A 72,089-nucleotide genomic window follows, 5' to 3' on the forward strand; every position below is an offset into this window, starting at 1 on the left:
TCCCCAGCCCCTGCTTAATGCTCCTGAGAGAGGAACTCATATCACCCTTAAATTGCTTTTGGGTCTCTCTGTCAACATACGCATCCTTCCCTATTAACATATCAAGGTCATTGCTGGCTTGCTATTGCACCTGGAAGTCTCTTTGCAATTTTCTATATATTCTGATTTCCACAAAAGATAATCCCCACCTTATAAAGTCACTCGGGCCAATCCTTGCCAATCTGTAGGTGTGAGCCAGCCAAAGAATCCAAGACAGCAAGAGTATACATGGCTGTGCCTTCCTACTGTGTAACCACTGTTTTTAATTCTCTATTCAGTTTGAAATCGAAACCAGAGTAGTCTCGAATAACTCCACCCTCGGCGTCTGTCATTTTCATCACAGGGAAAGCCTCCATATCATCTAGCTTTAATATTGGATCAGGCCAGGGGGGTAAATTTAGAAATCATGCCTCTCAGCGGGGGTCGCTGAGTGGGAGAAATCTTGGAGGAAACTCTGGGGTTAGTTTCACTTTTCATTTTAAATTTTGCGAATTTTAGCCTTTCTAATTGAGCTATCAAATGCTGATGGTTGTTTTCAGTTTAATCTGTTGTTTTAAAAGTTCAATTTGGTCTTTTAATTCCTTCCTAGTATCACGCTGAAGCCAGAGCTATATGGCCATTACAGTGTGGGGGAGGGCATGTGTGGCTAAGGCTGCACTGGGGGCTTTGTCTGCTCTGGCCACCTGGTGCATGGGGAGACTGCAGTGTTAAGCCTGGAGGGGGTTGGGGGCTAGCAGTTTACCGGGTCGCTTTGCTTCCGAGTTACAGTTTATTAAGTCCTAATGGACAATTGCTTAATTTTTTTCCCTTTACTCTTCGCGTCTTTAAAGCCTTTCTTAAACTTTTAACAAAAATCTCACATTGGCTCATTTCTTGTCTTAGTGGACACAATTGCTATTTTTTTTCCTTTACCCTTTGTGTCTTTAGAGCTTTTCTAAACTTTCAACAAAAGTCTCATGCTGGCTAATTTCTTGTCCCATAATCGCTGTTTACTTACCGAGGTTCAGTGGTGTAGCAGGCTCCCACATTGGCCCTTTATTTTCACATTTTTTTTTTCTTTTTCCTTTTTATCGGTACCGGGGATCAAACTCAAGACTGCCTGCTTTACAAGGCAGGCACTTATGCCGCTGAGCTAAATCCCCAGCCCCTATTTTGTTTTGCTTTTTCTAGTTTGGACCCATGAACAGCATCCCTCACTAAGTCCCCTGTTCTCAGGTCCCACGTTGGGGGTGCCACTTGTCCCGGCCTGCAGGTAAGTCCACGGAGACCCTAGAGGGGGAGTGGTGATGAAGAAGGGACAAGAGACACAAAGGATGGAGACAAGACAAAGTCTGATCAAGTCTCATTTATTCACGGAAGGAGTAACAAATATATAGGGTATTGAGAAAGAGGGATTTGGGTTCTGAGACGTCAGCAGCTAACTTAGCAACAGTGGCAAGACCGAGGGTTATAGGTCAATTCAAATTTCCTGGGGGCGGGCTCATAAGGCAGGCTGATTAACATAATTCCTGAATAGGCCAAACAAGCTAGGTAGGCAAGTTGATGCTTAACTACCAAACTTAACTCCTAGAGGAAGTTAAGGTGGTGCGGCCTGCAGATATAAGGTGGCAGCCAATTACAGGGCTTACCACATCACATGTGTCAATTTTCTGTATAAGACGGGGGAAAACATGCTTATGTGTGGCAGGGGAACACTAGACAAAGGATAAACCATGGAGGAGCCATGGTTTAGCCAGACAATGGAATTCGAGACTCTACGTTGTATATGCTTACTCCACACAGCCTCTCTTAAGACATTCAACTTTGTTAATTGTAACAGAGATAATATAACTAAGACAGATATATAGCTGGGTAAAGTCACAATTCCAGCTAGTAACAGGTAACACTCTGTGGGTTCCAGAAGCTGTATCAGCTGATCTGTAGTATTTGTGGGTACCCCATAAATGTTTTTAGAAATTGGGCTTGGAAAAAACCCTTCCATCTCCATTGATGGAGAGAAGAGACGTTGTTGTTGAACTCTGTTTTTGCATATGGTCCCTGCAGAAAATTGCTGCCACTGCTGGGTGCAAAACCACCACATCAGCTGTCATGGTTCACTGTCTGCACCAGAAGACAGAGGATGAGCTCTTGGAGACAACTCTGAAAATGGTAAATGTTTCCATTTTAGTGACTCCACCCTGTGTATTTGGTCCCAGGCTCCATCCATTCAGTTATGTCTTTGACTGGGTCTAATCTTCTGGGGCAGTTGCTCACCTTTCAGGAGTAGTATCTGCCTCCTGATCCAAACTGGTATTTTTATTCTTCCCTCTATATTGTAAAGTACTTCAGTTTTCAAATAAGGCCCAATGGTAGTCATTTTTGAGCATATAACAAAATACTTGAGAAAAGCAAAGGAAGAAATACTTATTTTGGCTGACAGTTTCAAGGTCTAAGTTCATTATCACTTGGTAATATTGTTTTTGGGTCTATGAAGAACCTCCTGGCAGAGGGGAATGGCTAAGGAGGACTCCTCACAGAGAGAGAGAAAGAAAGAGAGAGAGAGAGAGAGAGAGAGAGAGACAGAGAGAGAGAGAGAGACAGAGAGACAGAGAGACAGAGACAGAGAGAGGCAGGGGAATTCAGGACAAGATATAATCTCCAAGGGCATGCCCCCAAAAGATTTACTCTCTCAGACTATGCTACTGTACAGTTTTCCACAATAAATCATCAAATCATGACCACATGAATGAAGTCTGAGCTCTCCTGACTTAATCATTCTCACAATGTCACTTCTGAAGTGCTGTATTAGGGGACAAGCCTTCAACTCATAAGAATAACAGCTTCAACAGTAATATGATGAAAACTGCAGAACAAGCACTCAATTCCTTTTAACTTAATATTTTGCCATTCAAGTTTTCATTTGTATTTTAATGAATTAAATATTAGATATTTTTACAAATAGCTAAAATTCCTTATCTTAGGTGGAGATACTGTGATAAACAGAAATACTGAAACAACACCCACAATTTGGAGGCAGATTTATCTTACGTTGATGGGCACGGATCAGGATAATTCTTAAAATATCAGGCCCTGATCTTTGGTGGTCTAGGACTTAAACGTGATAAGCAAGCAGGAAGTATAGAGGCAGAATTGGCTAGTCAGTTGGGGATTGGTTCTTACAATATGCCTCACAGTGACCAGTTATGCACCAGTGACCAGCCATTTCTAGAAGACAGAAGCAACAAAAACTACAAGAGGAACTAACCTGGGCAGCTAAGAAACTGACTGGGGCATGAGAACATCTTGTGCTACAGAAACACAAAGTTTTTCAGAATGTTGACCCAATTTACCTTTGTTGATTTAGAGACTACATAAATTATAACATAGTAGTGGCCTAATATTCTATTTCAAAATTCAGCTTCAATTAGGTTTTAAAGATAATCATAAACCTATACAGTCACTCATCTATCATCTAGCCATATATTCATTTAAATATCATTTCATCCACTTGGTTAATATCTTTGATTAATCTAGTAATAACTCTCTGGTAAATAATCATTTATTTATCTTCAGTTTTCTATCATCCAGGAGTCATCCTGCCAACATATACCTACACTCTAACACCAGTTTTCTAAAAGTATCAACCTATTCATAATGTATCTGCTAGTTTTATCTTTTAACTATGCATCCACCAACTCACCAATAGTGTATGTATAGACCAATTTCTTCCCTGTTTCTTCCCTCCCTCCTTTCATCCATTCCCAGATAATCAAGATTCATCCCCTGAATGCCCATGCTCATAAGGGGAATATATAAGGAAAAACACAACCATATAGTTAGTAGATGAGACATAGTGGGGCCACAAAAGTGGTAAACAATTTTTATATCCAGTAAGAGTGCTTCTTGGAGAAGGTGATCCTTGAGGACTGATGGATGGCTGTGGTGATCTGCCATCACAGAGAAACTCAGCAGAACAAGTGATCAAAAAATAACATCCAGGGTCTATTAGATCAACCCCCTTTGTCAAGGAAGGTGTGAGACAGGAGTCATTTGAAGCCTTGGTCTGCAGGTCTGAGTCTTTGACACAGGAGGATTCTTTTGGACTCGTAGTGTTGACCACAATCCTTTTGTTCTGCCTGTGTGTCTATGAACCTAGTCCAGTATGATCTTGGTTCATCAGGCTCAGACGAAGAGACAAAAATTTTCAGAAAATTAAGATACAGCTATCTGCTATTATTTCCCAGATAGAGGTAAATATCGTAACTCTTCTCCATTTGGCATAGGAAGACACAGATTATACAACAATAGTTACTGCCACTGGGAATATTAAGGACAACTTTCTGAGATTCTTGAATGTTTGTGTAAATTCTTCTACAGGAATACCTCGACCCTAGTACTCTCTCTCTCTCTCTCTCTCTCTCTCTCTCTCACACACACACACACACCACTTATGCTTGGTGGGACTGCAAACCATAACAGAGTTATCTCTAGTGGTTGCTTCCCACTTACAGCTCCGACCTCTCAGCTTAAAGTGGAACGTTTTAATTCCTGCAGTCTTGGTAAGCAAATACCAAAGACAATCATGTGTTTCACTGAGTTTTGCTGAGCTTGTTTAAGTCAGGATTTTCTAATGCAGTTTGATAAAAACTATCTCAAGTTGAACAGAAAGGAAAAGTAATATTGTCACAAACTCTTCAGTAAAAGTTCAAGAGAAGATGGCTTAGATCCTTAGATCCAGCTAGCTGAACTTAGATGCCATGAAGATTTTATTGAGAATCTACCTTTCTTCATTGTTCTCTTATTTGTTGGCTTCTCTCTGAAGCAAATTAGTCCTTGAAGGAGCTGAGGGTAGGGGGTAGGGTGGGGATTTTAAAGACAACAGCAATCTAGACTAATCTCCTATCTGCTCAGATATATTTATCCCACCATTTTCAGCAATTGTTTTAGCATAAACTGTTGGACTGATACAGTTACGTATCCATCCTTGAACTAATTTCTATGTTCAGGGATATGAAGCTTCTCCCAGCTCCCAGTTCAGTGTGCTTGGTCAGTAACTGTTGTATTCTCTGGGTTTAGCCACACCCTTTTCATTTGCATTTCATCCTTCCAAATGGCCCTGGAAGGAAGTTACAGCAGAAGATTCTCTAAAGCAGAGTGAGTGGCTAAGCAGCTGAGGAGCCTTAGCCTTCGTTGAGGAGGAGAGATCTCCTGGGAGGTTACAGGCTTGAATAGCTATATATGAATGGAGACCAGGATCTCACTGCTAATGACAATACCCTCTCTGAAGATATATAGGAAACCCCAGTGGTACCTTACCTTTTCCTCCTACCTCCTTTCCTGTTCCCCAGTGGGTTTCCTGTGTCTGGTAACATTAACTGTGAAACACCTTATAATCCTGTCCTCTCTGCTTCCTCAGCTGGGATCATATTACTTTCCTTAAGGGCTTGTGAAAAACTGGCATTTGTTTAGCCATTTGGCAAAGATTTCATCAGCATACATTGTGTGACAGAATCTAATAGAGCAGCTGGGATGTAACAGTGAAACAGACAAGATTCCTTGCCCTCTTGGAGCTCTCCATTCCCATGAGAGATGAGTGCAACAGAAAAATAAACAATGTGGTATGCTTAACGAATGTTCACTGACAAGGTAAAAAGGGAAAGTGGGAAATCAATAGCTGTTTGAATATAAACTTTAGGGTCAGGGGTGGCTGCCTGAGCAGCAGTGACTTTTGAGCAATGCTCTAGAGCAGGGAAAGAAACCAGCTGTCAGGAAATCTGAAGGAAGAGTGTACCAGACAGAAAGGACAGCTACTGCAAAAGCTCTGATGCAGCAGGCCAGTGCTACAGTGGAGGAAGGCAGTGGAGGAGTGGAAAGACTAGAGGCTGAGGAGCTCATGGGAGATGGGTGAGATGGTTACTAGAAGGACTGGATTGCAATGCGACATGTAGCGCTCAGGTCATGTTCAGGGGGCTTTGAATAGAGCAGTGATGTCTGCGATTTCCCACAGGTCTCTAACTGCAGTATGGTCTAGACAGCAGGGCAGAGTAGGGTGGGGCCAGGCCAGCAAGAACAGGTAGAAGGACACTGTGCTGCAGAGGCCCAGACAAGGTGTTCCCACAACCAGTGCAGTGGGGTGAGACAAGTAGGTAGAGTCTTGATATTTTTAACTTGATGATGAGCGGGGTCAGAAGAGCGAGAGCAAGAGAGGAGGAGATGTTACCCCTGATTGCTCTGACCTGAGCAGCAAAGGACACAGCTTCACAGCCACCTCTAACTCTGACCACATGGCAGCAATCACTATAGCATTCATTCATGTTTGCTGACGCCCATTCTCTCCAGCTGTGGCTGCCTAACATGGGCCCTCACTATCACTCTCCTGGCTTTTACTCTCTCCTTCGTTCACTCTATCTTCCTTATTATCAGGCCTTTCAGTTCCACAAGACTTAGTGCACTAAAAAACATACAAAATACCACCTCCTTCTTAATGGTCTACCAATGTTTATAAATAAGAGGAATACTTTTGCTGCCCATGCTAGTCACACTTCTGTTACTCCAAAAATAAAAAACCCTGAGATAATCATCTTAATAAGAAGAAATTTTTCTTTTCTTTTTTTCTCATAATTTTGGAGGTTTCTTTTCATAATCTTTTGATCCTAAGCCTTTTACCTGTTCTGGAACATTTTAGAAGGAGCAGCTAAAGAGGCAAAATTGCTCACCTCATTGTCAGGGAGGGAAGGAAGACAGAGGAATGGACAGGAAACTGCTACCTTCAAGTATGCATTGACCCAAAGACCTCTTATAAGTACCCATTTCTGCAAGCTCCCACCATTTGGGCTTTGCTAAGTTATTTAAATTCCAAATTATAACACCTTCATTGAGTTAGTTCTTCAATAAATACCTAAATGCCTTACAGGGAAGATATAGGAGATAAATAAGCTTCATTCAGGTTTCACTTATAATGTACTGAGCCACACATTCAGTGTTAATGAGTCAGTGATACAGTATATCCAAAAGAAGAGACCTGACTATCTCTACCATGTAGAAAGTGGTAATATGTGATCTGTCATGTCATAAAGCTATAAAAAAAAAGTTGGAAAGCAGAGCAACTTGTGGATTCATGAAATGATGGCTACCCCCCCCAAAATTATAGTAGTATACAACATTATTGGGAGGCAGAAGCCAAAGAAACTTCCAGTGTTAACACTGGAAAACATTAAGCTCTTCCCAGGCAATGTTTTATCAAAAATAAATTTTCTATATAACATATTTTTGCAAGGAATATATGTTGTACCATGTGTCTTTGAACAGAGACTCACACACACAATAAAAATGATGAAAATGGTGTGACAAAAGGCTGACAGGACCCTAACTCTGGAATTCCCCATGGATCATGGTTCAGCATTTGCTAATTCAATTTTTATTAAAATTGTGCAGACATATTGACTATGATACGTTACAGATTGAAATACATTTATAGATATGTTAATGTAAATATGTATATATATATATATATATATATAGAGAGAGAGAGAGAGACAGAGAGAGAGAGAGTCGTGCTTCTCTATCACCTCTGTTATCAGCTTACCAACACTTGCTACCTTGTAAAGTTAAGCCTTTTGTTTTATGAATGTACTCCCAGTTTTAGGAACTTGAGCTTCTATGAACAAGGTTCAGAGCCATGGTACTGGATTTATTCTCTGATTAGTAGAGGGAGGCATGGGAGTTATTTGGGGAAGGGAAACCACAAATATGTTAATGCTTTCTTCCATAGAGTTTCCTCATTGTGCCCCCTGTGACTGATGGTGTGCTGCTACCCAAAGCATCAGAAGACGTGGCTGGAAAAAATTTCAACACTGTCCCCTACATTGTGGGAATCAACAAGCAAGAATTTGGCTGACTTAAGCCAACAGTGAGAGTGTACAGGCCTCTCAGACAGATCTACCACTCTCCCTTATCATTCCTTCAGCCTCTGATCCCAAGAGTTCCTCTTTTCCTAAGCCCCCTACCTAGTCCAGGACAGTTGCTTCTAGAAATAGCCTTGTGGTTAGCTATAATGTGCCTATAGGGTACAGCATGGGGAAATCTCCCCACCCTCTGCAACACTCATTGCCTTCCTATTAAAGAATCCTTATGCTCAGACTCAGAGGCCTTTAAAGATTAAAAAAAAATAAAAAGAAAGAAAAATTTGTGCCAGTAGAAAAATTCAGGTTGTTTATAATGAATAAGAAATGTCAGGCTTGTGAGGTAATAGGTTCCACCTTAGACTTGAGCTCACAGGTCCCATGGCTTTCCACCATATACTCTCAAGTTCCCGCAGTGGGGACATTCACATAAAATATCTTGTTGAAATAAAATTGGCTTTTAAATGGGAAGAAGAGCTTTTTTTCTGTGAAAGATAATGGCAGGACACTAATTAAAATGTTAGGATAGGTTTTATTCATTAATGATAGTGCAAGAAAAAGATGAAGCATGACTTGAACTCAAATACATGACCTGAATGCCTGTAGATGTTCCAGGCTGGCTGAGTTCAGGAAGGTACTGACGAATGACCTGACTAGATCACTGGATTTGTTCACCAGACACATTTGTAGGAGAAGTAGACTTCCCTCTGTTTATGAGAGAACATAGAGAGAGGCCCCATTAAAGTTAGACCTTGATTCTTCTGTAGGGATTATCTCAGAAAGATAATCAGTTATTGCCACACATGTATGTATTTCAAAGCGTTTTCCAAAAATTATAACAAAAATTCTCTCAGTTTGGGTTGGAGATTTACATCCCAGTGGCAGAGAAAGGGCTGATATTTGTAAGCTTTCTAAAGTGACTGGTCTAGGAAAAGACTCAGAGATCTATTTGTATGCACCAGGCTTACACTGGAGAAAACAGTAATTTTACCTGTAAGCACTGAGTATTCTCAGGCAGACATTTTGAGTATGCAGTCATCTCAGGGCATGGGTTTAAGCTGCTAGAAGGACAGAATTGGATCAAGTCTATGAGTGCAGAAGTTTGCATAGGGTGTCACATGCAAGACCTGCAGTTCTCACTTCAAAAAGGGCTCAAAGCTTTTCAAGACCAAAGCTACAATGTTGATCTTGTCTTCCTGAGTCCTCTTGAGTCTGCAGGGCCTTGTCAGTTAGTGCCTTCTTTCCCTGATCCCTCGGCTTCAACACTACCCTAACTTGTGTTTTCTTACTTCTTAGGTGACCAGTTTTTTTTCCTGACCTGATAAATACTGTTCAGTGAAGCCATCCTCTTTATACTCCTTTGTTTTATTCATATAACTCCATTCATTACATTGATTTTTTTTCTTTTCAGATTCATAAAAGACCCCATCCTATCAAGGCCCAATGAAAAACTTGCTCTTTGTGCTGATTTTGTTGGTTGTTTAGTTTGGTTCTTCTTGTTAATGTCTAATAATTTGCAAATATTTAATTTTTTTGTTGTTTTTAACAGATGCTAGGATATCCAACCTCTGAAATAAAAATGGACCAGAATATGATACAATCATTTTTTGCAAAGTCTTATGCCATACTTGTAAGTTAGACACTTATATCACAGAAATTGGTCCATTTCAATAACAGGAAAAAATTGGGACCTGAGACTCTGCCCCCTTTTTTCTCACCTTTCCTCTTTCACCACCCACCAATGGTTTACACAGGAATCAAGGGTTTCATGAAAAACAAAGTCTTCTTGCCTGGCTGAGGAAGAAGTCAGGTTATTTACCAGGTGGGATGGTTATTTATTATGCTTTTCAGAACATTTCTGAGGATATGCTTCCTGTAGTCATTGAGAAGTATTTAGGAGATACAGACGACCCTGTCAAAAGAGAGTTGTCCTTGGACCTGATAGGGGATGTGCTGAAATATCGAACATAATAGCAACTAAAATAAAGAAGCAACTCCGGGAAGCTATAAAGGAATTCAAACTAGAAATAGTCTCCCCAGTAAAAGAAGAAATGATAAAAGAGGTGAAGGAGATGCTGAACATATCTAAAGAAGACACAGTTTAAAAACTGGAGGAACTAAAAAAGAATCCCTGGATGAGCAATATAAGAAACAAACAGAATACATAAAGCAGATGCAAAGAGAAATACAGGAAATCAAAAATTCCACTGAAAGTTGTCAAAACTGACTCAACGAAAGTTGAAGATAGAATTTCAGACCTCAAAGACAAGATTGCAGCTAGTGAACAGAAAACGAAAGATCTTTAAAAAAAAACCAAGGAATCAGGAAATAACAATTCAACAGCTGCAAGATGATGCAAACAAAAACAACATAAGATTAATAGGGATACATAAACAAAGGGAACAGCACAAATGATATCAAAAGGCGATTCACAGAAGTCATAGCTGAAAATTTCCCAAACATGAAAATGGAAGCTGACATTAGGATTAGTGAGGCATATAGAACTCCAAATAGGCATAACCAAAATAAAACTACACCCAGACACACAATAATCACATCCCAGAAATCCAGCATAAGAATAGAATACTAAAAGCTGTCAGAGAGAAAAGACAGATCACCTATAAAGGAAGCCTATCAGAATCACAGCAGACTTCTCAACACAAACAATGAAGTCAAGAAGAGCATGGAGTGAAGTATTTCAGATCATAAGGAAAATGATTTTTAACCTAGACTGATGTACCCTTCAAAACTGTCCTTCAAAATGGGTGGAGAAATAAGATACTTCCATGATAAAGAACAGCTGAAGAACTTCATGATCACCACGCCAACCCTGTAAAGAGTACTGAAAGACATTTAGATACACTTAGGGAAAAACCACTAAGCAAGCAGACAATTGAACATAACAGAAAGATAAAGATGCAACAGCAGAAAGATAATGTCAACAATAGCCAACATATAACAGTTATAACCATTAATGTAAATGGTCTCAATGCACCAATTAAAAGAAACAGACTGGCAGAATGGATCAAGAAACAAAATCCTACCATATGCTGTCTACAAGAATGTCATCTAACCCATAAGGATACTCACAGACTGAAAGTCAAAGAATGGAAAACAATATATCATGCAACAGGAACCCCCCCCCCAAAAGCCAGGGTAGCCATTCTGTTTGCAGACAATGTGAGCTTCAAACCAATAATAATCAGAAGAGATAAAGAAGGTCATTACATACTGGTTAGGGGAAAACTTCAAGAGGCAGAGATAACAAATATATATGCAACAAATTCCAGAGCACCCAGGTATATAAAACAAGTATTAACAGAAATAAAAAACCAAATTAAGAATAACATAATTATAACAAGAGACCTTAACACACCATTCACACAAAGGGACAGATCAACCAAACAGAAAATCAGCAAAGCACAGAACTAAATCACACCTGTGAACAAATGGACTTGATAGACATATACAGAGTGTTCTACCCAACAACATCAGAATACACATTCTTCTCAGCAGTACATGGGTCATTCTATAAAATAAACCATATTTTAGCTCACAGAGCATATTTAAATAAATGCAGAAGAGTTGAAATTATCCCAGCGTGCTATCAGGTCATAGTGCCATGAAATTAGAAATTAATGATAAATGATGCTGAAAAAATCCCAGAAACACATGGAAACTGAATAACACACTCTTGAGTAATCAGTGGATCACAGGGGAAAGCAAAGAGGAAGTTAAACAATACCTACAAACAAATGAAAGTACAAATACAACATATCAGAATCTGTGTGATGCATTGAAAGCTGTCCTCAGAGGAAAATTTATTGCACTGAGTTCCCACATCAGGAAAACAGAATGTATAAAAATAAATAATCTGATGTTACACCTCAAACATCTAGGAAAAGAAGAGCAAGTCAAGCCCAAAGCCAAAAGAAGAGAAGAAATTTTAAAAATTGGAGCAGAAATTAATGCAATTGAGACTAAGAAAACAATCCAAATGATCGATGAATCAAAAAGTTGGTTCTTTGAAAGAATAAATAAAATTGATAAGCCCCTAGACAACCTTATTTTAAAAAGGAGAGAAAAAGCTCGAATTAATGCAATAAGAAATTAAAAAGGCAAAATCACTACAGACTCTGTAGAAATACAGAAGATCATCAACACCTATTTCGAAAACCTGTATTCTCAAAGGTTTGATAACACAGAAGAAATAGACAGATTCCTAGAAACATATGAAGTACCAAAGCTAGGTCAAGAAGATGTAAAACTGCTGAATAATCCAATTTCTATTAATGAAATTGAAAATGTAATTAAGTCCTTACCTACAAAGAAGAGCCCAGGCCCAGACGGATTCACTGCAGAATTCTACAAGAAGTACAAAGAAGACTTAATGCCGACACTCCTCAAACTGTTCAATGAAATTGAAAGGGAAGCAATCCTTCCTAAGTCATTTTTGGAAGCAAATATTACTCTATTAACAAAACCTGAGAAAGACCCAACTAAAAAAAGAGAACTACAGACCAATCTCCCTAATGAACACAACTGCAAAAATCCTCAATAAAATATTGGCAAATAGAATGCAGCAAATCATCAAGATGATGATACACCATGACCAAGTGGGATTCATCCCAGGTATGCAGGGATGGTTCAACATACGTAAATCAATAAATGCAATTCTCCATATTAATAAAACCAAAAGTGAGAATCACATGATCATTTCTATAGATGCAGAAAAAGCTTTTGATAAGGTCCAACATTCATTTGTCATAAGAATCTTACAGAAAATTGGGATAGTCTTTACCTCAATGTAATAAAGGCCATCTATGACAAACCAACAGCCAATATCATACTAAATGGCCAAAACCTGAAGGCATTTATTTTAAAAACAGGCACAACACAAGGATATCACTTATCACCGCTCCTATTTAATATAGTACTGAAAATACTAGCCAGAGCAATTAGACAAGAGAGAGAAATAAAAGGGGTAAAGATAGAAAAAGAAATTAAATTATTATTATTTGCAGATGACATGATACTCTACATAGAAGACCCTCAAAACTCCATTGAAAGACTCTTAGATATAATAAATTCAGCAAGGTAGCTGGATACCAAATCAATACTCAAAAATCAATAGCATTCCTGTACACTAACAACAAGATCACAGAGAGAGAAATAAGAGAAGCCACACCCTTCACACTAGCAACCAAAAAAATGAAATAGTTAGGAATTACTGTCATGAAAAAAGTGAAAGACCTATACAAGGAAAATTATAATACACTGAAAAAAGAAATTTAGAGGATCTCAAAAGTGGAAAGACATCCCTTGCTCACGGATAGGAAGAATAAATATTGTGAAAAGGGCCATTCTCCCAAAACTACTATACAGATTCAATGCAACCCCAATAAAAATACCATCAATGTACCTCATAGATCTGGACAAATCACTCCTAAAATTCTTCTGGAACCAGAAGAGACCTAGAATAGCAGATAGTTCTAAGCAGTGAAGGCAAGGCAGGAAGCATCACACTCCCTGACCTGAAGTTATACTATAAAGCAACTGCAGTTAAATCAACATAGTACTGGGGTCAAAACAGAGCCGAAGATCAATGGATTAGATTAGAAGATTCAACTGCAACTACAAACACACTCAACCACCTTATCTTAGATAAAGGGGCCAACCATGTTCACTGGAAGAATGACAGTCTCTTTAATAAATGGTGTTGGAAAAACTGGCTCTCTCTATGCCGAAAACTAAAACTAGACCAATGCCTATCATCATGTACTAAATTAAAACCTAAATGCATTAAAGATCTGAATATTAAAACAGAAACACTAAATCTATTGGAAGACAAATTGGGTAGAAACCTTGAAGACATAGGGATAGGTAGAGAATTCATGAACAGGACTCAAACCGCACAAGAAATACTTCCCAGAATCAATAACTGGGATCACCTCTTATTAAAAAGTTTTTGCATATCAAAAGAAATCTCCAGCATAGTGAAAAGAAAACCCGCAAACTGGGAAAAAAATCTTAGTGAACTCTCCCTCAGACAAAGGACTTCTATCTAAAACATATAAAGAATTTTAAAAAATGAGACCCCCAAAATTCAAAGGTCCAATCCAAAAATGGGCATCTGAGATGAAAACACACTTCTCAGATGAAGAAATACAAATATCAAATAGATACATGAAAAAATGTTCATCATCATTACTCATTGGAGAAATATAAATTAAAACCACACTGAGATTCCATCTCAATCCTGAAAGAATGGCCAGGATGAAGAAAACCACCAACAACAAATGCTGGAGAGGCTGTGGGGAAAAGGAACTCTCCTGCACTGTTGGTGGGAGTGTAGACTGGTACAACCTTTGTGGAAGTCAGTCTGGAGATTTCTCAAAAAGCTGGGATTGGAAGTCCCATTTATTCCAGCTATTCCACTTCTAGGCATATTCCCTGAAGGACTGAAAGTATCGTACCACAGAGATACATGTACACCCATGTTTACAGCAGGACAATTTGTAATAGCCAGATCTTGGAAATAACCTAAGTGTCCATCAACTGAGGAATGGATAAAAAAGTTGTGGTATTTTTATATAGTGGAGTACTACTATTCAGCTATAAAGAATGATAACATTGAGATATTTATAAATAAATGGGAGCAGCTTGAGACCATACTCACAAGTGAAATAAATCAAACCCACATATATAAATACCGAATAATTCCCTAGTATAAGAAATAATAACAATACATAAAATTATGTGGCAATCATGATTCTCCATTATATTGCTTTGAAGCCTTATAATGTTTATATTCATTAATTGTAATGGTTTTATTCTGGGCTATTTGATTTTATTGTCTGTGATGGTATTAACAGCTATTTTGGAGAAAACAAGTCATCATAATAGTAGTGCTGATTTAATATCATCTTGCTTTGAAGTCCAATCATACTTTTGTTCTTTAGTCTCAACATGTTATATCCTATTGGATTTTATTATATGTAATAATATAAACAAAAACTTGTCATTGTCCTGGTTTTACATTGTCTTGATATGTTTGATGCTACAGTATACGAAGCTGTACTCTAATATTTCAAGGAAAGAGACACTATGGTAACTACTTTTATGCCGGGATATCTTCTGGTGAAACACTATGTTGCTTAAATTGTTATATTCTGACCTGTGCTGTTTTGTTGTTATGTCCTCTTTTATCTCAATCTCCTTTATTATTTCTTAAATCTTTTTAATTAAGGGAAAAATAAATAAAAAATAGCAGGATATATTATAGTAACCCACTTTGTTTTCCTACTAACTTGATTTGAAACTCTTATTGGTCTCACCATCTTGTTTTGACTGATTTTACTCTATTCTGTTTTGCTTGATAGCACCAAGTTTGAGAGTATAGGCAACAACTTTGAAGACAATAAGATTCACTATGATGCCCATTCTGGTTTGACTATTATCTTCTTTTGAAGTCCTGTAATGTCTCCAGTGTTTTGGTTTTATTGGTTTTGTTCTTTACTGTTTTGTTCAATTTTATTATAACTGATGATATAGGCAATTCTTTTTAAGATAGCAAGAGGCATTATGGTAACCATTGTTAATCACCTTGTATTCTGTTTTTACATTATGTACTATGTCTATCCTTTTAATTTGACTGACTCTGCTTTGTTATGTCACATTTGGTTTTATTTTCTTCAAAAAGAAAAATAATAAGAACTGTGGGAGTAAGAAAACCCAAAATGTGTAATTGTCATTGTAAAAAAGAGAGGAAAAAAAAGTGCTCTCAATAACTGCATGTATATTTAAGCGTATAAGATAGATAACCATATTACTGAGTTTTTGTTGGATCATTGAACAGAACTGTTTGCAGTCTCGCTGTTTGAATATCTACTTTATATGCTTTAATTTTGTAACTTGAACAAGTATTTCTAAGATGACAATATGTAATCTAATAATTTCCTACTGTTTTTTTGAAATTCTGTATTACTTGTATCCTTTTTCTGTTTTTTTCTTTTTCTCCTTAAATAAAATTCAAAAAATAATTCTAGACTAATCATTCTCAAAGTGAAAATGCAGACCAAGTGACCAGAATCTCCCTTAACAATGTAGATTTTCACACAATAGTTAATGGACTGAGGGCCAAGATTCCATATTTCAAACAGCCTGCCAAGTCATGTTGCTGCTGCTGCAGGCCCATGAACCACTTTTGGTAGCAAAGGGTATTTTCTTCTTTTGCACCAAGTGGTGCCTCAGAAGAGAAGACCAACCTCAGCAAGATGGTGATGAAATACTGGGCCAATTTTGCTCGAGATGGGTAAGATTAATGTAAAGATGGAGCAGGATTGGTGGGCAGATTGGGAAGGAGTGGTTTCTAATCTCTGTGACCCTGAGACCCTGTGCTCTGACAGTGAGCATACAGGGTATGCAAGGAAATATAGAGGTCTCCATATGATGAGGCCTTTGATACTCTTGGCAGAGATAAATCAAGGGATCCCTGCAAATCTCAGAGAACTGTTGCAGTGACACACAGCAGTCCAGGAACCCCAATTCAGAAGGACTGCCTCATTGGCCAGAGTACCAACCACGGAGAGGAAAGTTACCTACAGAATAGTGCCACTACCAAAGCTTCTCAGAGGCTGAAAGTCAGGGAAGTAACTTTCTGGATGGAACTCAGGGCCAAAGATGCATTGAAAATACACCAAAGAGAACACACTGAGCTCTGAACATTGTGCTGGCCTTTAAAATCGGTGGAGCTAAACAGTTGTATTCTGTAGAAGATGCTTGTTAGCTATAGGGATATCTTATGTAGAGGCTGGACTATGGTTGGAGTAAGCAAAGGCTATAGAGGAATAACAAAAAATAAATGTACTTTGGGAGGTGAAATCAGTGTTTATGTTTTGGACTGGAATTGAATCCTTTCTGCTCCTACAGAGGATAGTATCACAGGCACCATGTGGAAGATACATCCGCAGAGGTGATTTGGTGAATGATTACCCTGAAATATGAATGAACACTAGCTTACCTTCCAACCACAGGTCATCATATATGTGAGTTGAATGACTCTGAAAGATTTACACAAGAGCTAAAGGCCAAATGTGAGTCAGTGTTCATCTATAAATCATTTTCTTTCTTGTTCCTTTATCCACTCAGCAACTCTGCCTTTTAGTTGGAGAATTAAATTTCTTTACATTGAGTTAATTATTGATAGGTTAGGTCTCATTATAGCATAACATAAGTTGTTTCCTAGTTTTGTTGTACTTATTTTTTTTTTTTTTGTCCTTCTTGTATAGTCTTTCTTGGTGGATAAATGAATTACTTTAGTACTGTAGTGAATTTTGATTCCTTATTATTTTTGGCTTGTCTGTTATAGATTTTTGCTCTGTGCTTACCATATGGCTTACAAAGTTAATCTTTGATTATAACAAGCCATCCCAAGGTGATAATAACTTATTACGCTATTAAAAATAAGAAAATGATCAACACCATTTCAAGAGGAGGACACACTGCATCAGACCCCTCCAAGGCTGGTATTGATGTGGCTGAGAGGCAGCCCTGTCCCACTGCTGCACAGGTTTCTGCCTGATGCTTGAGTCAATGCAGGCTCTGTCTGTGAGCTTTAGCTTTCATGGTGGCTTTCCCTTGAAAAAGGATGCTGGGTCTCATTCTGCATTCTGAGACAAAGTCTTGTACTAGATTCCATGCCTTTCTCTGTATCACGTATAATCTTGCTTCTTGGTCTACCATCACCCAACTTGGAGAAGCAGCAGAGGCAGTCTGGTTCCATGTTTTTCCAGACTCCTTCCCTAGGTTTTGCCCTAGTGGTAGGGGTCATAGGACTTTACCCAGTACTGGATTTTACTGAGCAGAACTGGTACTAGGCTTGAAGACTAAGGTCTGAACATAGTATATCTGGGACAAATGTAGGCTTCATTGCCTTCTAATACTGAAGCAGTGATAACACATCTGGCCTGGTACATCATCCAGTGAAAGGAACACAAACTCGGAAAAAATAAGCAGCTTTGTTATAATTGTTGGAAAGTTGGGCAAAATAAACCAGATTACAAAAATTTGAAAAAAGACCTGGTTCTTCAATGTTCAGGTGATGTCACATTCCAACAAGCATCAAGAGCTTTCAAAACAATATGACCTCACTCAGTCCTCAGAAAAGGGATCAGACTAACCTGGAAATAATCTGAATGGGAGGACTCTCAGATAAACAGTGGTTTTAAGGAAATTCAATGAATTTGAATCTATTACCTCTTCAAGCAGGAGATATCTCTTGCCCTGGGGTACTTAGAGTTCAAGTGAGGGAGATGGTACTGACAGTCCTTCCTTGCTGCCTTCTTTATTGTGTCTACTCCTTTTCTTAAGTAAAGCAGGTGCTGTGCTCTGCCATCGCATCTCCTTAGTCCATGTGCTGAAGTTTGATGCATAAATAGCTATCCAATCTGGTGTATCCACAGGGAGAGATCATCAAAGGATGTTAGTTATTATCTTGACTGCCAATTTAAAAATATTATTTATGGCATCAAAATTGTCTGAAGAAGATGCATAATGACAAAACCAGGCTTTTAAAAATTCTTCTTCTTAAACTTTAAAAGCTCATTTTCCTAAAGAGCCCCACATCACTTCAGGCTCAGTTAGTAACATAAATATATATCATATTTCACACTCCCCTTCTACCTTCTCATCATTGCAATTACCTAAAATATACAATCACCATCTCATAAAATAAAGAATTTAGTATGTTTTCAGAGAGTCTTTTTTTCCCTCAAAAATTTTTAGACTTGACTCATTAAATCAGATGAAACATAGCTCTAGAGATGAACATCAGTCTTCACTTGTTCAAGTCCCAGGGTGCTGCAGTGGCTCCTGGATAGCTGGAGATGAGATTTTTGGAATTTGTTAACAAATAGTTAAATTCAAAACCAATGCCAAATAAGTCGTAACCTTTTTCTAAAATTGTATAAATTACATAATACAGACATGATGATTACATTTACCACGGACGGTTGCTGACATAACACATCCTAATTCTTTTTATTCTTTTCCTTTTCTTTCCCTTTCCCTTCCCTCCATATTTTGCCCCTCTTCCCTTTAGCAAAAGATCAATTTCCCTGTTTCTTATTGTCTTTGAATTTGCTCTGTATTTATACTTTGAAATTGTCATGTAAGACAAACAATGTAACATTTAAGCTTGTGTGCCTGATTTACTTATGCTGTAACTTTACTCTTTAACTTCTGAAACAAGAAAAATGTGTTATTAAGGATTGAAAAGACTAAATTCAAGAACAACATAGGTCAAAGCCAACAGCTTTGCCTTTTGCAGCTTTCCTGCCCAAGATGAGGTGTTAATAAACAGTTGAAGAATGAAGAGATAAACGGATGGGTCAAAGATTACAACCAAGAATCAGAGAGAAATGGAGTTCATTAGCTGTAAAAACATTCTGTTCAAAAGCCCTTGCCCAGAAAGTTAATAACTGCTGTGGTCCTAAAATTTTGCAGCTGCAGGCAGGGTCATGTGGTGAGAATATATCAAACTAATTTACACATGAGAAAGGGATTAGATGAATATGACTTTGCTTGCAAACACCAGAACTTTGAACTCCAGAAACTAATAGCCCAGGGAAGTAAAAAGACATAAGTTTCCCAGATGAATTCCTCTGGGATTCTGAGGTACTCTAAAATTGTCTAGCTTGTTCTAAGGACCCCTACTGGCCTGAAGGTGCCATGTGCTAGTACCTTTCAGAAACACAGTGCACTGAGGTTAGACTGTTACATGAGAGACTCTTATGTAAGAAGTTGTTGGATGAGTTTCTGGTTTAAGTAATCAGAGAGCTAAATACAGACTATTCAAATAGCACAAGTTAAACTCTGGTTGGGCGTGGCTTGGAGGTCTCAGCGGACATCCAGGGACGGTTTTAAAAGAGGGAAAATTTTCGTGTCATTTTAGATCATGCAACTGGTTTGGCAGGATTTGGAGGTGGGTCTCAGGCTCTAGGGGAGGAACCAGTACACTCCCTGGGAGAAGCTTGGAGACCGACTGGCTCCAGTGCTGCTGCCCTTCCAAGATGTGGGTCTATGCTCTGGCCTTCACTTTTTTCAGCACCTTCCCAGTTCAGGGTAAGTCCTTCTGAAACACAAATATGAGGAGGTACATCTGGAAATTCTAGTCTTTGGAGGTAAGCAGAAAAGAATACAAAGGGCAAGGTTATGACAAAGTGCAGTAGCTCACTGTTTGGACTTGGACTTGGAACAGCTGAGTCTAGCTGTTTTGAGTGATTTAAAGTTATAGAGGAGAAGTAATTGGCTGCAGCTCTCCTGTGCAAGACAGCAATGAGATAACCTTATCGCTTACCTGTGAGGAATTAGGAAAGCTCAGTTTATTCTCCTGTTCATTATTAGCCCAATCATGGAGGGTTCTTAGAAGAATAAAAGCATCCGTTCGGGAATAAAAGTTATATGCTTTCAAACTATGTGTTCTAGGGAAATGGGTCTTCCTAGCTATGAAAGCCTGCTTCTGGTTGATTCAGGTTGGTGAATGGTGGGCCAAAATATGAAGCACTAATAGAGGAGTTGTTTGATGTGTAGGCACTGAACGGCTTGAATGGGCAATAGTTTTTCTAATCAGCAGAACCTCATAGATCAAAGTACCAGATACACAAAAAAAAAAAATGATTAAAATTGGCATTGATTCAGTGTAGCATTTTTTGAGATGTGTAAGACACTAGAATAAACATCTGGTACATAATAATTGCTCAGTATGTGCACATTGCATGTAACCTAAGTGGTGACTGCTGTTACTGTTACATTCCTCTCATACCACCCACATTTTCATCGCCCTGCAGTCTGGCTTCTATCCATGTCATCTGGCTGGAAAGTTAGTCCTGAGCTACTGCAGTCTACACCCAGACATCTGTGCTCACATTTTACCACCCTGATCTTTTTAAAACACTCTGCACTCCTGCCAGCCTCTTTTCCATTTCTCCCTGGGCTGCCCTGCTGTCATGTCCCTCTCCTGCTTCCTTTCTGGTGCTTGCACTCAGTCTCAGCTGTAGCTGTCTCTGTGCTTTATTCTCAGCGGGTTCTCTTTCACACATGGATTTGCAGTGCAGTCACACACACCCATGTGGTGCACACTCACCTTCAGGTGGATGGCTCTACCTCTAGTCTTATGTTGGTCTTGCCCTGTAAACTTTTCTTACCAGGATGCTGACTCTCCTACTGAACCTGGCTAACATGGACCCAGCATCAGATACCTGTTCTTCAGTCTCCTCTTTTCCCTTTTACAGGCCAACATCCAAGTCCTCTTCTCTAATTCTTCACCTACATCTCCATAAACTTTATTTTTCTCTTGCTTACAAGAGGTATCTGTATTCATTGTAGAAGGCTGAGAAAACACAAAGGAGCAAAGGCCGTTACAAATGCTGCCACCCATGACTATCTCAATGTACTTGTTTCTACGAAGTGCTTCTTGATGTGAGTGGTAATGATTAACAATAGGGAGAAAAAGGAAACAAGCCTACAATTTCCTCTTAATAACATGAAACATGGACCTGGATTTCTTTATCCTGACTTCCAAATAGGGCATTTCTAGTGCTGTTGGCTATTTCTCTTCCTACGCAGATACTCCTTACTTATAATATGATTATGTTCTGATAAATTCAGTATCCTAAAGTCAAGAAACCGAAGTCAAAAGAGCATTAAATGAAAACAACTTAAGTGTGGATCATTTGTATATGTCTCCCAGAAAGTTGATCGTGGTGTAATTGGTAGTAATTAGCAACAACAAAAGTAATATAAATGTCAACGGTATGGGACTGGATACTTCAGGACCGGAGGTGATCAAGGGTCCAAATCAACTTGCTTCAGGAAGTCAGATGGGGCATAAAGTAAGACGGTAGAACAAACACACAGAGGATCAGAGACAGCAACACACAGAGCCTGGCTGCAATAAGGTTAGTGACTTACAACACCACTAGATGGAGTCCGTGACTTGGAGTCCTAAACCACCTAGTTTATCATTTCTAAGGCTCCAGAGTGCTCCCAGTGTCAGCTGCAACTGCAGCTATCTCTGTGCAGTAGAAGGAAGATCAGATTAGCTGACTTGACTCCCACTGCAGGTAGAGCCAGGACAGGACGGATGAGGAAGCTTCGGGGAGATGAAAAATGATTGTCTCTTTCCAAGAATGAAGCCACAGGAATTTGATGCCAGTTTATCTCCCTCTGGATGGACCTGTGAGAACCATGCAAAGAATAGTCTAGAACCTTTTGTTGTTGTCTTTCATTTCATAACTGTTTCTGCTGCTTATTTGTCCACTGAATAAATAAATTTTTAAAAAAGCTCCTCTCCGACAGCACCTGCTCATTCCAGGTGCATCTTCCACTCTGCATGGATTCTATCTCGCGCTGTTCATAAGTCACTCACACTATTCCAGCCAGGCATTATTTTGTCACCGTTTTTGAGCCTCTGTATGTCCTACTTCTTACTTTCTTCCCCACTCCCTTTTTACTTCCCTTACTCACTCCTCCCCTTGCAGCACGTACCAGCTTCTTCATGATCCCATCATCAAAGTACTCACTTCATCTTCCAACTGTGCTAGCACCTTCTGGGTCCCTCTTCCAGGACATAGTCTCTTTCTCCAAGAATTAAGTCACGTTTGTCTGCGGCTCCTTCTCTCTACAAAGTCAACCTCTCCAGACATCATCTTTTATTCACTCTCTTATTCAGCATAAAGCTCAATTCCTGCATCTTAAGGGACACAAGCTTCTAAGAAGGAAACTAAATATCTTTTCACTCACAGAAGTTCTTTTTTGCATTGAGTTTTGCCAGAATACTTTTATATCTGCAGCCTTATTGTACATGAGAAGGAACTGAGACATAGATGGTTTGGGTGGCTAAATCAAGGCCACATGCCTAGAAAGTAACAAAACACTCTGGAAAGCAGATCTCATTTTTCCCCTTTGATGAGTCCCCGTTTCCTCTCTATGTCCATCAGGGCACCCATCCTCACCGCCTGTGGTGAACACCGTGTATGGCAAAGTCCTGGGGAAGTATGTCAGCCTGGAAGGATTTACACAGCCTGTGGCCGTCTTCCTGGGAGTCCCTTTCGCCAAGCCCCCTCTTGGATCTCTGAGGTTTACTCCTCCACAGCCTCCAGAGCCATGGAAATTTGTGAAGAACACCACGTCTTACCCTCCCATGTAAGGTTTGGCCTCTTTTAAGGAGTATGTTTGTCTAAGAGGGATATAGGAGAAGTCAAGGCAGTCCTTTGATTGGCTTATATCCCCAAGAATACTGTAGAACTTTGGAGAAATTCTAGAGCTGTCATAGTTTCCCACAGCTCTTCACTTTATTTACTAAGCACTTACCATGTACCAGGCATATTTTAGGTTCAGAAAATCTGGCAGTGAGCAACAATACAAATAAAGAGGAAGGGAGACAGAGATAGTAAACAATATGCAAGGTAAGAAATGAACTAGGCAATATGCTAAAATATCATCATGGTTCAGAAAACAATTAATGAAGCAAAGGAAAAAAGTAGTGTCCTATCTCTTCTCTATTCTGATCTTGGCATGGCTGGGTATAATGTGGATAAAGGTGTGTAAATGCATTGAAGAATTCACTAACGTGGTGGGTTTCACTCCAGGTATGTCTACATACCTAGATATGTGTGCAGCAAAGATTAGTGAGCCTTTCTCAGCTGGCAGAAAATCCCAGTTTTTCATTTGCCCTCACAGCCTCCCCTTGAGCACCTCAGACATGTATACCCATTAATTTAGATCTTACTCATTTCCTCAGTCTTTGCCTGAGAAATGCCTTCTGAAAAATTTCCAGATCTTGCTTCTGGTTGTCTCCTTTCCTTTCTTTATACATAAGGCTCACTCTTTTACTTCCTGTTTGCAAACATAATGCATATATACCTCTGAAAAATTAGGAAATACAGTGAAACAAATGTAAGAATATTTAAATCATGAGATGAGATTTTCTAGTCTTTCATCTGTTGCATGCTTTCTTCCTTGAAAATGAATCAAAGATGGGTTTGGATCACTGCCTAGCCTGTAGATAACATCAAAACCATTCTATGCTATCGGTTTTCACACCTTGACTTTTATTATCTACACTGAATTCAGTACTGAAATGTAATTTATTTCCTCAATCTCTTATTTGTGATTCATGTATTTTTGATTCTCTTGACATTGTAAATAAAAGTATGGTTAACACATAAGGAAAGAATTATAACTAATCATAAATTATTTAGGATAAATTTCAATAAATAATATTTCTGAAGCAAAAAGTATGTACATTTTGTGAAATTTTCCTCCAGATGGATTCTAACTCCATCCAGTCTTTCCACTGATATAACCTCTAGTCCACATTCCTTTGCCAGTGCATGAGTTTATAAAAAACTTACTTTTAGCTATGGGGTAAGTTAAATAATGATGTAATAAGAATTAAGTAACTTAAGACAATAATTTTAAATATGATTTTTATTCTTATTTTGTATTTATCTAAAAATGATTGAAGTTGAACATTTTTATTTTGATATTTGGATTTTTAGTTTTATGAATACTATGTTCCTTGTGTTTGATGATGTAGGTAAACATATTCACTCCCAATCTGGAGCTCATCTTCACTGTGTCAGATTCTTCCACTTGACATCTGTGTCATCCTGGAAACTTAGAGCCAAGTTATCTCTTCTGCAACCTAGAAACAGTGATTCTGCCGTGTAGGTCCATTGAGATATGGGAGTGTTGCTTATAATGTACTTGGATCTTCCTGGATATGCAGTCTTGGGCAGATTATCTATGCCTCTGTTTTCTCATCTATAAAGTGAGAATCATAATAGCACATGCCTAGAGCTGATCTGAAGCTTACAGGACTTAGTTAACAAGGAAAACTTAAATTAGCGACTGGCATACAGGGAGAACTCGGTATGTGTTTCCAAATCTAATCTGTGATGGATCTTCAAAGCTGTATTGGCCAGCAGACAGTGATTTCCTGAAATAAACTCATGAAAGAATCTTAATATGTTGAGGCTGCAAGACCTTAGAGAACCAAGTCCTTCACTTAAACCTGGGAGATTGGGTCTCAGAGCAGAAAAGGGATTCATTGAAAGTCATTCAGCATATCAGAGACAAGACAGGCCTGGAAGGCAGTTGTGCTGTCCTCGTTTCATGACGGTCACTTGCCTGACCTGCTGGAACTGTCTGCATTTAAGGGATTTTTATAGTCAAAGGAAGTCATTTATGTATTAGAACATGTTTATCTGGGGGAACTTTATCACTTTGCAGCCCAGCAGAGACCAGGAGAGCAGGAAATGCCATTGTCTAGGCCAGATCAGCATTAGGATAGCTCTTGTCCTTGGCCCACGGCATCCCAAGGACATTGGAGCAGGGAGAAGTGTCAAGACTTTCTCATCTGCATGATATGAAGAGAGGCTAAAGAGTTGCAGGGCCCCCACCAGGCTCTCAAATAGCCTCTTATACATTGCAGTGGCCCCAGTATAGTGATACCAGCTTCACTTATAGGCTTGAGCCTTCCAATGGTTCCAGGGACCATTCATAGCTTCCACTTGGTTCACCCTCAAGTGTTCTTTCTCCTCTCCCAGGTGCTCCCAAGATACAATGGCAGGGCAGGTGCTCTCACAGCTGTTAACCAACAGAAAGGAGGACATTCCTCTCACGTTTTCTGAAGACTGTCTGTACCTGAATATTTACACTCCTATCAACTTGACAAAGAAAAGCAGGCTACCGGTAAGCTTGGAACCATTGCTCAGTGCTTCTGAGTCCTAAAATCCAGGATTACCCAGCACAGGAACAGCATAGGAAGCATAGACAGCAGCTTGCTGAGAGGCAATCAGAAGTCAGGACTGATTCAGGGACCTGGAACTTCCTTTCACCACAAAACACAAATTTTCCATACCTTGTTTTCCCTTACTGACTTCAGGGGTGCTTGCTGTCCAATTAGAAAGCATACTTTAAACTTTTTCAAGTTCTTTTATATTGGTAGAAGGGCAAGAACAATGAATTACTCATAGCTGTCAAATTAAGAATTTCACCCCCAGAATATCTAAAACTAATTGGAGCTGAAGCAATCTCTAAGGGGAAGAAGGATACTTACAGAAATAGACAGTAAGGCTCAAATGGGGGAAGGGAGGTCCCACAGAAGTGTTGGCAATACAAAAGCTTAGGTTCCTGATCTTTAAATCAGTGCTTCTTGACTCGGACTGGGAAACAGCATAATATGCATCTTTGTACATATAATACTTTTAGCAGTGTTCCCAGAGGTTGCTGGGACACAGTTTAGAGTAATCCCAGAACAGATATCCTTGTCTTGGCTAGCCACGTGCAGTTATATTTTAACTCATTTTTATCCTTAATTGCCTTTGGCACAGGTTGGTGCTCCGGTGAGTTTGCACTTCCCAAATAAATGAAAGGCTACAGGTGAGGGCAGGAGAGAGTATTCTGAAAAAGAGAAAGTGCCAGAAGGAAAGAGGGAGGGCGTCAGCACCCAGCCAGTCTCCCAGGAGTACTTTGGCATGGATCCCAGAAATGGAAGAGGAGGAAAAGGAGGATGAAGAGGAGGAGGAAAACTTGGGACTGGAAGTTGGTTCTATGCCTGTTTCATAAAGCATAAGAAGGAGAGAACACAAATTCCCTTTGATCACTCATTCATTCATTCTTATGTTATGTACTGAGTCTCTCTCTCTCTCTGTATATATATCTATATATCTATAATATTTATTTAGACTTTGGAATTAGAGAAAGAGGAACTTGAAAGCATGACCACACATCCCTTGCCTTCAAGGCATTTTACCTTCCTAGCCTATCCTTCCCTACAAGGCCTTGAGTTCAGCTTTTAGTTACAGACAATCTTGACTCAGTCTCTCCTGTGGAGACTGGCAAGGCTTAGGGGTGGAAGAGAATTTTTGTAGCCAGGATTTTTGTAGCCTATATATAGGAGATCCTGTAGCTATGAGCACAAGTTTTAGAACTACAAGGTCTGTGTTTCAGAGCTGGGTCTGCCTTTGACTAAGAGAGTGCTGAGCAATTTCTATATTTCTCTCAGCCTGTTTACTCAAATCGGGTTAATCACATATGAGTATTCAGTGTCCACTGTCGAGCTTTATCTCAACCCTGCTGAGTACACAGAGCCAGCACTGATAACACACTAGTCAGAGTTGTAGGAAGATCTTCCCCCTGCACTATCAGCCTAGCTGTAGCATTGTGCCCACTGGCAGCAGGGAGGGGACTGCTGATTATGTGGACTCTGAAGCTGGACAGCCTGATTCAGGCCTACAGCCTGATTCAAGGTGGTAACTGATAGCTATAAAATCATGTACAGGTAAACTGTCTCAGTTTTTCTGTGAAATTATAACCTTAGTACTTACCTTATTGATAGGTTATTCTAATGTACTTACAACATCTCTTGGTGTATGTTTCATTTTATGTCTTTTTATTAGCAATATTATTAAAATATTATTTTATACATTCCAGATTTTCTCCTGCAATGTGAGCTTTTTCTATCCAAAAATCATAAAGTATGAACTGTTGTATCCACTATCATCTTCAGTTCTTATCACAGTTTGTAGCACAAAGTATATTCACACACAGTGTTATTCAAATAAACAAAGGCAGGGCTGGGGAAAGAGCTCAGTGGCATAAGCGCCTTCCTGCCAAGTGCAAAGTTCTGAGTAGATTCCCAGTACCGAAACAAACAAAAATAAATAAATAAATAAAGTCTTCTTAGAAGAGATACATGTGAGCTGCACTCAAGAGAGGGAGAGGGCTTGGTCTGGTGGGGAGCTAGAGAGGATGCACTTTAGGGAGAGACATCACTGAGGACATGTGTGCTTTTAGAGACAACTATTCATGCATAGAGAAGTTGCATTCACCCCTAAAGTGTTACTTGAGATGAATGGGAAACTCAAAGCTGAGAATGGTGAAATGTTGGAGAGAACAGAACGCTTCTGACCTTTGCTATTTTCACTGTGATATTTTTAGTTTAAAGAGCCTTGGGAGTATGTCACACACATGAGTCTGAGAAGAAAGGCAGGAGTAGCTAGTAAGCATTGAATGTTATTTTGATGTGGGTCCTAGCCAGATGAGTTGGGAGGAAAGAGACGGTCTTTTTCAATCTTGGTGGGCACTAGTGAACTAGGAAATTCCCTCCTTGAGCTGCAGTCAAGTACAAGTAACCAAACAGTACAACCGCTGAAATTCTTTCCACTTCTGCTTATTCTAATGAGTGGGGCTGTATCCTCCTTCTCCAGGTGATGGTCTGGATCCATGGCGGTGGTCTTATAGCGGGTGGCGCATCAACCTATGATGGAGTGCCTCTCTCGATCCATGAAAATGTAGTGGTGGTGACCATTCAGTACCGGCTGGGCATCTGGGGATTCTTTAGGTAAGGTTCTGTTCTATCATTCTTGCATACTGGCTCATTTATTGGTCTGTTTTCTGTTTCTGTAACAAAGTGATTGAGGTTGGGATATTCTAAAGGAAACAGATTTATTTAGCTAAGAGTTTGAGAGGCTCCAAGTCCAAGATTTGGAGCTTTTATCAGCTTAGCCTAGTGATGACTCCTTGGCTACACTACAATATGGTGGAGAAACAAAGAGAATCCACATAGTGCAGAAGAGATCACATGGACAGAAAGAAAGCAAAAGAGTAGTAGAGAATCTTGCTCTTTTTATAACAACATTTTCTGCAAAACTAACCACAGACCCATGAGCACTACGTAAATCCCTTGTGAAGACATCACCCTCTTGACAAGCCCTCACTAGGTTCTACTATTGATTAAAACTGTCATGTTGGTAGCCAAGGTTCTAACACATGAACCCTGGGGGGAAAAACTATGTCCAAACACAACAGGCATCACAGCAAAGATACACCACCCACAACAAGACCAACCTTCTCAGGGCTGGGGATTTAGCTCAGCGGCATAAGCACCTGCCTTGCAAGCAGACACTCGTGAGTTCAATCCCTGGTACCGATAAAAAGGAAAAAGACCAAAAAAAAAAAAAAAATCCAACCTTCTCATGTCAGTGCTCATGTCACCTTTCCTACAGTCCTTCATCATGAATCTGAGTACCTTCATTATTGACTCTAGCTTAATTTCTCATTAGCCATATATGCCGTTCCCACTGCCTGAAATGCTACCTTGTCTGTCACACTCCTATTTAACCTACAAAGTCCAGCCTTCATGTTACTGAATCTAAATAATCATTTCCTTTCATATGTACTGCCCCAGTGCACTGGGTCTTTTCTGATGAAACTAAGCATGAATTGGGGGTAATTGCAAGTTGCACATCTTCCAAGGGAAAGGAAGGAAGGGATGTCTCACTAGGTGCAATGAGGATTTGTGCAGGCAGGATTCCAGCTGACCACGCTGTCAGGCTGTTCTTATAGAGGCCAGAAGTGACCTCTATCAGTGCTCAACCCAGCCCTATGGGACTGCTCACAACCTCCACAACCACTCAAGCCTGTTAGAAATGCTCCCATCTCCTGGCCCTGGTTGCCCCCCAGCTGTTCTTTCTTAGTCCTTAACTGTCTCACCATCCTTAGGCCTCTGTCTACCCTTTCCTGTCATTCATATCTTATGTTTTCCTGGAAGCACTTTCGCAGGTTCCTGTAGAATCCCTTACCTCTCCTTTGAATCCCAGGTGCCAAGATTTACATCCTTTAGTTTCCCCTGGATATCTACAAGTTGCCTCCAACTTCACAGAGCCAAGCTGAGCCCTGTACTCAACACTGTTCCCTCACCAGAGTCTCTCTTCCTGGTCCTGTAAGGTTCTCAAAGCAACTGTTCCTTACTTTTACTCCAATCAAGGCCCCATAGCTATGCTTTCAGTTACTGTTATAGCCCCTTGCTTTTATAAACTTGCTACTTTTATATGACAGTTGTTCCATGCCATAGTCAGAGTGATCAGGTGAGACACAAATGAAATCATGTCATACCTTTGCAGATGGTTCCGATGTTACTTACGTGGCATAAAGTCCTTGTCTCAGCTCACAGTATTCTATTTGCTTCATACTAGGTATGTTCACACTTTTCTCTTTCTGACCCTGAGGTGGATGTATCTGCTGCTTTTATTAAGGAGAATTCCCTTCATTGGTTCTTTATAAGACCCATGTGTTCATTTTTATTCTGATCTCTACCAAAGGTCAGTGACACAAAAGTCTTCACCAGGTTATGAGAACTGAAATATCACCCCAAGGCCCATCCTTCCCTTTTTCTTTACTTTGAACCCCCCTGGCTCAAAGCACTTTTACTATCCAAGAGTATAGTTTCTTTTCATCTGTTTGTTTCCAGTTACTGTATGAGCTGAGCAATGGTAGACTGCCCGTTTCTTTCCCAGATGTGCTTTTGCTCTCAGACCATGTGAGATATTCAGGATAGTAGATATTCAGGGCATGAGTTCTGGAAAAATGAATGTGGAGCCCTCTCTGTAGAAGATGGTTATGGGGCTGAGGTAAACATGGTTTTCTTTGCAGTGCACAGCTCAGCCTGGTCTAGAAGGTCACTGAGAGGCCCAGGCCAATCTGTGATCCTGGGAGTGCTGCCATGACATCTCTGCCTTTTCCCCACCCTCCTCTGTTGCAGCACAGGGGATGAACACAGCCGAGGGAACTGGGGTCACTTGGACCAGATGGCTGCACTGCGCTGGGTGAAGGACAACATTGCTAACTTTGGAGGGAACCCTGGCTCAGTGACCATCTTTGGACAATCAGCGGGTGGTCAAAGTGTCTCTGTTCTTGTAAGTGCTCCAGACTCTAGATCCCACCTCAGGATTTACTCTGGTTCTGATGGAACCTCTTAGGGACCACCTAATACAGCCATGACTACTTTTGCTTATAACCCAGATTGGGTTTGACCCTGTTCACTGTACAGCATCAGATTGTGGGGAGCCTAAAACCAAACTTTCTTGGGTTCCAGGATTAAACCTCATGTCCTGTAATGATGAGTCTCCATCTCAGGCTGCAACAGCAAATTCCTCCTGTTCATACTTTACTGCATTTTTTTTCTTTTCTTGAGGATTTGCCTGTGTCTTTTGGGAGGTAGGGGTGGGTATAAACTATGAATAGGAAGAAGCAAGGACATGTGTTATATAAAGTATCAATATATAAAGTGTCCACATTGAAGGAACTTGAGGAGGAGCAGGCAGGGATTTTCTCTGAGATATTCTGATGGCTTTTCCATGCCCAAGAAGGGAATGAGCAGCAGTCTCTGAGACTGAAAGACAAAGTAGGCTGGAGGAGGTGGGTAAGTAAAAGGAGAGATGTAAGGTGGAACAGGAAAGGATGGGACAGGGGATGTGGGTCAGTGATACCCGCAGGGCATCAGATGACTTGAGGGTGTGGAGAACAGGCCCTAGGAAACACTGCTGAGAAATCATAGAAGGTTCTAAGAGCTTTAAGAAAGTTTGCATTTGGCAGAGGATCAGCCCTATTACTGTATTTTTCAAACGTGCTTTTAAAATTTTTTAATGTAGAATAAAAGGAAAGATTCAGATAAACACAAAAAAGGGAAAAAGTAATCCATATTTCCACTACTCAGAGTCAGGTCACTAGCTTGGCATGTATTTCTCTATTGAATTTTGTCACAGTCTCTCTCTTTCTCTCTCTCTCTCTTTTTCCCTTCTCTTCTCTCTCACATAAATCTGTTAGTATTTTTACAAGAAAAAAAATTTCTTTAATATTACAGTATAGCATAAATGTTTTTTTAAACACCAAAACATTAGGTGCTTTTAAAACATACTATCTTTTATAATTGCATAGTATTTCAAAGGATGGAAAATAATTTATTTACCCAACTTGTTGAATTTTTCCAATGTTTATTATTATAAATAACATGAATATTCTTAAATATCTTAAGAGTGCCTCCAAAATCTTTTTTTTCTTTTTTCTATTTCTTTGTTATTTATTCTAGCAGTACTGGGATCCGAACCCAGATCTAAGACATTCCAGGTGAGAGATCTACCATACAACTACATAACTAACTTTTTATGACCATTTTTCTTACAATAAACTCTGTTTTTTATTTTAAAGAGATTAAGACAAAACAGGACATAACAAAGCAGATCAGAACAGGACAATATAAGCAACACAGTATTTTACCAGAGGACAACCCATAATTAGCAGTAGCTACCACAATGTCTCTTTCTTTGAAATAGTTGAGTAGAACTTCATATACAATAGTATCAAACATAACAAAATAGTATAAAAACATTCAAGAGGATGAGAGTATTACAGAGCATTCAGAACCAAATAACAGAAAACAAGCAATGGCTACTACATTATCTCATTTTCCATAGAAAATTTGTTTATACTTTGACACATAATACAATAAGGTACAACATGATAGAACCAATGGAAACAGAAGAGCAAGAGCATGGTAGGACATCAGAGTGAGATGATTATATCAGTACTCGATATTATAATGACTTTTTTCCCTCAAATTAGCTGTTCATACCGTCACAGATAATAAAATCAAACATCCAGGACAAACCCATTCCAGCTAATGAATGTGAGCATTATAAGGCTTCAAAACAATGTAATGGGGAAACATGATTACCATAAACTCTTATGTACTCTTACTATTTCTTACACTAGGGAGACTATATGGTATGTATACATGTGAGTTTGATTTATTTTGCTTATGAGTATGGTCTCAAGTTGTGCACTTTTATTAGTAAATATCTCAATGTGATCATTCTTTATCACTGAGTAGTATTCCATTGTACAACGTTTTTATCCATTCCTCAGTTGATGGACACTTAGATTGTTTCCAAGATATTGCTATTACAAATTGTGCTGCTATAATCATGGGTACACTTATATCACAGTGGTATGATGTTTTCAGTTCTTCTGGGAATATGCCCAGAAGTGGAATAGCTGGGTCGAATGGGACTTCCAATCCCAGCTTTTTGAGGAATCTCCACACTGCCTCCACAGTGGTTGTACCAGTCTACACTCCCACCAATAGTGCAAGAGAGTTCCTTTTTCCCCACAGCCTCTCCAGCATTTGTTACTGGTAGTTTTCTTTATCCTGGCCATTCTTTCAGAAGTGAGATGGAATCTCAGTGTGGTTTTAATTTGCATTTCTCTAATGTCTAATGATGATGAACGTTTTTTCATGTATTTGTTTGCCATTTGTATTTCTTCATCCGAGAATTGTGTATTCACCTGCCTATTTTTGGACTGGGTCCTTGAGTTTTGGGGATCTGATTTTTTAAAAATTCCTTATATGTTTTAGACAGAAGTCCTTTGTCTGAGGGACAGTTCACTAAGATCTTTTCCCAGTATGTGGGTTTTCTTTTCACTATGCTGGAGATTTCTTTTGACATGCAGAAACTTTTTAATAAGATGTGATCCCAGCTATTGATTATGGGAAGTAGTTCCCTTGCAGTTTGATTCCAGTTCATGAATTCTCTACCTACCCCTATGTCTTCACGATGTCTGCCTACTTTGTCTTCCAACAGATTTAGTGTTTCTGTTTTAGTATTCAGATCTGAGTAATAGAGATTTCAAGACAGAAATTTGCTGGGAATTGCCAAGCTGTCTTGTAATCTTTTTGATTGTTGTGAAAGCATATGGCATACACTTTCTGTTGTATTTCTGGTTCTATCTCAGAGCACAATGAGCTGTGCTTCCTTCCTGCTGAACTTACATTTCAAAAGCCAGAAGGGGCTCAGCAAAACAGGAGAGACAGGTGAGGAACTGTTGTGTATACAGAGCATCCATAGCAGACGCTTAACCAGAGAGAACCGTAAAAAGCAAGTCAATCACTGGCCCCTCTCTCTGTGCGCATAAACTCTTTTCTTCTCCACTCCCTCACCAGGTGTTATCTCCCCTGGCCAAAAACCTCTTCCACAGGGCCATTTCTGAGAGTGGTGTGGCCCTCACCGCTACTCTGTTCAGCAATAACATCAAGCCTCTGGCTGAGGTAGGTCTCACCTTGAACAGGTCTCCTACATGTTCCTTATTTCTCACGGAACCATCAGGAATCTTTCCTTTAGTGGGATTCTGCTGAGTAGCTCAAAGAATTACTGAAGTCAGGATGGCTGAAGAGTAAGTTTTCCTTCAAGGCTCACATTTAAAGTACATCCTATTGCTCTTGAAGAATCTTGGTGTGGATCGCTTTATCAACACTTCCTGTAGTTTTGAATAAGTTTTAGTATGTGGGTGGTGTGGTGCCCTGCTAAGTATGTCACGTATATTAACTCTCCTTATAACATAGATATTCATTGCTTCTATGTACAAGTAGGGAAACCAAAGCCAAATGACAAGGAAAGGAGGTGGAATTGTAAACAAGCAGAGGAATTCTGGTATCCACATCCTTCACTCCCAAGCCATACAGATTTTCTTGAGACACTGAACTTTGGGAACATTTTAATAGATCACTTAATTTAATAGAACCTTTTAATATGATCATTTTAATAGAGATAAGACCAAGGAGACATAAATCTGAAATTGGATAACATCACAATTTTAGCTAGTAAAAAAGATAATATTCTATAGGACTCAGAACCTACACCTGCTGGTTTAGAGTATTTCTCGCTACACCACAACATTCAGAAATTTCTCTTGGGAGTGACCCCCTCCTCTATATTGATGGAGAGAATAGACTTTGCTCTTGCCTGTGATCTCTGCAGAAAATTGCTGTTACTGCTGGGTGCAAAACCACCACATCAGCCATCATGGTTCACTGTCTGCGCCAGAAGACAGAGGATGAGCTCTTGGAGACAACTGTGAAAATGGTAGGTACATTCATTTTAGGGGTTTCCTATCTGCACACGTGGTCCCAGGCTTCAACCATCCAGGTCCTGTCACCCTGGAAAAACTACCCAGGAAAGTTTCTTACCTCTCCTGGGGAGCTTCAATCTCTTGATCCAAATTGGAAATTTTATTTTCATTTTTATTGTGAAATTCCTCAAGTGTTAAAGGGCCAATAATACAATGATGAAAAATTGTATAATGCTCTCCTCATTTTTTCAAAACTTAGCATTTTGTTATTCTTGCTTTCAGATATTTTTTAAGAATTAAAAGATTCAGTATTCTCAGAAGCTTCTGCCATCTTGAATATTTGAGTTGAGACTACTAAGTATAAAATTTTTCAGCAATGTGTTACAATTTACCTTGGCTGATTTAGAAAATACCTCAATTTCAACATAGCAATCAACTAGATTTTCTGACACTACCTCAGTTAGGATTCAAGATAGCCGTCTACTTCCCCATTTTTTCATTTGCAATGAAACCATCACATTCACTGATATTCTCTCATTAATCTACTATCAATCCATAGATTATGTTTCATCTATTTTGAATACATCATGATTCATGAGTAATCTAGTCTACATCTATCTGTAAATTTTCACACAGTCCTACAAAAACAAAAATTCACCACCGGTTAGCTATTCTTTTTCTTTTAATCCTTGTGTCAATTCAGCTTACCAATATGTATTGACCTATTCCTTCAATTCATCCAATCCCTAGTCATCCTTCCATCCACTCACTCATGCATTCATCCATAAATCCATAAGTCAATGCAATATTGGTGTCAACAGAAGTGATGCAGGTGTAAATTGAACTCTATTTCTTCACATAAGGGATAATCCAAAGAGAAATAATCATTTTGTAGGACAAATGTGACACAGAGCTCAAAAGGAGCATATTCATTGTCACACTAAGGAAGGGTAACACTCAAGGACTGATGGGTAGCCATGGAAGTCTGTCATCACAGAGAAGCTTAGTAGGATAAATATCCAGAGAAAGATCATACAGGGCCCATGAGAATTAGTCTAGGGGGTGAAGAGGAGGTAGTCACATGAGACCCTACCCTGTCTTGGACTTTGGACACTGGACAATACTTTTAGACCTTCAGAACAAACTTCTCTCACTGTTTGTTTCCTGCGTGCTCATGGATTGTACATTTTGGGTTTCAGTCTTGTTTCATCAGTCTCAGATAAGGTGACCAAAGTATTCAAGCACAACTGTTTTCCAATATCTGGAAAGATACAAATATTTTAGTCCTTCTGTGTGTGTAACGAGAGAATGCAGCTCATATGGAAATTGTAGGTGATTTGGAAAAACAGAGAAATTAAGACACCAGAGCATATTTTGAGATTTTTCTGCATTTCTGTGGAACTGCTTCCACAATTATCCAATGCCCCCACATAACACATACACACAGAGAACAACTCCCTCACAAGGTAGGTTATACCTCATGATAAAGGGCATCTCTAGAGATTATTTCCTTATTACAGATCAGACCTGTTATGTAAAGTGTCACATTACAACTACTGCACTCTTGATGAATGCACAGCCAAGAAACATGTAGAGTGTTTTGACTTTCACTGAGCTTTGAAGTGCCAGGATTTTGTAATTCAGGATGAGAAAGCTCAAGTTGCCTTAAAGAGAAAAAGAGATGTGTTGTAACAGGGGCTTTGGGTAACTGAAAATCTCAGGAGCAAATGAGTTAGGCTGCTTTGGATCTGGATGCTCTGAAGATTTTATTGAGCATCTACCAGCCTAAATCCTGCGTTTTCCCTTTTCTTTGTTAACTTTTCTGTGGACCAGATCTGTCCCCTGATCGAATTAAAGAGCAACACTCTATATTTACATCCTATTTGCTTAGAAACCTTATGTATCCCAAATATTTTAGCAGTGGGTTTTGGCATGAAGACTTTTTGGCTGACACTAGCATGGATCCATCCTTGAACTAATCTCTCTGTTCAGAAACGTGGAGGCCTCAGATGCTTGAATTCATAAAGTGGGTGTGGGGTAGAGGGAATGGAGGTGAGGTCATAGGATGGCTGGAATGCTGCTCCTGCAGGTCCATTAAACATTCATCCCCTCTCCTCCCAAGGATATGGTATTCTTACCACTGCAGGTGCCTCACTGCAACATTTCTCCAAGATGAAACTGGAGGTGTTGGTACCAGGCAGGTAGTATTTAGGGAAACAATGAAGCAGAGGGTGGGCACGACCAGTAGACTCCATCTCCAAAGCTCCAGGGATCTAGACTACAGGTTGAAGATCTTACCTTGCTGGTGCCTGACCCTCCCTGTCCTACTCTTCCACTTTGTGCTTGTACACAGAGGCCTACCTATATTATACCCTTCCTTTGGAATCAGTCGAGAAGGTACCAGAGGGCGAATCTGGTACTCAGCAGATGTAGCTCAAAGGAACAGATTTAATCTCAGGAAGGCTACTCATCACATCCTCTGCCATTCTCTTCACAGAATTTTTTTAGTGTGGATCTTTCTGGAGACCCCAGAGAGGTAAGGACTTTTGCTTTTATTGATTGTATGGTTTGAATCTCAACAGCTTTAATCATCACTTCACTAAAAGTGAATGAATTCTTTGTGAAACAATAGTCACTCCTTGTGTATACATTGCTTGGCTTCAGTCAGGGAATGTAACTTACCAGTTATACAGCCAGAAGAACCAGAGGTAAGGCTGGAATACATACCTAAGTCCCAGTCCTGTGCTCCCAGTTATTAATTCTGTGTTCAAGAGCTTAGCTACTTTCTCTCAAATCCCCTTTCTATTACTGTCTCTCAAAATGGCCCAGTGGGAGACTAGAAACTTCCACCCTAAGGAGGTAGAAGTAACTAGAGAGGAGGCTTAGGAACCTCCAATGAGGAGGGAAGTCCCTTGAGAGGCTACAGAGTAGAGAGAGAACTGAGGATCTCAGCCCCGTGAATACCAACACCACTCAGCATGCAGGAAACTCTATCTTCTCTATCAGCTGGGATATAACAGTGAAATAGAAAAGAATCCTTATAAGGCACAATATAGCCAATGTCACCAAATCCTGGAAACTGTTTGGACTTGGGAGTTTAAAAAAAAAAAAGAATGAGAAATGGAGACAGAGATAGGCATTGGTGTGAATATAAGCAGCAGGGTCAGGGGCTGACTTGGTGAATAGGTAATACCTGAGTTCACCTGTAAACAATGGAAAGGACCAGCTGTCAGGAAACATGCAGCAAGAGTGTTGTATGGAGGAAACTACAGTTGCAGAGGCCTTGCTGCAGGAGACCAGCATGTTTGGAGAGGAGGCAGAGAGAACAGGCTGGAGATTGAGGAGGTTGTGGAGGAGGGTGGGAGGTAGTCACTGTATGGACTTGGATTATCATCCAACATGAGGTGGATGAGTCCAGAGGCCCTTGAAAAAAGCAGTGACATAATCTTAGATTTCACAAAAGTCTCTGACTGCCCTGTGAACTGAACAAGAAGGATGAGATAAGGCAGATGCAGAGAGAGGGAAGCCACTGTGCTGCAGTAGCCCACTTAATGGGTGCTGGTGGGTCTTATGAGGGCTGGAGTAGAGGAATGGAGGAAGTGGGTAGAGTTCAGGTGCTTTTCAAAGAGAGTTGACAGTACTTGTTGCTAGGTAGGGTGAGGATTCTTTAAAAAGAGGGTTAAAACTCTTGATTTTTCTGACCCAAGCAAGCAATGCACATTACTCCATGAGGGAGCTACCAGTGTCCCTGTGTGGACAGCTGCAATCTCTGTCATTCTCATGGTGGCTGACATCAATACTCCCTCATGGATGCTGCCCAACTTGGGCCCCCAGTCTAGGTCTTCGGGACTTTTACTATTTTTTTTAATCTCCTTTTTCCCACCTTACTTTCATGTTCTCTGTTGTCACCAGACTCGCCCTTCTAAACACAAGTTGGAGTATTTTATTTCCCCTTTTAAAAGCCTGATATTGCTTACAAGACAAATCCCTTTGCCACCACTGAATTAATTCTTCAAAAATACCTGTGTACCAACAATATACCAGGTATGTGGAAAATGTGCCTCACCACCTGACCCCTCTCATGTCCTTGTCCAGAGGCATTCTTCTAATCCTGGGGTTTTTGAAGTTCCTGAAATCAGCCCTGCACAGGACATCTTTGTTTCTTCATTCAAGTTGTTTTGAAATTTCCGCCCTTTTTTAGAACCAGTTGCTTTGGTCCCCAGAACCCACCACAGATGACACCTTCCTTGTATCTTCATGTGAGCAGCTGCTCTTGCTGGCTCCAGGGCAGCCCTCTCTGAACTGCACAGTCAGTCTACAGTAGGAGCAGTTTCACCTAAAGGATGTTCTGTACTGCCAGCCCAGTACAGCAGGATTTGACCCTTGTCTTGATCTGTTATTTCTCTCAAATTGGGAATCGTGTTTCATTTTGTGCTTCTTGAGCAATGAGTTCAATAACTCGTCAAAGCTAACTACTGATCAAAAAGAGCTAAGTTTAAATATTCATAGAGACGTACAAACTTCAGTAATCAAGAATTCTGTATTGTGAATTCATTTATTGGTTAGAATGTGTTTGTAGCCATGGCATCAGTGTTTATGACAGGATAATGGTTGCTTTCTGTGCATTCATAGAGCACAAAAGCTTGCGTCACATAATACCCAGGTACACACCTGAGGTCAAACAAGGAAATATTGAGCCTTTTTGCATCTCCCTTTCATTCCAAAATAACTACCTTTTGTTATTTATTTACTTATTTTTTTAAGTTTTGCCTTTTTGTAAGTGATTTCTCTGTTTAAATCACAAGCATAATGAGACACTATATAATTTGATCATACCAAGACCTCAAAGAGATAGAGGGGGAAAGGTATTACCTGAGCAGAGGAATCACAGACATTACACTTCTCTCTTTCCCAGGGCCATTCTTTCTTGCCCTCTGTACTTGATGGAGTAGTGCTGCCAAAGACTCCTAAAGAGATTCTGGAGGAAAAGCATTTCCATACTGTCCCCTACATCGTGGGAATCAACAAACAAGAGTTTGGCTGGTTCCTTCCAGTGGTAAGAATGCAGAAGCCTCTCTCATCTCCTTTCATACCATGAACTCGAATGTTATGAGTTCTTCCTTTTCCCAGATCTTCTGTATGCAAGAGTTAGGTCAAATCTATGTATGCAGAGGTTTGGACAAACATGTCACATGCAGAGATTTCTATAGTCCTCACTTCAGAAGGATTCTAGAAGTTATCATAGGAATAAACCCATACTGTTGATTTCTTTTCCTTCAGCCATCTGTGTCTGTGGAATAACCAATGTCCTCTCTGCCTCACTCCTTTGTCTCAGCAGTGTCCTGGTCAAAATATTTCCACACTGCCTGCTTGACTGTTGTGTCCCCTCGTGATGAATATTATGTGTTGATGGTGATAAATATTTTTTTGTTGATGATGTGCTCTTTGAATTCCTTGAGCTTCTGTCTATACATTTATTTGCTTAGTTTACTTTTATTTTCAGACTCATAAAGGACCCCAGTTTATCAGGGACCAATAAAGGATCTCCATTCTCTGTTTGTTTGTTTGGTTGGCCTGGTTGTTTCTTATTTACTTCTGATGATTTGATAATGCTTAACCACTTTTTAAACAGATGATGGGCTATCCGATCTCTGAAGACAAGCTGGACCAGCAGACAGCTGCATCACTCTTGTGGAAGTCCTACTCTATTCTTGTGAGTGTCTTGGGAATCAGTGGGAATTGATTGATCAACAGCCAGTGAAGGGTATGCGACTTGCCCAAATTCAAGGCCTAAAAATAGAGTAGGATGTGAGATTCAATGTGCATTTTCTGACCTTCCCTCTTTATTACCCCTGAAGGGATTTCCACATGGCTAGAAAGAGTCACCATCAATGAAGCTTTCCTTCCCATATTACTCACCAGGTAAACATGATCACTTTTTGTTGCATTTCAGAAAATCCCTGAGAGACTGATTCCAGTGGTCACTGAAGAGTATTTAGGAGGGACAAATGATCTTTTAAACAAGAAAGACCGATTCCTGGACCTGATTGCAGATGTGATGTTTGGTGTCCCTTCTGTGACTGTGGCTCGTGGTCACAGGGGTGAGTCCTAGAAATTGGGTGGGAGAAGAAACTGGCTCACTAGCTTTGGTGTCTAACCACCTCTACACCCACCATTTCCAGTACAGATGGATTAGTAACTGCTAAGGCTCACGCCTGAAAGGCTGAGTCTTTGGTGCTTGGAGAAAGGCTCTATTCTATTTTGGTGTCTGCCAACAGTGGATGCTGACAAAAGAATTCAAATGCAAGGCGTCAGTTTCAGAGGTGGTTGGGAAACAAGCGCAAAATGCGTCTCAGTGTTTTTTGTCCTGAGCAGCATGAGGCTAGGTATTTATCCACTAATGCTCACTAGTCATCAGTTAAAGGCTGTTCGTGTGCATTACTGCCTTGACCAGATGCCAATATAGGCAGAGTAGTTTCTAATAATCAAATAGAAGCCTAAGCAGAGAGCTAGAGATGCAGGAGGTAGAAATCAAGCTGGTCGGGGGCTGGGGATTTAGCTCAGCAGCATAAGCACCTGCCTTGCAAGCAGGTGGTCGTGAGTTCGATGCCTGATACCGATAAAAATGAAAAAGACAAAAAAAAAAAAAAAAAAGAAAGAAAGAAATCAGGCTGGTCTGCTCAGAATCAGGGATTATGACTGAGGCACCTACGACATCTGATACCAGGCTCCTTCCTTCAGGTTACACAAGTACATGGGACACAGAAAGCAAGCATGGGAAGGTGGGTCCTGACATGTGTTCAACATCAACACTAATGCTCAAGTAGAATGTTAACTGCTTGATCTATAGTATATCTTGAAATATAGTAGTCAAGTGAAGATCAAGAGGATGCCTGAGAATGAGAATACTAAAGGAGGGGGCACTAGGAGATACAGAGGAAGACGGCCTGGAAACTTTCAATCTCTGTGCAAAGTTGTGTCTGTTTTGCTATGTGCTGCTATCATCAAGATGAAAGTCATCTGGGATCTATTCCAGGGACCATTTGTCACTGAACTAAAGATATACAGATGGAGTGTGAGAATAAGCATAGTTGATCTTCCCTAAACAAGACTGTCTCTTTAGTCACCACTTGGGAAGTCTCACAGGACTACTCTTTTTCCATCAGTCCTCATTCACCTAGTCTCAAGGCAGGAAATGGTTGTGGTCCAGATCTCTCTTTCCTGTTTTGAGAATCAGAACTTTATTCCTCACAGAGAACTAATATCCAGAATATGTAAAGAACTCAAAAAAATTAATTGACCTAAAATAAAAGACCCCATCAAGAAATGGCATCTGAAATGAATAGGCACTTCTCCAAAAAAGTACAAGTAGCCAATTAAACATTAAAAAAGTTTAGTATCTCTTGCCATTAGAGAAATGAAAATTAATGCAATGCTAAGATTTTACCTTATATCAGAAAAAATGGCAGTCATAAAAAAAATCAAATAACAAATGCTTGCATAGCTACAGTGAAAAAGGAACCTGCCTTCCCAGATTGTTGATAGGAATGTAAACTACAGTCACTATGGAAATCATCAACATGATGATTTCTAAAAAAACTAAAATTAGAAATTCCATTTGATATAGCTATTCCCCTTTCAGCTCTCAGAACAGCTAAGGACATCATAATATAGTGATACACGCCTATCGATGTTTATAGCAGCACAAGTTATAATAGCTACATCCTGGAAGCAGCCTCTCTGCCCATCAACAGATGAATGGATAAAGAAAATGTGTTGTTTGTACATAATGGAGTACTCCTTGGCCATAAAGCAGGATATATGGAAGACATCTCTAGGAAAGATGAATGTACCAGTTTTGCTCTCTGCACTTGTAGTTATCTCTGATCAACTACAGCTGAGAAGTAAAAGAGGTGGATCACAGTGCAGAAAGATATTTTAAGAGAGAAAAACAAATAATACAACCATATTAATTTCTACACTGTAAACTGTTAAAATGCATTTCTATGAATTTATGGGAGCACAATGGTAACTATGCTTGAGGAATACAATTTAGAATAACTACATCAAGTGGATTAATATACCTGTCCCTTCAAATACTGAGCCTTTTTACAGTGAGAAGGTTTTAAATTTCTTCTCTTTACCATATTAGAATTACTCTCTATTACTAACTACATTAACCACGCTGTAACAGAACTCAGGAAAATAAGATGCTCCTCCTGTCAAATTTTGTACCCTTTCATTATCATCTCCCTTTTCCCCTCACCTTCAACTTCCACAACATTTTTGTCTATGGTTTGATGATGTCGATTGTTGTAGCTTCACAAATAAGGTCACCATCACAGGACCTTTTTTTTCCCCACTAAATCTATGCAGATGAAGTTTGAGATTAAGGAGAGATGAGTTCTCCTAAATGGGAGGTATCTTTTTCCAGCCACTATTTGGGAAGCCTCACAGTACTCTCCTTTTTCTATCAGTAGTTATGTCTCCTCTTTAATTTTTAATTTTATCTCTTTTAGTCTCATCTATGTGTGTATGTACATATAATTTGTCTGTCTTTTTCTATTTGGGGAAGCTAAAAATTTGTCATTTTGTTTTTAGTTTGAAAAACCAACTCATGGTTTTGTTGCTCTTTTTATTTTTTTATGGCCTCCATTTAATTTCTGATCCAAAATTTATTTCTTCTGCTACATTCAGGCTTATACTTTTTTTCACTTTTTAGAAGTTTAACTTTATTTTGTTTATTTGAGATCTTATTTTTAGATATAGATATTTATTGCTGTAAACTTTACTATAATCACATTTGTTATATCCCTTATGTTTTGGCATTTTGTTTCATTTTCATGTCTGAATACATTTTTAATTTTCACCTTAACTTCTTGTCAACTTACTTGTTGTTTGAGAACGTGTTTTTTCCACGTTTCAGAATTTCTTTTGTTATAGATCTCTACTTACATTCCACTGTAGTCAGAAAAATACATTTTATAATTTTAAGCCTCTTAAATTATATTAGTCTAGAGGCAATGAGTTTTTATTGATCTGGGAAAGTGAAAGCTGGTATTTATTCTTTATTTCTCAAAGATACCTTTCCTTCATGAAGTGTTCTATGTGGGCAGTTTTATTTTCCTTCAGCACATGGAATAAATCTTCCTATATCTCCTTAGCCCGCAGAATTTCTTCTTAAAAATTCACCACCAATATTTTGGAATGCTTTTATATGTAACTTGCTTGTTATCTCTTGATGCCCTTGGGGTTGTTTCTTTGTCTTTTAGTTTTGAAAGATTGATTATTCTGTGCCTTGGTTGAAATTAACTGGAGACATCTGTACTTTTTATATATAGACTTCGGCATGTAACCCAGATTAGGGAAGTTTTTCAGCCACAAGATCCTGAAGTTTGCCACCTGTCCCATTTCCCCTTTCTTCTTCTTCTGCAGCTCTTATTATGGAATTGTTGGGTCATTTGATGATCTTCCATAGTCTCTATTTCTCTTGTTTCTAATTTTAATTTCCCTAATCCATGTCCTATTTTCTTTTGAAGATTTATTTGTGATTACAAAGATTTTATAAATCTCCACGGTTTTAGGCAAAAACAAACAAACAAACAGACCTTGGCAGCAAGCTGCCTAACTTAAGTCCTGTTATTCATAAAAGTACTTTCCTCAATAGTCAGGTTTTGAGTTCCTTGGTAAAACATCCTAGTGACAGATCAGGATTAAACCTTCCATTGTGCAAGTTCTGCTTGATCTCAAAGGAGCTGTTTAATAAGTGGATTGCAGAGTCATGGAAGGATTGCTTCATCCAAATAACACTTCTTGCTGAACCAAGTGTAAAATCATACAAACTGAAAGAGATTGTTAAACAAACCATTCTTCATTCTCATGTTGGGATGACATATATTGAAAAATAATTTTTGGTGAATATCTAATGATGTGAAATAATGATTACAGATATTCCAAAAGCTTCTGTATTATATCATCACAATTTTTATATATAGAAAGCCTGCATCTGAATATATAAAAAAACCCTATATCTAAGTGGTAGGATTATGAGTGTAGGTTTTGTTTATTTGCTTTTGCATTTCCGCTCTTTTTCAATTTTCCTAGTGTACCTATGAGAGAAAAGACATATAATTTCTCCACTAGTCCAATCAATTTGGAACCTGACTCTTCTCCATGGGTGTTAAATTTAACTAACATCTTAGTGTTCTTAGGTTGTTTGTCCCTGAGTTAGTGCTGAAGGAGTAGGCCTTGAGGCTCAACTGTCAAATCAACAGGAAAACAGACTTGAGCTTGGGCCTCAGACAGGTTGGCTTTACAGCTGGGAGGTACGGCAGAGATGAAAAGAGGAAAGGAGAGGAGAAGAGAGGAGAGGAGAAGGAAGGGGAAGGGAGGGGAGGGGAGAGGAGGGGAGAGGAGGGGAGAGAAGATGCAAGTTAACTTTTCCTTACTGCTTTTTTTTGTTGACATCAGCTTATTATTTTCCCCTAATACTCCCCAAGCCTAGGAAGCAGGTATGGGAGGAAACTGCAATACAAAACACTGAGTTTTGTGATTTTTCTGAAATACAAGAGACCATAGACTATTCTATCACTGTATATATTTGTATTTAAGGATCCTCATTTTCAGACAAGCCATTTGAATTTATTCCGCTCTTCTCAGAGCATGAGAAAAAATATCTAGGATTACTCAAAAGTAGGATGAAAAAGAAAACAATTATGTTGAAGGTATCCTTGAAATGAAGGACACTAGTGTGTTACTAATGAAACACATTCAGTATGTTAATTGGATATATTGTATTCATTCATTATGTCACTCAGCAAATACCTGGCTAAATTTCTAGTTCTACTTCAACCAGCTATGCAATCAAGGAATTGATGTATCTGGAAACCAAGTTTCTCTACTGTGCTATCAGTAGGGATTTTCTGCCCAACTTGTAACAAGAAAGCCATGCCAGTGTGGTCCTGATAACATAAGCTGTGCATGACCTACATCTTTTCAGACGCTGGAGGCCCTGTCTATGTGTATGAATTCCAGTATCGCCCAAGCTTCTCATCAAACTTGAGACCCAAGACAGTGATAGGAGACCACGGTGATGAGCTCTTCTCAGTATTGGGTGCTCCATTTTTAAAAGGTAATGGTCTTTCACTGGCTATGAGCATAGAATTGGTAGGCCTGGATTTCAGACATAGTTTGGTAGCCTTGAGCAAGTTTCTCTATTTCTCTTGATCTTATTTTTTGGATTCACTGTCATGCAACTGAACTACATGAAATAAAAACCAACATTTTGCAAACTCTAGCATACATGAAGGAGATAGTATATACACATGCCATCAGCCATTGTTATTTTCAGAATTTGATCAGTGATATCAATAATACAGGCCACTATTTGATTTCCCACTCACAAAATACTAAGAGAATATAAGTGAAGTGAAGATCCCAATTGGTGCTGACCTTGGAGTGTCATATGTGTATGTCTTATGTGTTAATCTTCCAATTGATATAAAACTCATATATGTTAACCTATGATCTATTTAAAATTGTAGTATTTAAAGAAAATATTTGCAAATGCCTTCGATGCCTTCACTGCCATCAATTAATTGCATCTGTCTTATGACCCATTTCATGGCAGTACATGACACACCTCCCAGATGGGTAATTCCTTAGTAACTTTGCAGTTCTGATACTTTTTAGAATCTGTGGAAATGTGAATACATGTAAGAGATGAGAACAAGTTCAAAGTCAGACATCCTGAGAATCAGAAGAAACTCTGAGGGGCAGCATTGTGATCCAAGGGAAGAAGGGCAGATAGGCAGGCACAGAAGACAAAGGCAGCTGACTCACTGATGGACTGCATACTCCTTGCTGATCATCAGTCTCAGGGTGAAAGTGCCACTAATTAACCAGGACCATTTTACAATGCATCTCAGTAGGTACACAGTAAGGATGGAGATTGCATCTTGCCAATTCCAAATTCATGCTGTGCTGCCACAGTCCATAAATCATGTTCTGAATCAAAAATCTCCTCTTCTTTCTCTTCCTTTTTCTTTCTCTTCTTTCCCCACAGATGGTGCTTCAAAAGAGGAGATTAACCTCAGTAAGATGATGATGAAATTCTGGGCCAACTTTGCTCGCGATGGGTAAGGATAATGGCAAGGATGCAGCAGGACTGGTGGTCAAGCTTCATCATTCCTATCAGGAAAGGGTAGCTTTTGAAGTCTGGGTGACAAAATCCTACAATCTTGTGACCATAGCACTCTCACAATGAGAGATGGGGTGTTTCTCATCTCTGGAGATATATGAATAACTTTGCAGAAATAACCCAGGAAATTCCTAGAAATCTCAAAGAAATGTGGGAACCAAGCAGCAGGTTTGAATTTCTATTCTATTCTATTCCTAGGAACCCCAATGGGAAGGGTTTGCCCCAATGGCCAAAGTATGACCAGAAGGAAGGATACCTGCAGATTGGCACCACCACTCAAGTTGCTCATAGGCTAAAAGAAAAGGAAATGGTTTTCTGGACTGAGCTCTGGGCCAAGGAAGCAGTGGTGAAGCCACCCCATAAAGAACATGTTGAGCTCTGAACAGGAAGCCCATCCAGCCTTTGGAACAGCTAAGACAGATGTTTTCTACAGAAGGTGTTGGTAGACCAATGTGATAATGCTTACAGAGTTGGGAGAACTGTGTGATGGTGGTGTGCAAAGTCCAGGGAGAAGGAATGCTTTATTTGTGGCCACAATTTGTGAATAAATTTAAGTACTGTGATTAAATCAGTGTCTGTGTCCTGGGCTAGAGATGAGCGTGTGCTTCTCCAATGACGAAGACCTCAGCAAGAGACACCATCACAGCAAAATGTCTCTGTGGGGGTGGCTTCAATGAATGGTGATGCTGAACTCAAAGCAGACAAGCCTGTTGGAGGAAAAGTGGGATGTGAACCAGGTCTTGCTTTCCACTTGCAGATAGATGTCATTATATATGTGAGAATTCCTCTAAAACATTTACCAAAGTCCTAAAATCCAAGAATGAGCCATAAAATACCTGGAAATCAAAAACCCAAGGAAGTATTTATACTTTTGACAGGTTCTCTATGGATGTCGGTCAGATGCTTGAGAGAGAGAGAGGGAGCCCGTAATAGTAAGAAAGGCATGAATGAGAGAGGGACTCTTTCTATTACTGATTCAATCTCATTACTTGTTCTTGGGCTACTTTGCCTTTTTATATCTTCTGGGTTTAATTTTTATAAGCCATATTTCTCCAAAAGTTTGTCTGGTTCTTACAGATTTTCCAATTCATTGATATTTCTTTGCCAAAAAATTAGATGGCCAGATAAGAAAGAATTAGAACAAGGAAAATATACATGGTTAATTAAGATAGCTAGCAGAAAGATCCCTTAAGTGATAAGATATGTCTTAGCAAATTCCTAGCCCCAGACTGTTGGACACTGGGATGAACAAGAATAAGTTTCTGATCACAGGGACCTCTGGGTGTGCTGGAAGAAGCTCATTTGTATGATGCTCTGAGGTCAAGATAACCCCACAGCAGAAACAACCAAGGACATAGACTGCTGAAACTCCCTATTCCAGAGCAATAAAGTTGCCATCCTTAGAAATAAGACAGTTCCCTTAATTGGCAAAATTTACGGCTAGGAGAAGCCTTAGAACTGACTCGCAAGGTTCTCTCAGTATCCTCTTTTGTTTGAAAACCAAATAAATACAAGCTGACCTGAGAAATTTTTGTCTCAACCCCTAGAAAATCACTAATTCCATTAGAGAGTTTTGATCTTCCTAGAGCCCGAAAATTACCCTATTTTTCTCTTTTATTTATGCCATTTACTATCCACGTGTTTAGGGGAGTGTGAACCTGATAAATCTGCTACATAAGACTGTTAGTGTTTTCCATAATCTGGCCAATATTTGACAGTACTTTTAAAATAGTAGTGGTAAAAATCCTGTCCTATTCAGCAGGTACAATTTGTATAGTAGATCTGAATGTGCATTCCTACTATACACGCTATTGGTATGTTAAAATGATGTTTTGTTTATGTGTAACTTGAATAACTCTTGGAAAGTGGTGGATAGAGTGGAAAAAGATGATGTATTAAGTCATCCCACACATGCACCAACCCTTCTGCAGAGCCCTATTGTACTCTGAGCCTACATGTGAACATCAAGTAGGAACAGAATAGACTAAAGGGTCTGGAATGTCAACTAAAGTATATCGAATAGACTGAAGTTTTATTGGGAAAGAAGAAGGCCAATAATAATAGATCCTGGGTTTAGGGGAAGACTGCGTAATCCGGTGGAAAAATGTATATCATTCATGGTTGCTAAATTTTGTGCAAGCCCAACGGCCAAGGTTTTACATACAAAGACTACATGTTTGAAAAATATGATTCATCTTTTACCTTCCCAAGTGTTTAGAAGAATTACTTATAGAATCACCCTCTAGTCCCTGCAAATAGCTTGCTTGCTTCTGTTAGATTCTACCTTCAGAAATGCCCTTTCATCTTGTAGTTTCCTGGATTAAAATCATGCAACAACTGTACCATTGTCTGGAGCAGGGGGAAGTCAGTTAATAGCCTGCTGTCTAGTCTCACTTTTAATCCTCTTGTCTAACTGCCCCCCCAAAAGACTTCAGACTGGCACTGTGCCACTGCTAATGTCCACACTTCTCAGCTCCTCCAAATCCTGTCCAACTCTTGGCCAGTGCCATTGACAGTTCTGAGAATTAACATATGTGAACGCAAGATTTTCCAATTCAGGGCAAGAAAAGCTACACATTTTTATATTGAGATTATACTATACTATATATTTATAATCTACAGTTTGAAGTTTTCTGAGCCTTTTCCAGATTATATTCCATTTTAACTCTCTTATTTCAACATTTTTGTATGTTTTTCTGAATCTCTATTTTTTTCAAGGCTGAAGAAAACTTTACAAAGCACCCTTAGCAGACAAGGACTAGTTTCATAATCAGGTTCTTGTGATTTTAGTCAAAGGAATTCAAAGTTTATAAAGGTATAATACACTTCCTTGAGTTATGCAAGATCATTTTATCTGGCACACAAGCAAACTTTACATCATTTATGTAAGTGTTACATATTTATTTTGTTGCATGTTAGAATTACAATCCTGACATAAAATCCATGATTTGAAAGATTTGATGTAAAATACAGATTGTTTATTAAAATCTGTTCCAGTTACTCTGAGGACACATCAAGCCTTGCTTGTGGTTAGGCCATTGATGTGACTAGGTTCCTCCAGTAGAATCGGGGAGACCCATCTTCAGGATGGACCCTGAAAATCATCATTATCCACTGTGGCATGCTCCTCTCCCTTCCTGATAGCTAAAATTGTTGTCCTTGACAAATTTAGGAAGGTGAGAGTCATTCTATTTTGGATCAGGGATGGCAAATCATCTCACAAATCTGACTCACTGTGAATATTTTAAAATAAACTATTTTGAAACACAACTGTGTTCATTTGCTTGTGTCACTCCTAAGGCTGCATTCATTACAACAAAGTTAGGTCGCTACTAGAAGTGTGTGACTGTCAAAGCTGGAAATATTTACGACCTGTCCCTTTAAAAATAGTTTACCCATGTCTTTAGATTCCTGAACTATCACATGAAGGACAGTCTCCTTGTTCCCCTGAACAGCATATCAGTTCTTTACATGAGCCAAAGTAAGCCACTGAACTTTTTGACCTATTTGCTACCATTGTTGACCCTCCTGTCAATAACACATTCCTCTTCAGCAGTCCCAGAGCAACTGTCTAATGACCTAAATGTCAGTAGTCTGTGTCTTTATTATGAACACTTCTGCCTACAGTTCTGCCCTGGAATTTACCTGCATGACAACCTTTCTTTCAGGCACTCTTAACTCAGTCTCATGACTGAAATGAGCCTTGGCAGTTTGAGGACTTGTTTTCAGCACAGCATCTAGAGCCTTGGATGATATCTGACCAAAAATATAGTGACTGCCCAAAATACAGTGTCTGCTCATTTAACTTACAGTCACTATGGTGTCAACTTGTTTTTCTTTATGTTACTAAGTACCATCAACAGCTCACTCTCCACCCTGAGTGATTTGAGGATGTACAACTTTATGGACCAGATATACTATGACAGTAAGTCCCCGATTTTTGAACATTCCAGTTATAAACTTTCAAAGTACAAATGGACCTCACATTAGGAACATTTGAACATACCATTAAAGCATGGAAATAACCACATGTATACCACATGTATACCATGCATTGTCACAGTTGTGCCACTTTGTGCTCACTACAGTGTGATATTGTACATTATTTCTGTGTTTGATTTTTTTACAGCTTACGTTACATATTTGTGTCAAAAGTTTGTAAGACTCACTTTGTCCGATTAGTGAATCAATCTGACTTACATTCTTCTGGAATAGAACTTTTTGATAAGTCAGGGTCTTACTGTATATTTTCTTTTTTTACCATTATTTTAGTTTTAAAATACAGTGACATAAGCCAGACTTGGTGTGTATACCATAATCTCAGTATTTGAAAGACTGAGACTAAAGGGTCACCATGTGTTTGAGGCCAGCCTGGGCTTCATAGTGCATTCAAGGCCTGCCTAGACTGCATCTTGACTCCAAAAACATAAAAGTACAGGACATATTTTCCACATTTTCCTATAATTTATCATTAGTAATACAGGTACTGAAATTATGGGAATATTTCAAAATCATCATTTTGAATGAATCTTTTAGAGGAAATATCATTAATTCATGTACATAAAACTACTACTAATAATATTAAGGATGGTATGCTGATATAACTAAAAGAGATGGAAACAGAGAAGAGAGGAAAAAGAGAAAGAGCACGAGAGCAAGAGTGAGAGCGAGAGCCAGAGAGAGAGAAAGAGAGAGAGAGAGGTTATTCAAGGAAAAATGACATTTATTGGGCATAAGCAATACAGAGCAAGTATGGCCTGGAACCACGAACATATGGCAAGGCTGGTAAAGGGAAACATCAGAGGCACAATGACAAGGATTATATAAAATATATTAAAACAATTGTCCATATGGATGAGTAATAAAGTTTCCCAGAGCCGATGGAAAGTGGGGCCCCATCAATGGATAACAAAAGAGTTGCCGGACAGCATCTATAAAAAAGCACTGTTTCCATGTGTTGCAGTGGCCTTTGTGCAAAGATATAGTTAGGTAAAGTGTTGTATGATTGTCTTTGTTTTGTTGTCATGCATACATGCAGGAGATCCACTCCTTCACAACCTTCAAGACTTATTTTTCTAAGTTTATTTTTGTTAGATCCTGACACGTGACCTCATTTGAACACTGGAAAAAGTTTGACATGTCCAAGAAAACGTGACAAATGTCCAGGCTGCATTGGAAGACATTATAGCATTCAAGAATCATAGAGCATCAAGTTGCAGCGCATTGTTTATAAGAAAGCTCCTCATCTGGGCCACTTTCCTCAGTTCCTCATTCTAGAAAGCACCCAAATGCAACACTCTCCACCACAGTCTACACCTCATTAATCTAATGATTCACAGGCAAAGTTAAATGAATGACCTGAGAGGATGTGGACTTGCTCTTGTCAAACACCTCTGCTAATATGTGCATTCTACATATGCTGATGTGGGTAAGTGACAGGAGGTTAATTTAGGGATAGTCTTTCAAATCCCATCCACTTTCTTTGAATTTAAGTCCGGTTTCTAGGAGTTTGTTCTTCAAATCATATATTTACACATGGGAAAACTTAGGACAGTCCCTCAAGAAAAACAATAACCCCACTCCACTACCACTTGATCAGAAAGAGATGCATCACCTACAGCTACAATGATACAGAGAAATTAGGCTTGTTAAACAATCATAAGATCTCCTGTTTGACTTTGTAGACTCTAGCATCATAATTTACTTCTGTCAAGTCATCAGGAACCAGAAATGACCATCAAGACTGAAATCAAGTGCAGGCAAAGCCTAACTGGGGCTGCCTCTGTTTACGGAATTTGGTTTCAAGTTGGCCTGTGATCAAAGAGTGGAGTTGGAGAATAAGTCATTCTTATCTTTGCATTTCACTAAGAAAGTACAGATCTTCTTGCTAGATTTCAAAGGCCAGCTAGCTAGGGAAAAGTCAGGATAGCTAATATGGATGTGTGCGTATGTGTGTGCGTGTGTATATTCTGTTAAGTAATTGGAAAGAGCATTGTTATCAGTTTAGGATGTTCACTCACATCAGCATACATGAACAGATAAACGGAGAAGTTTTTTAATCAGAATGATCTTTATAATCAGTATTTCTTTCCTGCATAGAAGTAAGGGAAAAGCACCAGCCCCTACCATGTTCTGTTTATTTGCTCTGGGGACTGATTCTAATCTTTCAAAAAGTGTTCACGCTCACACAGGACTCTCCCTCCAGGAGGCTGGAATTTGTGACAATGAGTATCCGTTTGTGAATTTGAGTCTTGAGAAATTTTATTTCAGGAAAAAAATCTTAGTCCTGGGGGAGGACCCATGAATTTCTTTGGAATTTACCATGTGGCATGGTAGCTGATTGCCAAAATTTCGTGTTTTCAATACTAGCTGGACTTATCCTAAAGCAACCTTGTTATATCAGCATGGAAAACAGAGCCACCTCCCCATGGACATGCCTCCTTCTCTGGTTTTTTCTGACCCTCATGCCCTCCATCCACAACCTGCACCAATGAACTCATGGTACAATTATGTACAAAATCAAGCTATTCTGCCTTGAGAAAAGGTTTGGCGTCATGGCACTCCTCTGATGTATGAAGCGTAAGAAATGGCTGCTGGCCATAAATACTAGACATTAAAACATTTCAGTTTTTGGTCTCACTTTTGACATTGAGTTGCTGTGTGATTTTCAGCCACCCTCATTCATCTCTAGGGCTCAGTTTCCTCTGGTCAATAAAAATAGCATGGGGTAGATTTGTGCATCAGTCTGTTTGAGCCACCATAGCAATATATCACAGACACTATGCCTTAAGCAGGAATTCTATTTTCTTATGGTTCTGGAAGCTGGATGCTAGTGGAGTTGGTTCTGGTTTTCACTGAGGCCTTCTTGCTTTTCTTACCAAAGAGATTTTCCTTCTTGTCTTTGTACATACAAGGGCAGCTATTTAAATGTGTCCTAGATATGTTAAAATTTACTCTCCATTAGAGTACACCAATCATATTTAGATCTTACCCCAATGCCATAATTTTAGTATAATCGTTTCTCTAAAGTTCTATCTACAAACACACATTCTAAGGTACTAGGGATAAAAATTCCATACATGAATTTTAGATGTACACATTTCAGTCTATTGAATCTATTAAATAACATATGGAAAATTTGATTAAAATTTGTTTTACTTTGGGAGCAGGATAGTAAGTGGTAGAAAAATTCAGATTCAGAAACAATTTATTTCTGCTTGGATTCATTCTATCCTTTTTCAACCCATTACCTTGCATGAAGTTAATGAGGGAAGAAAAGGCTGTACTGATTGATAGAACTGTGGGGGACCGGCGGCGGCTGAAAAGATAAGTACGAAATATAAATGACCTTTATTTTGAGAATGCAGGGAGAGATACCCCCGATCCCCTGGGATGTGGCATCTTCCCCCCTCCATCCACCGTTGGGGATCTCTCCATGGAACACGTGGAGTGGGGGCATACATGTAGCTTAGGTTAGGGGTGGTGCCTAAGGGGCATTAGGGATGCACAGGTAGCCCTTTGGTATTCTTTTGGCACCACAGGTAAATCCCTAGGGGTAGGGGAGATAGAAGCTCCTTGGTTTCGGCTACAGTGTCCTGCCTGGGCCAAGATAAACTTCTAGATCATGAACTGAGCTTTCATAATTTTCAATGTTCTAATCAAAAACTGATTGCATCTGAAGAGTCAGAAATGTGTTGCATAAAAGATTGTGATTAAAGAATTCATTCAAACTCTGAACATAAATATTTCTCTAAATGAGCCAAACCTTTTCTGATGCTGTCACTATCACTGGTGCTCTGCTAGTGTTTGAACCAGAATTGCCACTTAAACCTGCCTTGTTAGCTCACTGTAATGACGAATAAGATAGAAACTATCAACCTTTGTTTTATATTTCTCCACCAAATACAGAAACACAGCAGGGTGAGGCAAAAAGGTGGCATGTGTCTTCCTTTCAGCTAGCATAACAAAATGAATTGATGATACAATAGCAGGGGATATTGAGATGCAGTTAATTAGAGAGATCTAATGAATTACTCTGGTACACTATCCATATTGATGAATCTTCCATTGTCAACAACAAAGAAATAATGATTGCTATTTGGGATATATTTTTAGGAGAATGTGCATGAGAACTGTTTTGTGCACTTTTGGTGTCAACCAAACATATGATTTACAAATTACACTCATTTAAAAAGTACATCACATATTTTCTATGCTTTCTTTTAACTTATTGCAAATAATACAGGTCTTTCACTTATGGAAATGTTTTACAATCAACTTTATGAATGAGTGTATTAAAATAAACATAGATAAGCCATTTAAATAAAACATCACTAATAATATAGGTGGTATGCTGACATAGTGTCAAGCTTTAAATAAAAAACAAGAAATAGACTCTTAATAAATAATGATACTTATTACCATAAGCTGAAACAATATATTGCAGAACAATTATGACATAGAAACACAGGTATCTTCCAAGGTTAGTAAAACAAAATTTGAAAGACATAATGAAAAAGATTATATAAAATATTTTAAAATACTAGTCCTTGAACAAGTAACTCTTGTTACTAAGGATAGTAACAAGAGTTCCCAGGGTCAGTGTCAAGAAGGCATGAAGTGCCAAGGCTGAAGCGACAGTTGCCAAACAATATCCTCTTTAAAATATTCTTTGCATGAAGTTTTGGTAGCTGTTGTGAAGGTTTTGCTTCTGGCAATTTTTGTGATAGTTTTTTGATCCAGCCCATGGATCTGTGGAGTATATACCTGGAGGGGGAAGGGGGATGAATAGAACAGGGTGGGAGACAAAGAGAGATTGAGACAATTTGAGGAGTCCAATCAAGTCTCGTTTATTCAGGAAGTGGTCGGATCCTTTATAGGCCAAGGGCGGGCTGGTGAGACAGGAAGAGGCTACAGGGTGGTTTCTGATGGGTCATCATCACCTCCGGGTATGTGATGTAAGCAGGAGAGGCTTATGGTTAATGTAGGCAGGTGCATTACATGCCCATAGGAGTGAGAGGCAGGGAGGCAGCAATGGGGTTGTTGCACCGCTCCCTACAGTTTTTGTTGTCAAGCATACATGCATGAGGTCTCTTGTTTCATAACCTCCCAGTTTTAAAATTTTTACTTTCTTTTTTTAGACCATAACACAAATGATGTCATTTGGACTTGGCAATGTGCACTAGCACAAGAATAATGAAGAGCCTTAGAAACATGGGGTATGCCCAGACTTCTTTGCAAGAGATCACACAATTCAAAATTCATGGAGTGCATGACTGCAACCTGCAGTGAATAGTATAAGAAAAAATGTCACATCCTGAGTAACCTAGCTTTGCACACATTTTCTAGAAAAGATCCAAATGTCACACAATAGATTCGCTGACTACAGCCTACCAGTAAAGCTTTCTCCACCACAGTCTAAACCTTTTTAATCCTATGATTTATGAGTAAGGCTGAGTGAAGAGTCCAGTATGACACAGGCTTGCTCTTGTCTAATGGCTGTTTTAACATAGGCATTCAATATGTGTTGAGTGAATTGGACTCTGCCTCTTCCTACTCCCCAAAGTCCTGCCCAACTTCTTAGATCTTAATGCCAGTTCTTCTTAAGATTTACTCTCTAGACAGTTCCCAAGAGGAAACTTAGAAGGTTGCCAAGGGAAAAGAAATATTCTCAAACAGCTGGTACTTAACCAGAAAGTGAGGCAACCTCTATAGCTAAAGTGGTACAGGGAAATTAGCTCATTAAAGGATTTGAAGTGTGGCTTGTGAAAGCTAGCTTCACCCATAACTTCTGCTGAGACATAATGAGGCAAGAACATACATCAAAGCTAGATCCAGGTGCAGGCAAGGTCTAGGTTTGGTTGCCAGTGTTTGCAGATTGCAGTCACAAGTAGGTCTCCGGCTAAACAGTGAATTGGGTAAATCATTCATTCATTCACTGGGGTATGTTTTGCTAAAACAGCTCTGCACACTTTTCATAGACCAAGAGGTTGGGCTATTTTCAAGGTTTCAAAGTCCAGCATGCGTGGCTGAGTCAGTATGGTTAACAGGAATGTAGGCCTTACTGTGTTATGTGCTAAATACTATATGCTAGGAAATATTCTTATTGTCTCCCTAGAAGACCATCCAGATTGTCCCTTAATAATGGAGGTAGGGTGTATTTAATAAGGTGTCTTTATGACCTGGATAAATGTAAGGGAGGAGCAGAATCCCAAGTATATATCTGAAAGAAACAATTACCTGTGAGGATTGATTCTGCTGTTGTGGCAAAGTCCTCTTCTTTGGCACAGAGCTCTCCCTCACCAGACTTCCCAGTAGCTGCCATGAGTGCTGCTGAACATCCTTTTATTTCCTGGGGCCTCCAGAACACATCATTTCAGTAAAACTTCATCATCTTTGGCAAGAACACACAAGATCCTTTGTGATCTACTTGCCATTTATGGCTGCTAGTTAACTAAAATTTGTGAATCCTGGCTTTGCCACATCAACTTGAGAAAACAGAACTCACCTCCTCCTGAACCTGCTGCCTCATGTGGTCTTTCCTAATGCTTCTCCCCTCTACTTCTCAATCTGGTTCAGCATATTCACAGTGCAGTGATATACTAAGTGTAGGCATTTGGGCTTGAAATAAGGCTGGTGGTCAGAGCACCTCCCCAATGTATTAAGCATCAGAAGCAGCTGTCAGTCGATACTGTCAGTGATAAAGGTCCAAAGGATGTAGTTTTTATTTTGATTTTGATGTTGACGTGCTGTGTGAACTGGGGCAATGCTTAATCATTTCTGGCCCTTATTTTCCTCTGATCAACCAAAAAAGCCTTGAGTTGAGTTTATAAACTAGCTGACTTGGGCTGCCATAGCATTGCATCATAAACTGTGTGGCCTAAGCAACAGGGATTTATTTCCTTATGGTTCTGGATGCTGAAAGTCCAAGCACAAAGTGCCAGCAGATTCGGTTCCCTCTCATGACTCGTTCCTTGGCTTCCAGCTGTTCTCTTCTTACCTCAGCTCATTTGTCCTCATGGACACATGCCTTGTTTTTCTAGCTGTGCCAAACCTCATCTTCTTCTGAGTACACCAATCAAGCTGGGTTTCTTTCCATGCAATTATCTTAATTTTAGAGCAATTACCTCTTTAAAGGCCCAGTTGGCAAATATGTAGTCACATTTTGAGGTACTTGGGATAAGAGACTCAACGTATGATGTCTGGACTACTCAATTCAATCCATTAAAAGGCAGATGGATTATTGAACTAAAGAACTAAGAATCTTTTTTTATTTTAGGCTCTTCTAGAAACCAATCTAAAACTAAGATTGAAGTGCAACTAGCTTATTTTGGAAGATGTGAGACCGTGATGGGAGTAAGAATGTGCAGTTGAGAAGAGAAAGCAGCCATTAATATGTTCATTATGGAAGGAATTACCATTGTGGATGATGGGAACTAGACATGAGTAAACTGTAGGAAAAGAATATGTGCTTCAAAGTTAGACCACCAGAAAGGTAAGGGACCTGGGGTTGTTTTGTTTTGTTATGTTATGTTTTGTTTCAGACAAGATCTCACTCCACAGTCAGGCCTTAAGCTCACTATGTATTTCATGCTGGCCTCAAATTCACAGAAGTCCTTCTACTTCAGCCTCCCAAATGCTGGGGTTATAGGCATGTGTTACTATACTTGGCTATGATCTGAAGTTTTTGTACATCAACTCAATATGTCCTCAATTGAAAAGTGCTCAAGGCATGGGACGATTGTGAATTCCTTGAAATTCTAGACTAAAATATATAAATGCCTGCAGGTTAATCCTGCATGCAGTGGGGAGTTTCTGATAGTTGAAAATCATCCTAAAGCATTGAAATTGCACAGCCCAAGGAGAAAGGGCAGCTACTGGTTCAGAGTTTGATGAATGAATTTGTGTGAATGTGTGCATATGTGCTCAGAGGAGAGAACAGATACCAAAATTACAAAGTCCATGTCATCGATTATAAGTTATCAAATAAAAGTTGACAATGCAAATTGTTTGCATTTGTCAGGGTTGGCTATGCAAAGCTAAACAGTGGCTCATAACTGAAATGTATTCCTTGTATTCATAAAATCAAAACACTTTTATATTTTAGTCTTATACTTCCATACCCCTAGATCTGTGGTGGCAAACCTATGGCATCCATGTTGCAGCAGGCTCTTTGTATCACTGGGAGCTCTAAAAGGTTTGGCATCACTTTTCTAGAGCCTCAGAGCCTTTCCTAGAACTGGTTATAAGACAAACAGTGAATGTGGTAAAAGCTTAGCTGCCTGCTCACTGCCCTGCCCTGAGGATAACCTTGCCTTATGTTGTTTTTACTCTGTGATTTCCTGGAAGCCTAGAGAGTCCAGGTGGGAACAGAAGGAAGAACTGGTCACTTTAATGGGTGCACATAGAGGAGTTTACCCAAAGAGAGAAGCTACACCAGAGGCTACTCTTACAAGCCAATGAAGTGTGTACTTAGCATGCCCACAACTTTGGTTTATCAATGATGTTTAGCACCACAGCACTGTGCTGAAGATTATGCACAGGTTTTGTTCAGTCCTTAGTCCATTCCAGTATAAACATAACACTTTGTATTTGCATAACTTAGTGCCTTTACATGCACTACTACTCACTGTCCCTAGTCACAGTAAGCTCTATGAGAAGTACCTTGTCCTGAATGAACTTTTGTATCCACAGCACTTAGATAGGGATCAGGCATTCTGTTAAATGTTGAAGAATGAGTACATAAATGAAGCAATGGATGATTAGAGACAGACTTAGGTAGAGTTCGTAGGACATAATCACATTCTGCCCTGCCTAAAATTTCCAGTTATGAATGACAGTGAGTTTCTTTATCCTGATGTGATGGGTGAGCTATATGGCAAGAATAGTTCAGCTAGCCAAGGCATCAGAAAAGGAACTAGATGAAAGTTACAATTGCTTCCAATGATGTGAGCCTAGAACTCTGTACTGCATTATCTCAGAGAAACTCCAGATGTGTCCTACTCTTCTAACTGAGAAGAAGCTCTGTAACTCTAAAGCAGCTCTACAATAAGTTAGTTGTTCTAAAAATTTCCATGCAAAATACTTACCTTGCCTGGAACCATCTACCTGCTGCTAACAGAATTTGGCATGCTGGCTGAAATACTGTGAAGTGTAGAGTCCTGCAAGGGAGAAAGTCTTTTATGAGAGGTTGTCAGAGATTTTGGCCCTGCTCAATCTGAGAGCTAAAAATGGAGTTGTATTGGTCAGGGTTTTACTAGAGAGAACAGATATAACCCAGGATATACAGAAACAACAAGATTGGTTTACGATAGTCACAGAGTCTGATGAGGAAGCATGCAGAGGGTGTCTATGCACCAGAGGCCGAAGGATTCAATCCAAGATCTGGAGTTCATCCTAGTGTCTTGTGCAAGTCCACACCAGCAGGCTGATGGGTCTGCGACAGAAGGCCAAAGGCTCTGTGATGAAAGGCTGAAGAGTCTACGCTGGAAAGCTGAAGAGTCTATACTGGAAGTCAGGAGGCGAAGTCCAAACCAAAGGTGAAGACTGGAGCTTCTCCCAAGAATGGCATGGGTTTGTCCCTCCTCCTCCCCTTTTGTACCTCGAGGTGATAACCCACCCTAGGGTAGGTCTTCTTCTACATCCTTGGGTGTAGAATTGCTAAACCCATTTAGTTAGCTTCTAACTGTCTCAAGTTGACACAATCAATCAACCACTAGAGGAGTGTTCAAATACAAATAGGAAAATACAAAATAGACATCCCAGAGAACATTCAGAGAGCTCTTTGGGTTATGTACAACTTTTCTGTCATTTGAGGTTATGTGTTGATTTGAATGGACAGGATTCTACTATAGTTGGTGAACTTGGGAAGAACCAGTACATTCCCTGGGAGCAACACCGAGACCTCGCTGGCTTCAGCCCTCTCATCCTTCCACGATGTGGCTTTATGCTGTGGTCCTGGCCTCTGTCACTGTTTACACAGCTTGCAGTGAGGCCTTCTGAAATATGTATATGATGGTCCCATTTGGAAATCTGCGTCTTGGGCATAGGTGAGAGATATGTGGATAGGACGAGGCCTGAATGTGAAGGTCCTCAGCAGTGCTTACCTTCCTATTTGAACTTGGAGCACTTGAGCCCAGGAAGCCCCCAGAAGCTCAGTGAAAGATAAGTATTTGAGACCTCAGGCAGACTTCAGGCACAGGAAGGTACTGAGATAACCTCATGCCTCATGAGAAATGAAGTGTTCAGTTTATTCTCCTGTTGATTCTTAGTCCAATTCTAGCCAAATCATGGAGAGTACTTTGTAGAATAGTTGAAGCATCAATCAGGAGCCAGAATGGGGTATGAATCCCAGTTCAGCATTTCTGAACTATGTGTCAGTAGGCAAGGTACTTAACTCTGCTGTGCCCAATTTACTGTAGAAAAGAGATGACAATCCTACTTACCTCACTAGGCTGTAACAAGATGAAATAAATTGTTGTTTCTATATTAATAAGACAGATATACTAATAAAAATTGACATAGTGGGATATATTAATAAAAATGTGGGATATATTAATAAAATTTTGACACATAGTGAAATAAAATCAAGAGACATGGGTCTTTAAAAGAATAATTAATTTGTTACTAAATGTTCCCAACAAGCAAAAGAATATCTACAGATGGAGGCATGAGGGAAGCTACAGAATCAGTCAGGAAGCAGAAGGTCAGGAAAAAATGTGGCCAGAACCTTCACTGTGGTATTCCCTAGAAGGAAGAGAGGAGGCAGAGGAAGATGGTGAGGAATGGCTAGGTGGAGTTATTGCAGTGTATTTGGGGGCTCGCGAATTTCTCTGTCTCTCTGCCTTAGGAGGCCCTCAGGAGGTGGATGTAGTGTGGGCATTGAATTGGTTGACCCCTAAGAGTGACAGTTCCTCCAGGATAGACCAAGATCACACATCTAAGCATCAGATAGAGAAAATAAAATACACAGTATTAGCAAGGAATGATATATGTCTGCCACTGTATAGAGGAAGACACTTATTCTCTGGGAAATAGACTTACTTGACATCACTTGGAGAATCAAGCCCTACTCACCTCTGGCTCCTGAGGTCAGAACCAGTACTCAGGACATCATTATTCTGTCAATCCAAGCTTGGTCTGGATTAACTGCTTTTTGGCTGTAATCTGACACCATGAGATATCTATAACTGAAAGGACCCAAAATTGGAGTGGAACATCCCTTTATTGCTGGTTGCCACTGCAATTTCACTCCAGTTGCATCTTCAGAAGGTCCATACAGTCTGTTTCCACTTCCTTAGTTTGCTTATCTGTTAAGAAGAAATAGCAATACTTACCCAAGCAAGCATTTATTGAGACACAAAATGTCCTGGAAAGCGCATCTCACATAGTGCTCAAAATGTGTGCATTCCATTTAATTTGAGTGGTAACTGCGGTTTCCATCGTTCTTGTTTATTCCTTCTACTCCATCCAACCACATTTTCATCTTGGGAAAATTTGGTTTCTACTCTCTTCATCAAGGTTGAAGGTCAGCAGTGAGATGATACAGGCTATAACTAGTGCATTTGCCCTGTTTCCCCCCATCTTCACCGCTTTGAAGCACTCAGTGCTTCAGCCATTCCCTCCTCCTCTTTTCCCTGGGCTTCCAGATGCTGTGCCCTTCTCCTGCCACCACTGTGGTGATGCTCTATGTCTCACTTGAAGTTGTGTTTGTGTTTTATTATCAGCTCTTTTCCTGCTTTTAGACTGGTCTGCAGTGAAGTCACACCCGGGGCATGTACCCTCACCTTCAGGAGGTGTCTCCCCCAGCCCTGCAACACTTTATTTCAGTTTTGAGATGCCCATGACCTTAAGAAGATTCTCACTGACTTCCTAATGAAATGTCTTTCACATAGTCCCTGCATCATATACCACTATTCATTCATTTTTACCTTCCATGGCCCTTACATCTAATTAAGAGGACAAACTCCTCCTTTAAAAATTCCTCACTTTCATCTTTGTATTTCCTCATAATTTTTTGTCATTGTAATCATTACTCTATCTTCAGTGTATAAATCTTGAGATGCACAAACTAACAAAGCTACCTGCAATGTTACCACCAGATTTACATCTCAATCTACATTTTTCTAAGAAGTACATCTTGGTGTTCGTGATAATAATTATGAACAAAAATGGAAGCAAGCATAGATTCACTGATGCAAGACGTTGATATGACTTTGTAAGCTGACATTTTAACCTGGCAATGACTTTTTCTATTTCTGACTATTTTTCTTGATATATTCTTCATCTTACAGTAGTGTGAAAGCCTGATAAACTTGGGAGCTTAGAGTTGAAAAATCCCAAGTGAAAACAATGCTAACTCAACACATCATAAATCGAGGAATGTCTACATGTACCTTGGCATGTTCAGATTGGTGTTATTTGTAATAATTAGCAACAATAAGAACTAAGAAACTGAATGTTCACATTAAGAATCTGGCTATTGTTGCCTTACAACACGGATTCCATATTTTGAACTATTTCCCATAACCTAGTTCTAATCTCATGAGATATTCTTCCACTGGGTTAAATCTATTTTATTATTCAATCATTTTCTGGACTCAAACTTTTAGGGAAATGCTCATGTATTTTCTATATACAAAGAGGAGCAAATGGAGAACAAGAAGATAGAAATCATCTTCTAGGAGAGTTACTCTTACAAGATAAAGTTATGGAGTCAGGCAACAAAAACCTCAGGGACGGCCATTATCAAGTGTCAGGAAGTACACTTGTCTCAGAAAAGAAGATGGTGTTAGTTTACTCTTCTGCTGTACCAGGTAAAAACACAACTGATGAAGAAGCTTCAGGAAGATGAAAAAGAAATTTCTGTCCTACGAGAATGAAACAAAAAGGGCATATGAGAACCTGGCATGAAGTCTCTCTCCAATCTAAAGTTTTTTGCTCAGAGACAGTAAGTGAATATTTTACAATCTCATTGTGTCCTTTACTACAGAGCTGCATATTTGTTCACTATGTAGCACTCAATCTGTGGCATCAAGACCTGCCTTGGCATTCAACTTCTCTTTCCAGGGTAGTTTTCAGCTGCCTGTGGACCTCATCTGGTGACATTCATGGCAAATTCACTCTTTCTCAGCAAGTTGCCAAGGAGAGAGAGAGAGAGAGAGAGAGAGAGAGAGAGAGAGAGAGAGAGAGAGAGTGTTTGCCTCTGCATATTCTTACTTTCCCTCATTCATTCCTCCCCTGCTACAAGTTCTAGTTGCTCCAAGAGATCGTCGGAAAGCCTTATTCCCCCTTCTAAATCCTGCAGCATTTTCCTAGTTCCACTCTGAAGACACAGCCTCTGTCTTCAGCAGCACAGACACGGTATACTTGTGCCTTCCTGAGAATGGGAGCTGCCTGTCATCCTGTTACTTAGCATACAGTTCAGTGCTAGTCTGCTAATGGATAAATGTTCTGTATTTTTCAAACTTGCAGGGCACTGGTGAATCTTAAACGGTGGTTTCTATGTGTCATAACCATGATGTAGGTAATCAAGTCAGTTTCTGAAGACCTTCACAATTCTGCTTCCCATGACAAGTGTGGCTATATCATCTTTGTCCACATGATGGTGTGGATCCATGGAGATGATCTGGAGGTGGGCAGAGAATCAACTTACTATGGACTGGCCCTGTCTGCTTATGAGAATGGTGGTGGTGACCATTCATTTGGGCATCTGGGGATTCTTCAGGTATGGTACTGGGCTTCCTCTCCTCACATCAGCCCCCTGATTGTTGTTTTCCATTAATACAACAAAGTATCTAAGACTTGGAAATTATAAGAAAAGTATTTATTTAGCCCAGGATTGGAAAGTCCTAGATTGAGTGGTTTCATCAGATTGGTTGTTGGTGAGGGCCCTTGGCTGTGTCACAGCACAGTAGAAAGGAAAAAAGTGAATCTGCAGAATACAGAAGAGAACACTGGTAACTCTGGGTGACAGAAAGAGAGGAAGGTGATTATTCTCATCCCTTTAAAAAAGCAACTTATTCCCAGGAAAATTAACCACAATCCCATGAGCAATCCCTCCATCCCTGCATAGTACAGACCTGCCACTAGGCTTCACCATTCATAAGTCCTGCCACCTTTTCCTACACTACTTTAGAAGCCAGTGGTCCACCGATGACAGCTTCTGGGACAACCCAAGTCTAAGCCACATTAGTTTCTGAATCAAAGTTGCTAAGTCCTGGTCCTAGTCATGGTAGTCTCACACTGAGGTTTTTCATATGTGCAAGGCACTTCGTTACTGGACCCCATTGTTGCGAGTGTCTAGTGCACTCTGAACCCCGGAAGAGGCACACACACACCAAATTGGGACACGGGGGGTGCAGCGCGAAGAAAAGAAACAGCAGAGAGACACGGCAATTGCAACTGCACGCCAAGTCTTTATTCCAGGGTTCTTATATAGTAAACCGGGTCAACTCACAGTGCACCGACGATTACCTTGAAATAGCATTCTTTGTGACAAGCTTTATGACAAACTACAATGTTTATCTAAACTATCTAAGTTAAGCAAACAAGCAAAACCAGTTCTTCTAGCCCCACTAACCCAGGAGGAACTCCATTAGCCCAAGAATGTTTATAGTTTTGTTTGTTCTTTAGTGTCATAATGGTGGTCGGCCACCTCCCCATGACTCTGCAAACAAAGCCAAGTCACACAGCATGGGTTCAGAGGGGGGAACATTTTCCCCGCTGGGGATCAGGCATTCCCACCCCGTCTCTGTCCTGCATACTGGGGGCTATTGTTTACTGCAGGTCACGAAGGGGCCAGAGCCTCAAAGTGACTCCTCATCCTCCACACCCCATTTTATCTTCTCATTTCTAGTCACATTTGTTCACTTGTTTTTGAACTTTCTGTACATGGTGTCTTCTCTGCCAAAGTATCTAGCCTTACCTACCAAACATATTTACCCCATAAAGTTCAGCCCCCATGTTACAGTTTCTGAAATACTCACCTGCTTTCACATATGCTACCTCAGCACACTATGGTCCTCTGTGACAGCAACGAGATGAGCAGGCAAGCAGAGCTGTTCAGTGTTACACATCTCAGGGAAAGCAAGGAGGGGGCACCTCAGAGAGAGCACAGTGAGTGCTTGTATAGAAAAGGCTCCCTCTGCCCAGGCTGTCAGGCCATTTTCATAGAAATCAACAGTAACCTCCAACAGTGCTTTTCCCAACCTCACGGAACCGCCCAACAACAGCCACAGACAGAGGCTCCTACCACTGAGAAATTCTCCTTCTCCTGGGCATGACCACCTGCCATCTCCTAGCTGCTCCCCTCAGCCTCTCACTGCCCTTCCGTGTCCTCAGGACTTTCATCCCTCTCCTTCCTCGCTAATTCCCTGAGTGACCCTATAAGCACTTTCACAGCTCCCTCTTTATCATCCTCACCTCACCTTTGAACCCAGGTTCCCACCTCTACATAGTTACTCTTACCTTCCACAAGCAGTAGACTGAACCCTGATGTCCACCACCCCTCCTGTTCTGACAAGACCTCCTGCTCAGTTTTCTGGAGTTCTATCTTTCCTATTATTTATGATAAATTCCTTGTGCAAAGCCTGGAATCTTCTCTTTTCACTCTTCAAGTCATTGCCTTCAAGTTTTGCCTTGTTCAGGTTTCAAGTACTTCTCACCTAGTATTCTTGCACTATATCCAAGCTCCATATCACTGGCCTGGATTATTCTTATAACTACATATTTTTGCAAATCTCCTACTTTAATGTAGGTAGTGAATCATGCGTGGCATACCAACCAATATCATCCCTCTACAGAATGTTCCCAAGCTATTTCCAATGGCATAGAAATAGCTTACCAAGGTTCACAGGGTCAATCTAGCTATATTCATATTTTTGTCCATGTGGTCCTCAGATTATACATACCACTTATTTATTTATTTATTTATTTATTTATTTATTTAGACAGAGTTTTGCTCTGTTGTCCAGGTTGCTCTCAAACTCTGGACTCATCAGTACTCTGGGCTCAGGCATGTATTGCTGTGTCTTTTTAATTTTTTTTAAATTTTATTTAAAGAGAAATAAAAGCAAAGCAGAAAAGAGGTAGAAATAACACAATTTCAAATAAAAATAAACAGTAAGAAATCACTAGTTGATAAATTACATATTTTCCTCTCAGAAATAGTTGTTCAAGTTACAAAACTAAAGCATACAAAGTGGACATTCAAACAGTGAGACTGCAAAAAGTTCTGTTCAACGTTCCAACAAAAACTTAGTAATACGGTTATCTATCTTACATACTTAAATATACATGTGGTTATGTCCTTTAGAGCACTTTCTTCTCCTCTCTTTTTTACAATATCAATTGCATATTTTGCATTTTATTACTCCTATAGTTTTTATTACTTTTTACACTAGAGACACAATGTAATATTTATAAACATAATTCTTATTTATTTCACTTATGAGGATAGTCTCAAGTTGTCACCATTTACTTATGAAGGCCACAAGATCATCCTTTGTGTAAAAAAACTACCACATCTTTTTCATCCACTCTGAGGCTGATGGGCATTTTGGTTGTTTCCAAGATTTAGCAATTACAAATTAGGCTGCTATGAACATGGGTGCACAGATATCACTGTAATATGACCTTTTAAGTTTTTCTGGGAAAATACCCAGGAGGCAAATAGCTGGATTGAATGGAACTTCCAATCCTAGTCTTCTGACAAATCTCCACACTGATTTCCATAGTGGCTGCATCGGTCTACACTCCCACCAACAACGGAGCAGTGTTCCTCTTTCCCGACAGTATCACCAACATTTGTTATCAGTTGATTTCTCAATAGCAGCTATACTTTCCAGAGTGAGATGAAATCTCACTGCTGTTTTAATTTGCATTTCTCGAATGACCAGTGATGGTGAACATTTCTTCAAGTATTTATTTGCCATTTATATATCTTCATCTGAGAAATGTGTATTCATCTTAGATGCCCATTTTTGGAGAGGGTCTTTGAATTTGGGGAGCTTGATGTTTTTCAGTTCTTTTTTTTTTTTTTTTTTTTTTTTTTGGTTTTTTTTTTTTTTTATTTAAGAGGAAAAAGAGAAAAACACAAAACAAAACAAAGCAGTGTAAGGTTACACATAATACATAACTACAAAAAAAAAACATAACAGTAAGAAATCACCTGTTAATAGATTACATAATATCATCTTGGAAATAGTTGCTCAAATCACAGTATCAAAGAATACAAAGTAGACATTCAAACGGAGAGACTGCAAACAGCTGTGTTCAATGATCCAAAAACATTAATATAGTCAGCTATTTAACATCCCTAAACACACTTGTTGTTATATCCGTTAGAGCTCTTTTTTTTTCCCCTCCCTATCTTTTTTATAACAAAATTTATACATTTTGGATTTTATTACTCCTCAGTTCTCATTACTCTCTTGGGGGGGAGAGAATAAAGTCAAATATGGCAAAACAAAGCTGTAAGTCCAAACCAAGGATAGACATAGCACATGATGTAGAACAGAGTACAAGGTCATCAACAATGGTTATCAACATTGTCTCTTGTTTCCTTAAAAGGAATTGTCCATCTCATTAGATATTATAAAGCCGGACAAAACAGTGGAGAACAAGACCAATAAAACTTAGGCATTGTGAACATTACAGGACTTCCAAAGGAGACAATAGTCAAACCAGAATGGGCATCTTTGTGAATCTTATTGCCTTCAAATTAGTTGCCTATACCTTCAAACTTGCTACTATCGCACAGAATGGAACAGAGTCTAATCAGTCAAAACAAGATCTTGGGAGTATTACAGGACTTCAAAACAAGTTAATAGGAGATCAAAAAGAGTTACTACTATATATCCTAATTTTTTAAGTTTTTCCCTTAATTAAAATAAACATAAGAAATAGCTAAATAATTTTTTTTTAAAGAATAGTAGTTACCATACTGTCTGTCTTTTTCCTTAAAATATTTGGATAAAACTTCATATACTATAGCTTCAAATATTTCCATATCAAAAAGCCCAGAGTAAAGTCTTTCTAATTAATAAGTGAAAATTTTATAAGGCTTCAAGGCCACATAATGGGGAATCATGATTACCACATATTTTTATATATTTGAATCATTACTTACATTAGGGAAACTATTCGGTATTCATACATGCGAGATTGATTTATTTCACTTATGAGTATGGTCTCAAGCTGCGCCCATTTATTGATAAATATCTCAATGCGATCCTTCTTTATAGCTGAATAATACTCCATTGTATAGAAATACCACAACTTTTTTATCCATTCCTCAGTTGATGGACACTTGGGTTGTTTCCAAGATCTGGCGATTACAAATTGTGCTGCTATAAACATAGGTGCACATATATCCCTGTGGTATGATGCTTTCAGTTCTTCTGGGAATATGCCTAGAAGTGGAATAGCTGGAATAAATGGGATTTCCAATCCCAACCTTTTGAGAAACCTCCAGACAGATCTCCACAAAGGCTGTACCAGTCTACACTCCCACCAACAGTGCAGGAGAGTTCCTTTTTCCCCACAGCCTCTCCAGCATTTGTTGTTGTTGGTTTTCTTGATCCTGGCCATTCTTTCAGGAGTGAGATGGTATCTCAGTGTGGTTTTAATTTGCATTTCTCTAATTACCAATGATGATGAGCATTTTTTCATGTATTTATTTGCCATTTGCATTTCTTCATCTGAGAATTGCGTATTCATCTCAGATGCCCATTTTTGGATTGGATCTTTGAATTTTGAAGGTCTGAGTTTTTTTAATTCTTTATATGTTTTAGACAAGAGTCCCTTGTCTGAGAGAGAGTTCACTAAAATCTTTTCCCAGTTTGTGGGTTTTCTTTTCACTATGCTGGAGATTTCTTTTGACATGCAAAAACTTTTTAATAAGAAGTGGTCCCAGTTATTGATTCTGGGAAGTATTTCCCGTGCACTTTGAGTCCTATTCATGAATTCTCTACCTACTCCTATGTCTCCAAGGTTTCTACCCAATTTGTCTTCCAATAGATTTAGCGTTTCTGTTTTAATATTCAGATCTTTGACCCATTTAGATTTTAATTTAGTACATGGTGATAGACATGGGTCTAGCTTTAGTTTTTGGCAAATGGAGAGCCAGTTTTTCCAGCACCATTTATTAAAGAGACTGTCGTTCTTCCAGTGAACCTGCTTGGCTCCTTTATCGAAGATAAGGTGGTTGAGTGTGTTTGTAGTTGTGGTTGTATCTTCTAATCTATTCCATTGATCTTCAGCTCTGTTTTGATTCCAATACCATGTTGATTTTACTACTGTTGCTTTGTAGTATAATTTCAAGTCAGGGATTGTGATGCCTCCTGCTTTGTCTTTGCTGCTTAGAATTGCTTTTGCGATTCTAGGTCTCTTCTGGTTCCAGATGAAATTTAGGAGTGATTTCTCTAGATCTATAAGGTATGTTGATGGTATTTCTATTGGGATTGCATTGAATCTGTATAAGAGTTTTGGGAGAATGGCCATCTTCACAATGTTTGTTCTTCCTATCCATGAGCAAGGGATGTCTTTCCATTTTCTGAGATCATCTTCAATTTCCTTTTTCAGTGTAATATAGTTTTCACTGTATAAGTCTTTCACTTCTTTCGTAAGAGTAATTCCTAAATATTTCATTTTTTTGCTTGCTAATGTGAATAGTCCAGTTTCCCTTATTTCCCTCTCTGTGGTTTTGTTGTTTGTGTATAGGAATGCTATTGATTTCTGAGTATTGATTTTGTATCCAGCCACATTACTGAATTTATTTATTGTATCTAAGAGTCTTTCAATGGAGCTTAGGGGGTCTTCTATGTAGAGTATCATGTCATCTGCAAACAATGACAACTTAACTTCTTCTTTTCCTATCTTTACCCCTTTTATTTCTCTTTCTTGCCTAATTGCTCTGGCTAGTACTTCCAGTACTATATTAAATAGGAGTGGTGATAAAGGACATCCTTGTCTTGTGCCTGATTTTAAAGTAAAGGCTTTCAATTTTTGGCCATTTAGTATGATGCTGGCTGTTGGTTTGTCATAAATGGCCTTTATTATATTGAGGTAAAGACCATCTATTCCAATTTTCTGTAGAGTTTTTATCATGAATAAATGTTGGACCTTATCGAAGGCTTTTTCTGCATCTATAGAAATGATCATGTGATTCTTATTTTTGGCTTTATTGATATGGTGAATTACATTTATTGATTTGCGTATATTGAACCATCCTTGCATTCCTGGGATGAATCCCACTTGGTCATGGTGTATAATCTTCTTGATGATTTGCTGGATCCTATTTGCCAATATTTTATTGAGGATTTTTGCATCTGTGTTCATTAGGGAGATCGGTCTATAGTTCTCTTTTTTAGTTGGGTCTTTCTCAGGTTTTGGTACTAGAGTGATATTTGCTTCCAGGAATGACTTAGGCAGGATTGCTTCCCTTTCAATTTCATTGAATAGTTTGAGGAGTGTCGGCATTAGGTCTTCTTTGTATTTCTTGTAGAATTCTGCAGTGAATCCATCTGGGCCTGGGCTCTTCTTGGTGGGTAAGGACTTAATTACATTTTCAATTTCAGTAACCGAGATTGGGTTATTCAACAGTTTTACATCCTCTTGATCTAGCTTTGGCACTTCATATGCTTCTAAGAAACTGTCTATTTCTTCTGTGTTATCAAACTTTTGAGAGTAGAGGTTTTCAAAATAGGTGTTGATGATCTTCTGTATTTCTATTGGGTCTGTAGTGACTTCTCCTTTTTCATTTCTTATTGCATGAATTTGAGCTTTTTCTTCCCTTTTTTTAATAAGGTTGGCTAGGGGCTTATCGATTTTATTTATTCTTTCAAAGAACCAACTCTTTGATTTGTTGATCCTTTGGATTGTTTTCTTAGTCTCTATTGCATTGATTTCTGCTCTGATTTTTATAATTTCCTCTCTTCTTTTGGCTTTGGGCTTGACTTGCTCTTCCTTTTCTAGCTGTTTGAGGTGTAGCATCAAGTTATTTATTTGTATTCGTTCTGTTTTCCTGATGTGGGAACTCAGTGCAATAAATTTTCCTCTCAGACCGGCTTTCATTGTATCCCACAGATTCCGGTAAGTTGTATCTGCATTTTCATTTTCTTTTAGGTATTGTTTGATTTCTTCTTTAATTTCTTCTGTGACCCACTGATTACTCAAGAGTGTGTTATTCAGTTTCCATGTGTTTGTGGGATTTTTGCAGT

At 39.3% G+C, this 72,089-nt stretch overlaps 1 protein-coding gene and 1 long non-coding RNA gene across 2 annotated transcripts; both read left to right on the forward strand.

Annotated features, from left to right (window-relative positions):
• Nucleotides 1-366: 366 nt before the first annotated feature.
• On the forward strand, nt 367-9,245 carry LOC134475599 (uncharacterized). The gene is made up of 4 exons (XR_010046780.1): nt 367-498; nt 1,210-1,291; nt 2,083-2,187; nt 7,790-9,245. It is a non-coding gene; the product is annotated as an uncharacterized LOC134475599 (long non-coding RNA).
• A 10,590-nt stretch (nt 9,246-19,835) lies between these two features.
• LOC100721835 (liver carboxylesterase 1-like) lies at nt 19,836-47,437 on the forward strand. The gene is made up of 14 exons (XM_003477544.4): nt 19,836-20,042; nt 22,919-23,123; nt 25,532-25,676; nt 28,196-28,329; nt 30,529-30,682; nt 33,766-33,870; nt 34,580-34,684; nt 37,168-37,206; nt 39,586-39,726; nt 40,303-40,383; nt 40,624-40,771; nt 45,670-45,801; nt 46,735-46,807; nt 47,068-47,437. Exons 1-14 carry the CDS (start codon nt 19,991-19,993, stop codon nt 47,249-47,251), a joined length of 1,698 nt encoding a protein of 565 aa, XP_003477592.1. The 5' UTR covers nt 19,836-19,990; the 3' UTR covers nt 47,252-47,437.
• Nucleotides 47,438-72,089: the final 24,652 nt, after the last annotated feature.

Source organism: Cavia porcellus, unplaced genomic scaffold (genome assembly GCF_034190915.1).
Source record: "Cavia porcellus strain 051 isolate PalLab524CR breed Dunkin Hartley unplaced genomic scaffold, mCavPor4.1 scaffold_4, whole genome shotgun sequence".
Taxonomy (NCBI): Eukaryota; Metazoa; Chordata; class Mammalia; order Rodentia; family Caviidae; genus Cavia; species Cavia porcellus.

Excerpts from the sequence above, each read along its gene's own strand:
- LOC100721835 (XM_003477544.4), top strand. The coding sequence starts at position 19,991 with ATGTGGGTCTATGCTCTGGCCTTCACTTTTTTCAGCACCTTCCCAGTT. Across the intron at positions 39,727-40,302 it reads TTGGCTGGTTCCTTCCAGTG|ATGATGGGCTATCCGATCTC; the intron begins GTAAGAATGCAG and ends CTTTTTAAACAG. Across the intron at positions 46,808-47,067 it reads GCCAACTTTGCTCGCGATGG|GAACCCCAATGGGAAGGGTT; the intron begins GTAAGGATAATG and ends TTCTATTCCTAG.